The 72089-nt window shown below is 34.8% G+C and overlaps 1 protein-coding gene across 2 annotated transcripts; it reads right to left on the bottom strand.

Annotated features, from left to right (window-relative positions):
- Positions 1 to 37803: 37803 nt before the first annotated feature.
- On the bottom strand, positions 37804 to 66211 carry LOC125662668 (chorion peroxidase-like). 2 transcript variants are annotated; one of them, XM_056147178.1, is made up of 12 exons: positions 65893 to 66211; positions 50611 to 51072; positions 49940 to 50193; positions 48192 to 48368; positions 47924 to 48088; positions 47585 to 47686; positions 45627 to 45737; positions 42154 to 42640; positions 41633 to 41845; positions 41307 to 41432; positions 39629 to 39766; positions 37804 to 38160 (listed from the first exon to the last, which is right to left on the bottom strand). In XM_056147178.1, the coding sequence occupies exons 1-12, from the start codon at positions 65901 to 65903 to the stop codon at positions 38082 to 38084; spliced, it is 2325 nt and encodes a 774-aa protein (XP_056003153.1). In that variant the 5' UTR covers positions 65904 to 66211; the 3' UTR covers positions 37804 to 38081. The 2 variants fall into 2 exon arrangements, with proteins under 2 accessions (XP_056003153.1, XP_056003152.1); XM_056147177.1 differs by lacking the exon at positions 65893 to 66211 and adding an exon at positions 54095 to 54233.
- Positions 66212 to 72089: the final 5878 nt, after the last annotated feature.

Here is a 72089-nt window from a genome sequence, read left to right as displayed (position 1 = left end):
TATTGATAGGATTATGAAATGTGTTCATTATCTTCACCTTGCATGAATGTTCGTTATCTGCATGTTTTCTCATTGGTATCATGATTAACCGTGCCCTGATTGATTGTACATGTATATTGTTTCAATCATATGAAGATGTTAAATGTAATGGAAGTTATAATTAGCAGTATGTAAAAATAAGCATGTTTCTTTTATTATTTCTTATTACCGTATGCTTTTGTTGTCAATATTGCAGTGATTTCTAATATTTTCTATTGGTATTTCATTATTTCACCAGGTATTGCTGTCGCTCATTATCGGCTTCTCCGCTATTCTCAACACCTTCGCGGAGTTACGTTGTCGGGACACATGGAAAACGACATCTTCTTTCCTTTGTAGTTTAAGTGTCACAGATGGTTCTTTTAAAGAAGATGCAACTGCTGATAAAAATACCATAGATCCAGAGTTTGGGACAAGTGGTCCAATTGGCATGGTAGGTTATGCAAAAAATATATATAATTATATCGTTGCAGTTAATTTATATAACAATTAAAAAGACATGATTCCATATTTTTATCGAAGAGTTTAACTTTAACCTGCATTTTCTTATTTGATTGCCTGTTGTTGTACGTCTCTGTTCGATAATTGTCACTCACTAGCCATAGGTGAAGTACATGTATCACAAATTTTAATTAATGCATATAGCCGAAGGTCCTGGCACACAACTCCACTTTTATGTAACACACGGAAGACCCGTGACTTTCATCTCATCGGGATGTTGCCAAGAGAAGAATCACTACCTATAAGAAGAGGCATTTCACATCGTCATGATGGCTGTCTTCCTTTTGGAATAGGAATTAAAATACAAATATCAGCGATATTTGCCTATTCATTTAACTGAATATCTAAGAAAGTCAGCACGTCGACTTTTAAACTGCAGATCATGGGTGGGATTCGTGTCAGAGTTTCGAATATTTTTTTTTCGAATTGTTTAGCATTAAAACTGCATTTTGGACCAAAGAAAGTAAATTTGAAAGTTTTTTAAGTTGCTAAATATTGTTGTAGATATTCTCTACTTTTCATTCATAATTAATTTCTGTGGAGTTGCATTCCTCTTTAATGAGTTAGGTTTGATGCGACACGGGGATCGCAATACGACGTTTACCACTAGTGTACCTAACTATATATAGCACAAAAGTTTTTTTTAAATCTCATCAATGGCATTACTTGTGGACTGTTAGTCCCCGAGGGTCTCTACAGCCCAGTAGCTAAGTACTTCGTTACTAGCTTCAAAATACAGATGTATATTTAATTGCTGTTATAAAATTTAGAAATTCATTTCAAAATTAATGATTATCTCCCTCACGCATAGCTCTTATCCTTAAATGAATTTGACTCCACTTTTTTGGCACACTGTTTTTGGCTATAATAGCTCTAAAACTTCATTGTTATTTCGGATTTCAAACATTTCGGTTGAGCATCACTGAAGAGACATAATTTGTCGAAATGCGCATCTGGTGCATCAAAATTGGTACCGTATAAGTTTTACATTGTGCATATAAGTATTGTTATGACATTCTAAGATCAATAAGTTTCCGTCGTCTATCAGCATTTTTATGACTTCAAATGGAGGTGATTTAATTACTTTGTATATTAATTGTGGTTTTCACAAATGAGGGTGTTAATTACTTTGTACATCACTATGAAATACATCGAACCTCTATGAAAAGGAAATCTACAAAACCACGTTTCAGTTTTAAACACATATAATTCCCTAGTGAATGGGACAAATAAATTCACGATATCGTACAATTCCAAACCTACATACATTACATGGGGAATTTTTGATTTCATAGAGAGTTGTTTCCATAGTAACTAGTGGAACAAACAACTTATATGTCATCTAAGTGTTCACTAGTCCCAAGGGCTCCAAAATCTATGATAACTCATCTGCAGCATATCGCAGCGACATTTTTAAATTCTAAAATTGTGCTCCATTATTATCTAACCTGGTTTGCATATCTATGAGGCAGAATGAACAGAAAGGCATCTAATGACTTAATTTGCAAATACAAGCTATCACTGGGTTCAATTCAAAGCGTGTCGTAATTCATACGAATTAATATGACGTTCTATACATTCATTTTAACCACAGAATACCCTATTTATCTGATAATTATACATATAGAGTTTATTGCGGGTGTGATTGATCAAAAGGGGATGCTTACTCCTGCTAGGTACCAGATCCCCCGTGGGTCCGTGTTTGCACTTCCTTTAAGTTTGTATTGTGTAGGATTTATGAAATCAATGAATGCTCGTTGTCCTCGCTTGTTCATTCAGCAGCAGTATAAAACAAGATCTGCTTTAAATGTAATTTCTTCTAAAGTGTGCTTACTGATGAAATGCTTTCTATATGTTATACTAACATTCCATGATTACTTTGGACCCCCTTTCACTGTTAAAACCCTGAAGTTGCGAAATTCACAATTCCGTTATTTTCCTTTCTGCTTTTCTCTCAAATGATGCAGGCATTCAATCATTATGACCCATTTGGCCCACTCTGGTATGAAAGCCCATAATCACTATGACCCCCTTCTCCCAAAGATGCAAATTCTGTTACCAAATTCCCTACCCCTGGAATCATAACTTTTAAGAAGGACTATTTGCTCCTTTGAAATATCCATTTAATTTCACTTTAGTACCAATAACAATATTTTAAAAAAAAACATACTATACACCACAGTGTGTGAAGTTTGACCCAACCCTGGAGTCAGACCTTCTACTTTGGATATCATGAGATTTATCCTGTAAAAATGGTTATTTACGTGTGGGGGAAATTTACACTAATTACGCGGTCACGTAATAAGCTCGTAAATTTCCCCCACACGTATAGTTATAAACAGTTGAATTAATATAGTATATTCAGTTCCCGCGTTTTTTCCCCAGCGGAATGTCGGATGTGGAAAAACCCGTAAATAACCACTAGAAATTGATATTTTCCTGCTTCACGTGACTATGCATTTAGTATTTCCTATAGATGTGTGGTTGTAGAAGAGAAAATGTTCATTGTATTACATTCCCTATTGACTGATCACACTCACCGTGGTCCCAATATCCCTATCAGACAAACAGGTAAACAGAGTAATCCGTATCCAAATTCAGTATGTAAAGAACGGCTCATCAATTTTCATAAAAACACGTCAGACACCATTATATGCAGTGATAAGTTATCTTGGCAAATCAGAGCATCACAACGACCATATGATTTGTGAAATACTGACTTTAAACGAAATTATTCAATCCTCTGTAACATCGCCTTATTTGGCAGTAGTCTGCATCGATTTGAAAATGAATCATACACAGAACATGCTCTAGTGAATATAAGCACTGTTGTGGCTTTCAAATATCCAGAAGTGTTGTTTTAATTTGCATATCAACATTGATTAAAGATCAACGTCCTTCATACTTTGCATATATTGTTATAGCTTACAAAAATCAACATGTTAATTATTTTTAATATTGAATGTTATGATTTTTGATATTGTAAGGTAGAGCGTAGAAGAAGGAAGAATATTATTCAAGCTTCAGAACGGTATAAAATGTATCTCTAATTTACAGATGATATATCGAAGCGGAAAATAGGCAGAACACAGGAACACACTTCGGTGACGAGGCGAATTACTGCGAAGAATTGATAGAGAATTTTAAACATCATAATAAAACTTTATTCCTCATATTTAGTCACGTTGTAATTTGGTAACAACTTTGGGGTGGGTTTAATGCGTACATAGCAATATCAAATGTTATATAGTAATTGATAAGATCAGGGGAAACTTCATATAAAAATGTGAAAAAGTTCATTGACATTTCTTGTAAATCATACTCAAAATACATTCTTAAAAAATTGGAATGCGTAGATGATTCATTCCAGTGGCAGGAATCTACAGGATCTTGGAAGATGTGAAGGTAAGAAACGGTGATGAATCTCATAACTCCTATAAAGAACACAAAATTAAGAGTTGGGCAAACACAAAACCCTGGACATACCAGAGTTGGAATTATGTATCTAAGGGAAGTAAGCATCCCTTGTTGACAGGTCACATCTGCCCTGATCCCTTACCTTTCGATCGGGTAAACAGAGTAATCTGTACTCGAAGTCAGTATGTAAAGAACGGCCTAATATGAAACATGTCGAACAGCACTTGATCAAATGACAGGCTGTATTAGTAAATTAGATTGATATAACCATAAAATTCGATAAACGTTGGCTTTAAACAAGACTGTTGCCACACCTGTAACATTAACGTACCAGTAGTCAATTTATAATATTACTACTGGTAGCCATATGTCCTTTAGCGCAGCAAATAAAACCCCCAGAACAAACAAAAAACTGAAGCACAATGTAAAACATATACGGTACTAATTTTGATGCACCAGATGCGCAATTCGACAAATAATGTCTCTTCAGTAATGTTCAACCGAAATGTCTGAAGTCTGAAATAACAATGAAGTTTTAGAGCTATTTTAGGGAGAAACTATGTGCCGAAAAGTGGAGTCAAATTCGTCTAAGGATAAGAGCTATGCATGAGGGAGATAATCCTTAATTCTGAAATTAATTTCTAAACATTTTAACAGCAATTAAGCACAAAAGTTGCAAAACTCCTGTAAAAGTCGAATCAAAATGGTGGCGCAATATGATCAAGTGCACTTTATGACAAGCAATCCTACAAAATGTGAAAAAACTCCGTTGAGCGGTTTTCGAGGAGTTACGTCCACAAAGTGTTAATCCTATAATGTAGCATTTAAAAATTCAACAAAGTCCCATAACTATTGTAAAAATTTGTCATTTTAAAATGGCGGTGCTATATGATCAACTATATAATCATGGTGACTAACAATCCTACAAAAGTTAAACAAAATCCGTTGAGTGGTTTTGGAGGAGTTTCGTCCACAACATGTTTCATTAGTGTAACATGTATAAATTCAACAAAGTCCCATAACTCCTGTAAAACTTGTTGAATTCAAATGGCGGCGTAATATGATTAGCTACATATGGTGATTAAAAATCCTACAATATTAGAACAAAATCTGTTGAGCAGTTTCAGAGAAGATGCTTTCACAGTATGTACAAATTCAAAAAAGCCCAATAACCCCTGTCAAATTTGTCGAATCAAAATGGCGGTGCTATACTATCAACTACATATGGTGACTAACAATCCTACTAAAGTTGAGTAAAATTCGTTAAGCGGTTTTGAAGGAGTTGCGTCCACAAAGTCAAATGGAAGGGACGGACACCTGTACATCGGTGTTTCTATGTCCCCTCCCGTGCAAATTTACTTTTACAATTCGGTTAAAATGCACATTACAATTTTATAGCACGTTGCGGCTTGGGAAAAACTGACCATACGGCGAACAAGCTGTTGAATGTTTTGTTTATATATAACTATAAAATTAAAATTTCATATGTTCATTGTTTACAGTTTTGCATTTTCTGTACAGATACATTTATACATGAAAACTAGAAACATATATTTTATAATATTTTAATTCTTGACGTTTTCATAAATCATGAATATCGGTGCTTTATCTCGGTATGCTACATGTAATTATATATTTTGACTTTAAATGCATAGTATTATATTTCTTAATGCAAGAGTATAAATGATGTATGTGAATTAAAGATAGTCTAGTAATTAGCGTCAAGAATATACAGATGTACATGCATGACGTATATTAATTAAAGAGGTATAGCGCATTTGCTGACGATACGGCCGACTCAGAAATCTAAATGGAAAACACCGGTTTCCAATAATAGACTGGCGTGTTATATTTAAATATAAGGCCAATGTTTTTGATGTTTCGTTAACCAAAATAAATAACTGCCGCAGTTTAGCATTGCTGATATTTATATTAGTCGTTCTGTACTTAATAAACCATTTCCCTATTTGGAATGATGAACAGTACAATATTTTCATAGACCTGTGCATTCATATTATACAACAACCCTACATATGGCATTACTTAACTCAATGTTCTGACATGACTGCAGCGCCTTTAATAGATGTCATCAGTTCATTTGCCTTTGGTTGATAATTCGAGTGTTTATCTTTGCCTAAATATCATATGACAGTTGCTACATGAGTTGTTTTTGTTGTTGTTGAGAATTCAAACTGTATAACAGTTCTTTTCCTCCCATGACTTATTTTTACTTATTACATGCTGTGCATTTGTGTCCTTTTTCTTGTAGTATTTGTTTAGCTTTTCGTCAGCCACATTACGGTTTGAAATTCCTGTGCACACGGGAACATGTTAGTGTAAACAAGCGGAACTACAATGATCTCGGAATAAATTCCCTTTCTTTAAGTCGTAACTTGCAAATATTAGAAGTTATTATGAAAATGACTAATATTTGATATTTGTTATAATATATGTATATCACATTTAAGAAAACGACCCCAAAAAATGAAAAGCAAAAAAAAAAAAAAAAAAAAAAAAAAAAAAAAAAAAAAAAAGAATTGGAAAAATATTGGACTTGAACTCGGGGAATGTATGGTTTAAGTGTAAGTTTACCGAGCACCTAAACCACTAGGCCACCCAGGCTTGTAAGTTTAAAGGTTTAACTTTTAACAGGCTGCTAAATCTCAAGGTAAATTTTGAGAACGATTTTTTCATATTTTATCCATTTTCAACAAGAGGGCCACCTTAAACCAAATTTCCTCAAACAGACTTATATACAGTCATAAGCAGGTAAAACAACTTCAGTGTTTTATTTCTGGTTTAAGGTGGCCTTTTGCAACAGATTGCAATTTTTTTATGCCCATTACGTTACATCTACTATATACTCTATATAATCACGGTGATGTTTATGCTTGTCAAATAAATATACTATCAACATATCGATATCTTTATTAAGTAATTTGGGTAAACACAAGTATAAACTGACATTGTATAGCAGAATATTTGTAAAAAATGATATTCAAGAAAAAGGTATCTATGTAGGCGAAATTGCATACCAAGTGCGCTATACCTCTTTACGAGCGCTGTCGTTTGGATTAGACGGAACTAAAAAAAAAACCACATCCCAAAAGGCGTCGAGATAAATACATTGAACAACCAGCATGGGTAGAACAGGTACATCGTGTACCTCGTGTTGACACCTGAACGCTTCTAAATAGTATAAAAGGTTTATTCCCACGTACATTTTGCGTAATTCACTTTAATGTAAATTCAGATATAGTATATCGAACTGCGGAAATAATCTCCCAGAATGAATGTACGTACGTATATGTACAAAATAAATAATGTGACCATGAATTTACATTTAGATTGTGCAATATTTGTATATTTTTGATGCGGATTAAACTGTTTATTGCACTTAACTATATGTATATCATATGTGGGCCAGATATATACAAGAAATATTTCCTCTATTATTATTAGAGACAAACGGTTCAAAACTTTTAAATTTGGGGAAAGGAGTAAATATATTTATTGACAATGTCTCTCATAAAGATAGGCGTAAAATAATCAGAAATATTTGTCAAATCAATTTGACATTTGGGCACGAATGTGCATTGAAACGTACAGTGTAACATATATTTTTAAGCAGGAGAGGGGGGTATTAAGAAAAATGATAATCTTATATAGAATTCTTGTCAAGTGAGACAAAATAAAATATAATATATTGTGCTTTTGTCCATAATTGAAAATATTAAAATGATAATTGCGGCGAGGTATTTATAAACTGAAACTGCTTCATTCTCGTACACGCACCAGCGCTCGTTGCTCGTTCTTCGCTATATACACATGTATAATGGTTAAATTCATAACTGAAGGTTCTTGCATTTTTCTCTCATTCAGAACTTACCTAAACAATACTTGTGTTTTGTAATGATAATAACAATGATTTATTTTATTCTTTGATATTGATGAGTGATCCGCAGTTTTCCTTGAATTTTCGCAGTTGATAATCCTGATATTTGTACTTTATAAATTAAATTTCTGATATAATAAGAAGTTAATATACTTTCACTCTTATGAACAAGTTCCTTTTTCAATTTTGCCTTGCTATCAAAATCGATCCTTTGACTTTGGTGTTCCGAATGAAAGTAAACGGTGAACGCACGGTGAATGCTTTGTGAACGGTGAGCGCACAATTGTAAACGGATCTAGAGCGGACGGGGAACGCACAGGCAGCGAACGGTGAACGAACGAAGAGCGAACGGAGAGCAAACGAAGAGCGAACGGCGAACGAACGAAGAGCGAACGGTGAACGAACGAAGAGCGAACGGTGAACGAACGAAGAGGAACGGAAAATGTAAAATAGAACGTTTCAGGGACTGTAATTCTAAATTGATAATCCCTACCATCATAAACCACTGAAATATTTGTTAGATGCCCGATCAAAAATAGAAAAAAAATCAAGTTTTGGATTCTGTGTATTGCGGAATGAAATTGTCAGATTACCTACACTGATTTATTGTTAAAAACTCCTCTAACCACTGAGTCAATATAGATGAATCCAGAGAATGATAAACAAAATTATTCATATATTCAGAAAAATTAACTAGAGACCATCTTTATCAATTCAAATGCAATAAATCTCAAAATACTTTACTAGGTACGATCTTGACGAACGAGAAATTCCATTTAGAACTTAAAGGGACTGATTCACGATTTCCCCCAAAATTTTGTTTTTCACTTTTGATGATCAGAATCTTCGGTCTAATGTGTTTAAAAGATTTCACACGAAAATTAAGGTTTTACATTATCACAAAAGCTCATTTTAGAGAGTTCATTTTTTTGTTTTGTAAAGATTACCGTATGTTTTTGTTTACGAAATTTTCAAAAGAAATGGTTATCGATCTAAGTTTATTATATCTTTCACATTTCAAGCATTCTTCTGGTAAAATGTATCATCTAAAAGTCAACATTTGTGACTATGCAAAATTTAGATGCTTTATATTACAAAATTAACATTTCACTGGTGTTTTTGTATACATGAAAAGACTCGAGTCTTTGTCTACATAACACAGATTTAAGGCTAAAATATTGCTTTTATTTTTGCATTAATTCAGGTCAAAATGTTGGCTGTCAACATTAAATGAGTTATATTCTTAATGTTTCACATAAAAAATAAAAAAAAAAGTATTTTGTTCAAAAATCGTGAACCAGTCCCTTTAATCAGGTTAGGTGAATACACAGACGTGAACATTGGGGGTGAACACGCTAAAGACCCTGCATTTTTATTGAATTCGAATATTTTCACGGCTATTGTCTTTTCTACGTGAAAGACATTTCTGATGGGTTTCTTTTTTTAGAATCTACTGCTGATCTGTGGAACAGAATTTGAAGTTTTTTGTAGACCTCAGGAATATGTATGTACATTGTATTTATAGCTTTTGTGAAATGTAGATCAGTCACGGAAAGTTTCCGTGCATTTTACGCCATTGGAATTGTTTTAATACATTATGACTACGGATAAGCCGCATAATCCACCACATACAGAAAACGCTAAGCTACAAGCGATTAACAGCTTATCATCGATGATATTCTGTATTGTCGTTTGACTGCCGGTAATAATCCGATTATCAGACTCTACGTGCCAATGTATTACATCCCTCTGTGGCTAAACAATATCATGACGATAACGAACACCCCGACACTGATAAAACCGTTGACTCGATCAGACAAAAGTATTACTGACCGAATCCTTACAAAGAATAGCATGAATGTGCACCTTGTGCTTAAAGAAATTTTCTATATTTGCCAGGCCCTTATCCACTATCATTATTTGGGAATAAACACATTGTTGGAGTTGTACATCTTCATGTCGATTCGAAGGATTTGAATTGTTCCTGATGAAATCACTGCGATAATTGCGCTGCAGACTTGCAAAGACATTGCCTTTGTAAGGTTCATTAGTATAACTGTATTTTAAATGAACTTGATATTAATTCCACGTTTTGTAATCGTACTTATGTCACAACTACCCTTTGGAAATGTGATATACTTCAAAACCATACTTTAGTTTTAAATATTTTTAAGGGGGTATTCTACATCGTCATAAAGGCCGACTTCCTTTTAAAACATGGTGGAAAATATAAATATTAGCAATATTTGTCTATTCATTAAAACAGTTTTCGCCTAGCTGAGTAGCTCGGTAGGTTAGCACGTCGATTGCTGAACTGTAGCTCGCGTGTTCGAGTCCAGCAGGGGTTTTAAATTTTTCTCAGATTGCTTTCAGCTAAAACTGTAATTGTTGACTTAATAAAGTAAATTTGAAAGTTTTCAATTTCAAAATATTGTTGCACATATCCTCCTCTTTTCGTCCATATCAAATTTCTCTGGTGTATCATACCACCTTAATATCCTATTCAATGAAGCGAATGGATATGAGCTACCGTACCTATATTTGATTTCTAAACTTACAAAAACTTTACGCATAATGAGACTTCGCTGCAAGAAATCAAATCAAATCATAAACTTTTACAGATGAAAATATGAAAATGAAATTTGATATTGTGAACATGACCCAGTGTAGACCACCAGTAATGTAGTATATGAATACAATTGTCCACAACTTGCAAAAACAAAGACTTTGAACAGCATAAATGCAGGGTTAAAAGTCCGCGAGCTGTGGAAATTGTGGTTTATAAAAGATAGTCTGAGTAACGTAAAGCGCGGAATCATTGAGCCATACGTTATCCACAGTTTTGTCAATTAGACCAAGCGATTCATCCATGACAGTAACTCCCACGGATTCAACACTTTCATGAACATCAACTGCGGTTTCCTCACTCACGGATTCCCCCATCAGGAATATTTCTTCCTTGCCATATTTAATTGTTTTGGGAGCGATGTCTTCTGGATACTCTCATGCTCTACCTTACCAGGTCTCTCGGGGTTTTTCTTCCCTACTCGATTTTCCTTAAACCGTTAAATTTATGGATTCACAAATAAACATAAATCCACAAATAAATTCCGCTTTATTTTTTCACAAAAGCAATGAAATAAACGGATTAATTTTGTTGGCACGGAAATATCGATGTATGTCCGTAAACGAAAAAAAAAAATTGACAGCAGTTATTAAAAATTAGACAGGATAATTTTTGGACAATTTGAATGCTGCATAGTTGTCCAGTTCAACCGAAAATAACAAAATGTCCCATTTTCGGAATAAATGCTATTCTGTAGCTTGAAATGATTTTCTTTGATTTGCATTTTTATTGAATTCGAATATTTTCACGGCTATTGTCTATTCTACGTGAAAGACATTTCTGATGGTGTTTTTTTTCTTCCAAGAATCTACTGCTGATCTGTGGAACAGAATTTGAAGTTTTTTGTAGACCTCAGGAATATGTATGTACATTGTATTTATAGCTTTTGTGAAATGTAGAACAGGCACGGACAGTTTCCGTGGATTTTACGCCATTGGAATTGTTTTAATACATTATGACTACGGATAAATAATTTTACCTGATGAAGATATAGGACTCACGTCGGGATTGACTAGTCGATAGGGGATCCTTCCTCAACCTAGGCCCCTGATTCCATCTCTGGTGTATCCAGGGGTCCGTGTTTGTCCAGCTCTATATTTTGTATCACTTACTACAGTTATGGGATTGATCACTCTTCATTATCTTCAATTTTTATTTTATATGAATTTTTCAAGAAAACAATTTTTTAGAATTGTCGTAACGTTGGTATCCATGAATCTTTGACGAAAAAATCTGTCCGTGATCCTTCGGTGCTTTGTATGTATTTTCCACGATTCCTTGTTCCGTGACTGTGTTTTGTCAACCTCGAAAATCGAAATCATGCTTTCTTTTTGAATAAGGTCTCTTATTATAATATATACTTGAGTAAAAGAAAAACTGTGTATACTTAAAAGTTAAATAAAATAATGAGAAGTATTCTTCGAGCGCTCTTTTGTCTTAAAGGCATACCTTAAGGTTGATCGATCTTCATGTGATGTCGTGGGTGTTTGCAACAATCTTTCTTAGATTAAATTTTGCACATGATAGACGTATATTTTTCAGAGGAGTTTTATGCATTGTATGAAATAAAAAATCTGGAAAACTAATGATTGTTAAAAAGTCTACATTTTCCATAGATAATCAATTATTTATAATTAAAAAAAACTGTTGTTAAGGGCAATAACTCCTATCCTGGTATTTCCTGTATTGTATGTATATCATACAATGGTTACCCTAACATTAATTAATTTATAGATATATCTATAAACTGCTGACATAAAAACATTCTCATTTTGACAAGTTTTTATCTGTTTTTATCATTCTGTTTTACTAAAACGTCTGATTGTCTGATCTTAACCTATACTTCTGTTTTATTTATGCCTGACATCTGAAACAAAGGTGGCCATATACATATTTTCTTTGGTAATCAATTAAATTAAACTATATTGAGTGGAAATTAATACATTCTTTCCACTTGAACCATTAATGTTATTGATAGATCACATGAGGTCGGAACTACCTAAATATTTTAAAAGCGTGTTTGAGTACTCCATAAAAACCTCGTTAGATTTGCCTTGCTGGTAACAACACGCGTTTCTGGGTTCTAGCCTACGCGTCACGTGGTTAGCAATTTATTAGAATTTATTGCATTCATTGACAGTGTCCAATGTATGGAAAAAAACAAAGAAAAAAAAACAACATTGATTTTGGGAATAAAATTTTATTGAGATCTCTCGCATATTTGATAATGATCGTTTGCGTGCTATTGGTATGCTGGAAGCTGGGTTGTCTCAAAGGAATGTGGCAATGCAGTTTGGAGAGTTCGTATTAACAATATTTCACTTTAATATCAGAGGAAATAAATGATGAGTCTTAGGTCCGGGGCAATGTTTTAGTCCCACGCGTCGCAAAATTGATTTTAACGTGATTTACGATGGGGGGTTATCGCTGTTTATTAGGAATTTCTAAAGAAAAGATTGAAGACCTTCAATCCTCGTTTGGAAAAAAAATCGAAACGAAAATTAATAAAGAAGACAATGCACATACTACTACTCAAGTTGAAACCAGGACTCGAATGGTGTGCTTTCAATGCTTTGTGATTGTCCAGCAGATGTCAGGTGTCCGCAATTGTCAAGCGTGCTCGTGTAGGTATGGTTAGAGATTCTGCACCTCAAAATATTACATTCGATCATTTGACAAGAGAGTATATAATCGATCGCCACACAGCTGATACATTAAAACAACTGTTCTCCGACCCAGTCTCTGATACTGTCATTCTTGTATTGGATGACACGTGCATCTATAGTCAGAAAAGTTTCTCGTAACACCGACAAGTTATATTGTCGATGCATTTGGGCCCTTCTTTTCCAATGGTCGTTATAACGATGCATTTTTCCCGTGGGGATCCGGGTTAGAACCCCTTGCTTGTCATAAGAGGCGGTTAAATGAGGGCAGCCCTTCGGGTGACATCGCAAAAACCCAGTCCCCGTGTTACAGCAGGTTTGTCACGATAAAGACCCCCCCCCCTTGCTCAAAGACCGTAAGCGCCGAGGATAGGTCTAAATTTTGCAGTCCTTCACTGGCAGTGACGTCTCCATATGAGTGAAAATTCTCGAACGGGACGTTAAACAATATACAATCAATCAATATATTCTTTCGCAATTGTCAAAACAAATAAAGGCTATTTCACAAATAGTTTGAAAGAAAAAAGATATTCTGATTGCAAATAGGTGCTTTAGGGACTCTGGACTTTCTCAAGGATTGTGGATTTCAAATTAAAATAGTTGTATTACCACTGGTTACTACGGTACGGTGGGTAGTCGAGGCAGCTAATAGCAGGATAAAGGAATGGAACATATAAGTAATGTTCTCATTAGTCCGGTGCCATTTATTGTTTATGTAAAAATTGTGAGTAGTGGGTGTGGCCGGTAAACAAAGGGTTACTAACTCTGTCTGTGCAACCGATCGTACCTGTAGGGGTCTGTATTTTCCTTATTTTCTTTACAAACTTTTGATATTGATTGCTATTTGTTATCTTCATTTCATCATTTGCTTTATAATGAGAAAACACATCCCATTTAAAATTCTTTTGATTAGCAGCACAAGTTTTTAATTGAATGTACTGTTTCAATTTCATAATTCAATTCCAAATGAAAATGAACACAATCAATACAAACATTTGCAGAAATAAATATTTCAAAGATTAAAATTGAAAATTATGGGCTTTAAAGGATATAATTTAGGTTTTTGTCAAAACCATTTTTAGATGAAAAGGCAAAGATAGCGAACAGTGATTTATTTCATAAGTCCTATAAGGAATGCAAAATTAATTGCGCAAATATGGACTCCACAAACATCAAACTTGTTACCAATGTTTAGGTCACAGTTCACGGTCAAACAACATTAAATGTTGGCCGGTCGCCAGGGGATGCTTACTCCTCATAGGCACCTTATCTCATCTCTGGTATATCCAGGGGTCCGTGTTTGCCCAACTTTCTATTTTGTATTGCTTATAGGAGTTGTGAGATTAATCACTGTTCGCTATCTTCATCTTTTATTGAATATACATTCTCTCGAATATTTCAATCCATAGGATGAAGTCATACCTCGCAGTGAACAGAAAGGTGACTGAGTGATAACTTACTTATCATTGATAAAGTACTTGTCAGTTTCATTATCATCAGGGTCACTGAATGGTAGCAACATTTCAGTGACCATTTAGCAAAGTTTCAGTGACCATTCAGTCACCTTTCAGTAACCATTCAGTGAAAGTTCAAACTTTCATATACTTCAATTAAAAATTCATTTGATTTTAGTGACCATTGTGTGGATATTAAAAGTTTATTCTTGTTTCTTAATTTCATTCATTGTTCAGTTGTGTTTCTGTGATGCATGTTTTATTTCATTAACCCCTTCTCTACCGTACCGGTCAATTTGACCGGTGGTGCGTAAAAACAGGACTACGCAAAAGGAATGCCTCTAAATCTTTGAAACTACGGCCATAAGATATATGATCTATATATCATATATTTTGAAAATTTTCTCTATTTTTTAACTACGTAAAAACCAATTAAGTATGTAAAGCCATTAGATTTTCAAAAGCATTTAAATTGAAGGGTGGCTTCTTCTAAATATGACGCAACGCTTTGTCGCAAGGTCATTTTACCCCTCGATATGATATTTTAAAAATGTTCTTATGAATTAAAATTGTTTTGATATTTCTGAAAAGCATATATTCCCTGTTTTCAAAAAATATAAAAATTATTTTTAATGCCTGGCAAAGTTATAAGAAAATAACAAATTTTTGCACATGTACGTTTTCTTACGATTTTTTTTCTCAATGTTTAAACAGATCGGCGTTTTACCTATATTTATATATGGAAATAGGGAAAAGTAATTACAGCCTACAAATGTGGAGGAAATTTCCTTTTTGATAGGCCCTTATTCCTGTTATAATTCCCGGCAGTTTTTATATTACGATCAAATGAAATTGGGACATGCTGCGCGTTTTGCTTTAAAATTACATGTAGCGCGACAAAACGTCGTCGCTAAAAGCGATCGACGCGCGTCGCACAAAAAAGTGGTAAAAACTATGAGTATTGTCCTCTATTAGTAAATTCAGTACCTTTTAATACAGTAAAACAATATACATATATGTATGAAATAATCAACCTGGTATTCTCTGCTTTTAAAAAAAAGCATAATACCATTTGTTTTGAACATATTTTATTGATGAAATCAAAAGGATTGGGAACAAGTTCTGACAATTTACAAGTCCCTCTCCTAAAATATTAGAATATGTCATGCAAGGTAATAATTAACAGGTATAATGTACAATGATTAAACAAATCTACAAGTTTCTTCTATAAATTTATGAACAACTGAAAAAATAGTTATATTAGTTTGCAGAGGTAAATTGACATCACCGCATAATAACAATTTTGTATCAATATTAACCAAGTCAAGCATGAAAAGGCGATTAAAAAGATCATTTCTAGCCCTGGAGTAATTTTTACAAGCAAAAAAGAAATGATATATATCTTCATTAGTATGTCCACATGTACAAAACGGAGAATTTGTAATATTTAATTTATAAAGATCATAATTAAGTATACAGTTGTATCTTAGCTTTGTATGAATAATGTTGATATATCGTTTTCCAAAAGAGTAATATGATGGTGGTATTGTAATGTCTGTTATTATATTTTTGCGGAATGAATTGATTGAGATGGCTTCTCTGGTTTCTATATTTAATAAATTCCACTGTTTTACAGAGTCAGGTACAAATGATTTTTTGAATAACTCTAATCTGCATTTTGGAATGTAAAACTTATCATTGGTTCTAGTATTATAAAGGGATATATTTTCATGTTTATGTGGAATAATTTCATTTAAATAATCAGGGGCGCTACCATTGCAAATTTTAAACATGGTAGTCATTTTTGCAATATAACGTCTACTTTTTAAAGTTAGCCAGCCTGTTTCTGAATAAAGGGCTTCTCTAGATGCAAAAATAGGAAGACCAGTAACAATTCTAGCTGCACGTAATTGTACTTTTTTCAAGCTTATCAGTATCGTGAACAGAACAGCCATCCCAAACAATTGAAGCATATTCAAGAGTAGGTCTAATAAAAGCTATATACAATTTTGACAGATGTTTTCTGCCAATTTTGAACTTAAGCCTTTTTAAAAGCCCTAATTTTTTAAAAGATTTATCAACTATGGAATCAATGTATAAAGACCAACTGAGGTTATGTGACAATAATAAACCTAGATGACGATGGACTGGAACACACTCCAATCTATCACCTTGGAAAAATAATTTCGGTAAAATAGAGTTATCTTTTTTCGAAAAATAAACAGCTTTAGTCTTGGATGGATTGAATTTGAGTAGCCACTTATTTGACCATTTTTCTAGTATATGTAAATCATAATTAAGCTTGTATTCAATTTCTAGCATATTATATGAGGACTGCTGGAGTGAGTTGTCATCAGCAAATAATCTACACATTGATAGCATATTTACAGCAACATCATTAACATAAATCAAAAATAGTAAAGGTCCTAAAACAGAACCTTGGGGTACACCAGCAAATATATCAAGTTGAGACGATAAAGGGTCCTTATACATTACTTTTTGTGATCTGTGACATAAGTATCTTCTGAACCAATGTAAAAGACTACCAGATATACCATAAGTTTGTAATTTGAAAATAAGACCATTATGCCATACTCTATCAAATGCTTTTGACAGGTCACAAAATATCATACAACATGATTTCCCTTCATCAATACTTTGAACAATACTATGATAAGTTTCTAATAATTGATAAACTGTAGAACGACCTGGTAAAAATCCAGCTTGATATCGATAAAATAGATCATTACTATGAAAATAATTATATACATGTTTGAAAATAATTCTCTCCAAAATTTTACTAACGCATGATAATAGCGAGACAGGTCTATAATTAGGTACTATTGACGGGTCTTCCTTCTTAAAAAGAGGAATGACGTGAGCAATTTTCCAAAAAGATGGGAAAATATTTTCTGACAATGATCTGTTGAATAGCATAGTAAGTGGTTTGATAATGGTAGTTTTTGTTGATTTCAACATTTTATGGCTAATGCTATCTGGGCCAACAGCTTTATTAACTGGGAGTATTGTAATAATATCCGATACTTCTTGTTCTTCAATAATAATGCTATTTAAGGAACCATTACATAAGCAATACATGTTTGGTAGTATTTCATTGGTGTCATCAATATTGGTAATTGATGAAAAAATATGCATTCAATGCTTCTATTTTATCGGATGTAAAATGTTTGGTTGCCAAATCTAAAGTATCTGCTCCGTTGATAATATTTGCCCAGTTACAATTTTCAATTAAATAATTGAGTTTTATAAAGTCAGCATTTTTATAAATCCATACTTTACGCCTGTATGCACGATTGTACTTTATGTTCGAAAAGAGGGAGATGTATGTGGCACTATGATCACTATGATCGTCGGTTCGATTTTTAATACACCCGATTCACACGATTGAATCTCTGTAGAGGTCAATATTGGGTCAAACAGTGCCAGGTTCCGTGTAGCGACAGTTATATTATTTACTAGACCATGAGTTGAAATAATTTCACGAATATTGTGTGATAATGGAGCATTAAGAAAATCTACATTTAAATCGCCTACTATAATTATTTTGTCGGAATATTCGCTAACTGTGTCTAAACTCCACGAAAGTTTGGACCAAAAAGAGCTGTCGGAACTGGGAGGCCTATAAATACAGCAAAGATGATAAACACAGGTATTGTTATCTACTTCAATCCATATGCACTCAAGATCGGCGGGCTCAAAGTCTGGGCGTCTTGTAGCGCGTATTTGATTTGACAAATATATCATAACACCGCCTCCAAAACAATTTCTATCTTTACGAATTATTTTATTAAAGCCGTCAAGAAGTAATTTATCGTTGCTCACTGAACTATCTAGATGGGTTTCAGAAAAACATAAAATATCAAAGTCATGAACAAAAGAATTTAAGTGACCTAGTTTGTGTCTAATACTTCGGATATTCAGATGTAATATGTCAAGGACATTTTCAGCAGTAGGACCCGGGTTTAACTCTATATCGCCGCAAGCTAACAAAACAAATATGAAAAACTGAAGATAAAAATTGATAAACACAGATCTAAGGTTAATGAATGTCAAACAACTAGTGAGTAGTTTTAAAATGTGTTTGAGGAAATGCATAAAACATGAAAACGGTAACACAATAAAACGTTGTCTTTTGTAAGTACCTCTACCTGATAAATAGAAAACACCGATTGCAGCTCGGAATTGTTCAATGGAGTTACCCATTATCTAAGTTGTGGTATATGTAATTTGAAAATATGTAGCTGCAATCATAGAAAATGTTTCCTGTTGAGGGTTTAAATATTAGGACATGTATTTCTGAAGACCTAGAATATATAAATATGGTTGCATGACAAACTGCACATAAGGTTTGATTGTAAGTAAACAAAATGGTATGGAAGAAAATAGAGAAAAAACACAAATACATATATACAAGGCAACAATTCACATGAGTACAGTACTACTGTAGTACTACCTTGGAAGTAATAGAAGACATTTCAAAATAAATGAGTTCATGCAAATAACAGCAAATAAATGGCAAATAAAACATACAAAACATGTAGGGTAAGAAAATAGGAGGGGTGAATTGCAGACAAAAAGGACAAAATAATTGAAATTTGAGGCCATATGAATTTTAAGGTAAATTTTTAACTGGAAAACTTGTGAGTATGAAAGTATTTGTTTTCGGTATAGTAATATTATCAGTGTAGTAATATTATAAACATAAAATAGCTAAATAATAGGTATTGTATTTCAAAATACTGTACGTAGTCGTATTGACTTCTTGGACATAATATATACATCATATATAAGTACACTCAGAGTCAGCTCTCAGTTGGCGCCGGGGTATGACCAAACGGACATAGGTCACTCTCTTGTCTGATGATGTGAGTTTTCTGTCTGTGATCCCTAATACGAATTTTACCGTTGGAAGACCACGCCTGCAGAATCACTTGTTCACGACAGAGCTGACGGCACATTATTCGTATATAACAGTTACACAACCTACATGTAACTTCATAAAACACCTATTTAGAATGTTACATCGGCAGAGTAAATTTAATAAAAGATAAATAAAATACTTCAACTTCAGATATAAACGTTATATTTGTTCGGAATAGTATTTTTCCCCTGCTAAACAACGGAAACAAAAAAGAAGTTCGCATATAGCCTATAGATACTTTTATTTTTCCGTGATCCGAATCGCGGGTCCTGTGAGTTTTCTGAAAGTGTACAAGAAGAACACAGTTGTTTCCGTTTCAACGAAAACAACACAGCTTCACTATGTCACAGCGAACGCATGCATTTTACATATATTTAAAACGACCTGATGTCAGAAGAAGAAGATGCCCTGGATCTCCTGTTGCAGGATGACCCAAACGATCAGTATAAACATGTAAGTTGGTTTAACCACATAGGCCGACTAGAAAAAAAAACCGTTTGCAGTTTTGTCATGTTATGAAAAATCCACGATTAATTAACCACGATTTTTGAAGCCATAATTTGTCATTTCATGAAAGAAAATATTTATATTTTATGATATCTAAACCAGGTGAATAACACGTAATTGTTTATTAAGAGCTGACATGGTCGGGCATTAATCAGTCTGTTTTACACACACACACACACACACACACACACACACACACACACACACACCAGAATTTTCTCCTTACCTGACGCGAGAGTGTGAGAAGGGGTTGGATTTAGTGTAGAATGAGAAGGGGGATGGGGTGGTTTTACAGAATGCCCCATTTATGATCGCTGGTGAGAAGGCTATTTTCCAAGATTTTTCCATGTTTATATAAAAAAATATCTTTCTATGAAAAGAAAACACAATATGTTAGGAAAACAATATTACATTATTGTAATGATAAAATGTATTATCATAACTTGAATTATTTTCTTCTTATTGTAACAGAAATAAAAACCAAATATGTGTTTGGGCCAAACTGGAGGGGGGGGGGTTTAACATCAATCAAAGTCTGATTTTTTTTTAGATGAATGTTTAGAATTGCGCACCAAAAGTAGAGTGCTATAACTGCATTTAATTTATGTAATATGCAATACTAAATTGCATATATACAGTCTAATATCACAGGTCAAATATATACTTGTATTTACATATATGTAAATGAACTGTTAGTATTTAGTTATATTCAATATATATCTCATATTGTGGAAAATGATTGTATGCCAACATGCTTGGTGAATCAATAAATAAATTGATTATGATAGGCTAATGAAAAATCACATTGATTTCTCTTTTACCCAGATGCATGTATTTTATATACACTTAATTGCTTATGACCATACATTACATGCAATCCATACAGGCTGGTACTGGTCTGCTATGAGCTAATTGGCAAGTGTCCCCTTCTTGCCTAGATTTTCTCTAAATTCACACCGCGTCAAAGTACTATGCAAGGGGATTTGGACACTGTGTACCACGAAGAACCAATTCAATTCTACTTTTATATCTGGTGTCATTCACTGCCTCAGAGTTGCAGGTGTTTTCGCTGGACTCTGTGGGTTTTAACCTGAATTTCTTCAGTAGTTGCCCCCATGTACATGCTAGGCATAATGCTGACACCTACTTTATGCATATCTTTTTTTTCATTACGCACTCTGTTACACTCGCAATGTATAATAAAACATTCCATTCATTTCTAACACATGTATGCAATCCCTTTCAAAATGTCACTTCAAATACAGGACTTATCTATCTTTAAATAAATTTGAGCTATATTTAAGTGCGAAATTGTCCCTTGCTACCATGAAACTTATAGTTTGCTTTAAAACGTACACTAACAATTCTTAATTGTAATTTCTTTTCATCTTTAAAAAGGGTATTGACATCCCAATATTTAGTGAGAAGTTCCCAGATATTATCCGCTAGTGACAGTCTACTGGTAAATCCAGGCATGTATTGGAAGGATGCTGATGTAGAAGATACAGGGACAACTGATCCAAGAACTGTGGCATTTCATTCGGAGTGACAACCTGGCATTCATTTGGCATGACTCTTTGATGTTGAATATAGGGTTAAATTGTAAACGTAAAGTATTTTTCATTTTTATTAAACATATCTAACATTATTGAATTTCATTTTCATCGCAATCTACTTTCAGATTCGTCTGACAAAAGGTAGTCAGAAATTAATACCCCATCAATTTCTTTTTTCATATGCCCAGTAAGTCACCATAATCCACTGTTTGCAGAGTCGTCTTCAGTAAATCTTGAAGCTCTATTTATAAACGTGAAAATGTTAATATCTCTAGCTATATAAACTTCAAGAAATAGATGATTCATTCATAACTAATAGTGAAATTATGTTGTGTATTACAATACATACTTTAAGAGTTGAAATAAACATGTTCTAAAACCAAAGAAAATGTAATAAACAGAAAATTCAATGCTGCGTTGTTTATTTCACGATTAAGACAGGATATGTTTATTTTCACCATTATTTTATGTCTGGTTAAAGATATATCTAAAAAAAAAAAAAAAATCGCCAGTTTAACTGAAATAGAACATGTTGGTGGGATATGTTTATTACTGAGCACGACCCATTGCATATTGATCAGCTGGCTACTTATTGATCAGTTAGAATTTTTTTTTTTAGGTATACATAGATTTACTTCACACAGTTAACGAAAGACACCTAAGTCCATCACTGGAACACAGTACTGAATGTGGAATTAATAGATATTGGAATTGAATTTATTTCAGTAATAATGTGGTCATTTGTCTTGCTTTCTTTGATATCTATGATTCCTAGGACCTCGGCCATAGAAAATTGTGACAACATTACAAACTGTTTTATTTTCGAATGGCAAGCTTGGTCTGTGTGTACAGGCTCTTGTGGGACTCCCCAAACTCGAGTGCGGCACATGTGTTGTCCCACAGATTTAATGCCTTTTACGATAGAAAATTGCCTTTCATTTTGCAATATATCCATATCATTTCCAACGAAAGAACAGCGTGTATGTTGTGAACAAGGCCACTACAATTCAGGAAAATGTCTCTGTAACCATGGATACACGGGAAACTGTTGTCAAGGTTCTTAACTTAAACTGTTACGAAATTCTTTCAGGTTTTTATTTTAATTCTCCTTTTAGTTGATCGTGTTGTTTCGTCCATCCTTTCTAGCACCTATGGTTCCTATCTGTTATGTTGGTGTTTTCATAATGCAACCACGACTTTAATTGTTCCATTGTTTTATTTTGATATAGAGCTGTTTTTCATAGTTCTTTTTCATATACTATTGGTGATGCTATTTAATCTAGAGCTTAATAGGATTTTATTCTATTCTATAGTTTTAATTACCAATTCCCAGGTATATGCAAAATATCTCAGTATGTTTGCGTGTGGATGTTTTGTAGAAGCGACTTATCCCTCTTAAATATTGTAGACTTGGTGAAGTGCAGTGATAATCCATGTACACACGGAACCTGTACCGACACCAGTTCTACATTTGTATGTAACTGCAACAGAGGATACACCGGTGTTGATTGCGACACACGTGAGTATATGAAGTGTGGTTACGTTCTGTGTAAGTTTGTTGTTACTACATATCTTTGTTTTTCGGTTGTTTATTTTACGCTTCGTCGAGAATGTTTCACTCCTATTGAGACGTCACCAGTTGTGGGAGAAATACTACAAATACACTTATGCTTAGCGCTCAAGGCCGTAGCAACGAGAGTTCTTTAACGTGCAACGCCAGTCGCGACACGAGACATCCGTTTTGAAGGTCACATCTGAAAGACTTGTGATTCTCATTTTTAAATGCCGTGTGTTTGGCGAAAGAGCAATCACTACCTATGTTTATGTCTTAAGTTTGACGCAGCTATGGTATGGGCAGGGCTCGAACTCACAACTTCCCTGTTACGAACAAACGCTCTACCACTGAGCTACCGCGACCGATACAAGTGTTGTACAAAGGTATATGTATCTAGGGAAACATCATAAAACAGAAAAGCATTTTTTCTTTGACCTTTTCGCTCTTGTAATCGAAATACATACATTGAATTTAGGCAAACGTTGCAATCAAGGAGTGACTTGCGATAATGGCGGACATTGTTTGGATGACACGATTGGGTTCAAGTGCCACTGTACTGATAGATACACCGGGGAATTCTGTGAAAGAGGTAACATTTTACAAAGAGACACTTTTGATGTGTCGTAAAGTTGTATGCTATTTTTTAAAGAAATAATTTAAGATAGATAAAAACCTCTAATGGTTGTCTGTAATGTTTCTGTGATCATAGTCATTGTATAACAGTGGTATCTCTAACAGTAGCTGACACACAATCTACAGTCCCCTCTTTCTCTCTCTTAATCTCATTCATTGGCTCAATGAATAATTCCATTTTGTAACTAAATAGAATTTATTTCAATAAGTTATATGTTTCAGAAATCAGTGTGCAAATTATTGTTTGATCACAGGGACAGGACTTGTGTAGAGAAATCAACACACCTCTGTAGGAAAAATACACATGTATGTTCCCTAGAGGGGTGTCTCAATTTTTCTACACAAGCCCCTGTGGTTTAATACATGTAGGTGTAATTTAGAATACATGTATATAGACGAGAGAACATTGCATTGTTCTTGGGCTTTTAAAACAAAATTGAAATATGAGATAATAGCAGTTGTGGACAGGTCAATGATATCAAACTCCGGTATACTCGGTTCCATAAGATCTAAACAATACGGGTAAATATTGCCTGATATTGATATCAAAACACCTTTTGGGGTAGCTGCAGATCACAGTCTCTTCAAATGTCAATCCACCCACCTGAAATTTATTACTAGAAATTTGATTGACAGGTGGCTTACCATTGATCAGGATACCGGTAATATTTGGTGGCGTTACCTTCACATCCGTTCTTTAAGATTTGTTATACACCGATGATGTGCATTATCGCGCTTTTTCATGAAAGACGGTAAAGGATATAGCTGGTAAAACGAGAGAGCTACCGTGCCCATAGATACTTTCAAGTGCTTTTGAAATTGCACTAAGCCCTGTCATGAAATTCACTATGGAATCCAATAAAGACATGTTGTTCTTTCTCGATATCATGGTAATTAAAAAGACAACCGGAGAGCAACAGCCGTGTTTTACGAATTACATGTAACAGATACCAAAAAATATCTTATATTTCATTCATGTTACCCTAATCCTACTGAAACAATGATTCATACAATTTAAGTCGTCTCGGCACAATTATTTCCAACTCTGAAATCCGAAACAGTCGCTTGGTGAGATTGTAATTAATTAAAAACGGAATTAATAAAGCCAAATCCCAAGAAAGAAAGGATCTCCTTAAAGTAGAATTTAACACCTTTCACAGTGTCGTGCCATACGTTTCAACGCGCAATCTAAACGATCTGGATGTTTTTCAGGTTATTAATGATAATCTCCCTATTGTGGAAGACGACCATACGTGAAAAGAATGTTAGAATCATTATAAAATCAACAAAAGTAAACGACAAAACCATTATCCTCTAACCAAATGTTTCCCGGTAGCAACAATAAAACCACAACATTGCATTCGAAATATTTTATTATAAACCACGGAAATAACAATGGACTCTTAAATGAACATAACTGCCCTAAGTGAAGATTTGAGTTTTAAAAAAACAACAGTGTCGTGGCCTTTTCAGTGCTTTTATAAATTTCTTTACTGGTCTTGTATCTTCAGATCCGACACTTTTAGAAAGTAGGGTGTTGTTGGGTTTTTGTGCTTATATATATATATATATATATATATATATATATATATATATATATATATCGTTGTGGCCGAGTGGACTTACCCACTGGTTTGACAGTCTTGCTAGGCGGTGGGTGCCGCAGGTCGCTGGTTCAACCCCGGGCTGGGTCGAAAATTTTCAGTACCTAGTTGTGATTATTTAGTGCTTTATATATATATATATATATATATATATATGTTAGAATGTGTCCCGAACTAACTTGTCAAACACTTTTACATGAATGGGACACAATCCAGTGCGGTGATGTATATGTGTGGCATTTTCATTTAACCAATTACTGTAATTATATCAGACTAGAATATATATATATATATATATATATATATATATTATATTATATTTGACAAGCCCACCTGCCAGTTACATGCACATTCAAAAATCGCTTTGTATATAAGGTTGGAACTCTAATGAACTATTCTAGTCTTATATAATTACAGTAATTGGTTAAATGAAAATGCCACACATATACATCACCGCACTGGATTGTGTCCCATTCATGTAACAGTGTTCGACAAGTTAGTTCGGGACACATTCTAACAGCATGATAAAACTCAAATCATGTTGTTTTTCTGATTTATTATCATTTGATCATCATTGTTCTTGATATGGGTCTTCAGTTTTATTGCGTCATCTTATAATCAAAACATAGATGTCAACTGAATAAGGATTCTTAAATCACTTACCTGAGAATGCAAACGAAAAATCCTCGAAGACCCTTTTTAAAAAGTCAACGAAACCAGAATAAACATGAGATAGACATATAATTCATCATTTTTAGAATAGTAAGCCAAGAAAGTGTCTTCACCATGTAGCTAAAGAAATAGGCTTATAAGAGATACAGTATCAGTGTTTTTTAAGAAGATGCCTAATGAAAAGGTGAAGATAACAATCTCACAACTCCTATAAGCAATACAAAATAAACAGTTTGGAAAACACGGACGCGTGCATATACTAGAGGTGGGAGCAGGTGGCTAGGAGGAGTAAGTATCCCTCTCAATCGATCACACTCACCGTGAGCCATATATTTTGATCATGTAAAAGGAGTATTCTGTAGTTCGAATCAGTGTACCAAGAACGGCCTAACAATTGGTATGAAACACGTCAGACAGTATTTGACCCAATGACAAGTATTATGAAATCACGTCATCTGGGATTCTAATCATGTTCATGGTTGTCTTGATAGTGTTGGCAACAGACGAGGAATCGGAACATCTTCCGGACTGGTTTCCATATTTAGAATATGTGTTGATATCATCAGCTTCGCTCATTGCTTTGGTGGTTTTGGGTTGCGTATGTGTGAAGTGTTGTCACGTGTTTGGTGTCAAAAAAGATGAAGATGATGATGATAACGATGATGACAACGTGCGAAGGTGTAGAAGAAATTCTATTTTCCCACTGACTCGTCAGGATTCCATTTCTCCACAGGACCATCCAAAACCGAACTCATTCACAACACACATCTGAACGGAAGTTTGACGTCAATATTAGAAGCACGAGTCAAAAACGTTCTCTTAGTCATCCAATCCGTTCGTCATTATGAATATTATTTTTCCATTCATTTCAATGAAAACATTTTTTTTCTATATGATCAAATTTTTATTTTTACAAATTGTATCTGAAAAGCATATTTTAAGGATTTCATCTGATCCCTATCGAATGTTTGCGGTTATTTGATCCTTATGGAATGAAACATTCAAGTACTATGAATTCGTATGTTTGCTTATTTTCATGAAATCTAATTAATGTTTAAACATTTCCATGTGTTGTAAGTGATTCTTTGAACATCCTTCACGTGATTTACTTTGTATATTCCCTTCTTAATATGTTGTATGTTTAGTTTCCTAACAGACTTTTTCTTCATTAAAGATGTCCATATATCAATGTTTTACACTTTATATCTATCGGCAATTTACAGAATCTGTTAAACGTAATTACAGTGCTATATACTATAGTGGGAAAGGTGAAGATAACGAACAGTGATCAATCTCATAACTCCTACAAGCAATAAAAATAAATAGTTGGGCAACACGGACCCCTAGACACACCAGAGGTGGGATCAGGTGCCTAGGAGGAGTAAGCACCCCCTGTCAACCGGTCACATCCGCCGTGATCCCTATATCTTGATCAGCGTAGTTATTTCTGTCCATCCGTCTGCCACTCTCTCTTATCATTCCTATTGTATTATAGATATTACATTACATTACTACTATATGTGCATACACAACAATCATATTAGTTGATAAACGTCCACGAAATACAGACTGGTTTCTAAAGGTTCGAGGTATATCATCTCATTTAGTTTCAAAAGCTGAAAGACGTTCTAATGTTTACATTTCAGTCATTCCATAAACGATGGTTAGTCTAAATGTAGATTCGGTTAAGTGTATCAATGTGCAATGATTAGCTTAACTCTAAAGTTAAAAGTGCATGCGGTATTTCATTTTTAGTGAGTAAGATTGTTCAGGAGAAATCGGAGTGAGTTGGAATATCTGTATACGACTGTATATGATTGGATACATACTGTTCACGTGTATCGAAGTGCTCCAATTTTGATTCCTCCATCATGTTTTTGGTAAACCAGACGATATAATTTTGGTCGAGATTACATATGTATGAAGATTGGTACCCCGAAGCAGGATGCATTTTGCATCAGAAATAGCGTACAGTACTTCAAAAAAGAAACCCCCAGGCAGACCATTAAATTATGATTTCATTAGACGATGTCCAAGAACTAGTAAACAACTCTACCGGCAAATTTCGTTCTTATTCTCATCTATGATATTTAAGATAGCAAATCTGCTATCAAACATATCTTTTTGGTTGTATGTGTACGATGTAGAAGCCTCGAAAATCACAATTGGTATTTATTGTGATGTCAATTGCTATCATTGCGTCACGCTTGTAAACAACACTGAGCTGAATATAGTACAAAGTAAGTAAGTACAAAGTAGGTCAGTAAGCGTTCGAGTTTAATCCAATCTATTCAGCTTACAACGAAATATTTACATCGCTATTATAATTTTCTTCAGTTAAGAGTTTGAAAAATTCATAAAAGATAGTGACGTTACAGAATAAGTGCACTCTGTGTGCAGTGAAACTATCCGCCATGAGTGGATGGTAGTCGTCTTATTTGGTTGTAGCCCGTCTGTAAATATGCAATAATACAGTTTCGGTTTCTGTGATTGGTCAATGTTTTCCAAGTTTTAGGATAATGACAATTACAAGGACCATACCTGGGTCAATGTAAGGCTGCTTTACGTCAAACCTGCTAATGTTTCGAGAAGATTCAGATCCTTTGAAATGAGGATTAGTTGATGAAATTACGATTCCATCACTAATAATAACAATACCGTAAATCTAGCCCACCACCAACCACAATATCTAAATCTACTCCACTACCAATCACAATATCTAAATCTACTCCATCACCAATCACAATACCGTAAATCTACTCCACTACCAATCACAATATCTAAATCTACTCCACCACCAATCATAATACCGTAAATCTACTACATCACCAATCACAATATCTAAATCTACTCCACCACCAATCACAATATCTAAATCTACTCCACCACCAATCACAATATCTAAATCTACTCCACCACCAATCACAATATCTAAATCTACTCCACCACCAATCACAAAATCTAAATCTACTCCACCACCAATCACAATATCTAAATCTACTCCACCACCAATCACAATATCTAAATCTACTCCATCACTAATCACAATATCTAAATCTACTCCATCACTAATCACAATATCTAAATCTACTCCACCACCAATCACAATATCTAAATCTACTCCACTACCAATCACAATATCTAAATATACTCCATCACTAATCGCAATATCTAAATCTACTCCACAACCAATCACAATATCTAAATCTACTCCACCACCAATCACAATATCTAAATCTACACCACCAATCACAATATCTAAATCTACTCCACCACCAATCACAATATCTAAATCTATTCCACCACCAATCACAAAATCTAAATCTACATCACCAATCACAATATCTAAATCTACTCCATCACTAATCATAATGCTGTAAATCTACTCCACCAACAATGACAATCTCTAAATTTACTCCACCACCAATGATAATACTGTAAATCTACTCCATCACTAATCACAATATTGTAAATCTATTGAATCATTCCATCACCAATCGCAATGAATAATTTTCATATTCTTCTGAGGTACTATTTGTGACGGAACACACAAGCATTCACAAAAAGAAAAACTTGTAAGAGATCAAGCATTACAAAATGTACTGTTTGTGTCAAATCCGGTTACTGACCATGAACTATTTTCGTAGACGAACTTGAAAATAGTGTAATATTATCATAGTCACAGCTTTTATTCTAAACTTCATCGCTCTGAGAATTGAGGACAAAATATTAGCGATGATGGACTGGGAATGAAAAGCTTTCTCCTCAGTATGCCATTCATATTATTACCTCGAGGTCAAACTGAGTAAGAAGAAACGCGTTGATCGTCCACCTTGACAATGTGTGTACATGTACCTGTACTACCTCCGCAATTTTCTATTTTACTCCAAACAAGACGTTGTTTTTAAAAATTACGAGTACAGGGTAATTTACTTGTCAGCTTTTTATACCGAGAGATAAAAGAGTATCATTACCTACTAAAAGTCTGCCATTAAATATTAAGATGAATACGGTCAAAACTACTAGTATACCCACATAAAAACTACGTCAAGGCATTTAGAAATTCCAGGCCTTAAAACGATACGTATGCCTTTGACTTTGCTCGGACGAACCACATGCCATGGACTGGCTCCAAGACAGAGAGTTTGAGAAATACGGAGAACACGTTATTGTCGGCTTTCCGCCAAACTTGGAATTCCTTTTTCAATACAACCTAGCATTCTTTGTTCACAAATTTACCTGAACCCGAATTAGAAGTCAATCGGAGGCTCTTTTCACTTTCTTTAGAAAATAATAAGTGTGGATCAAATAACAAACTATGTGCCAGATGCATTTTGCAACAAATCGCCGATGTGCTAAAATTCATGTGTGCAAATATCTTGGCGCTAGAATACATATGCGCCAATTTATCTCGCTTTACAGTATTGAAACATATGTTTATCAAAGAACACAACGCATGTTTTCAAACTTTTTCATTTTTTCAGCAAAATTAATTCTTTTCATGCCTAAAACTACTTTAAAGGTGTTTTAATGAAATATTTTGCGTAGTTATCGAGTTTGAAAGCGATAAAATTGAAATCTTGCGATATGCATATTTACTTTCGCTATTTTACACGCCATTATGTGTGACGTTATATGCGCCCTTGTGATTGAAAACATCTATTAGCCATTTCATAAACAGATTAGAATTAATTGACAAAAAAAAAATCATTTTCACGTTAACGGCTTGTAAATAACATTGCACTAAGGTGTTTTGTAGCCATGTAAAGGTGTACTAGTTGTCTGTAGATAGGATCTAGACTGAGAATTATCAATTTTTCGAAGGAAGGTATGAGGAAAAAAAAACGTGGATAATTTTTTGTTGGAGCAATGACTTTACATTTAAAACACCTAGTTACCTTTTCAAAAACCGCTTGGACAAAGACCCAGATAAACTGCGAGAAAATGGATATATCGAAGCTAAGCACTGCTAGGCCTACAGCATATACATAATTCTGTTCTGGTCTTCAAATTCAATACACACTCGGATCAACTGACCTTCACCTTATAACAACATATAACTTGTGCTCCCAATTTCTATCAACTGGTAGATTTACAAAAGATTTAAAGATACAAAATAATTGAACTTTCAATCATAGATAATAAAATATTGTATTTCCTTACTTTAAATTGAATTATGAATATTTCTCATTGAACTCTTAACATCGATTGCCTCAGTATAACGCCGTTCTCCCACTTCCTGACGACGTGCAGATCACAATTTTAAAAAAATGATAAGATTGCTTTAATGAAATAAACTTTAAATTATATTATTTTTATTGATGTGTGTGTGTGTGGGGGGGGGGGGGGGTCTTTCCGAAATGAACCCGTGACAGTAGCTAGGCCTAGTTGTCAACAATGTCACGTATCAAAATTTGACTAATCCAAAAATAGATAACAATTGCAACTGTTGCTTCTAGAAAAACAGCGCCAATTACAGATGTAAGAAGGAAAAACATTATCAAATAGTGTGTAGACAGCGACCCTTATAAACATTATTTACTCGCAATATTTGGGCGATTTGATACTCGCTTTCATCGCTATATTTGGGTATTTACATCGCCAGGTGGCGAAACCATGCACAATTCGGGAAATTTGTCAACATTGATTTAAAATTAATGTTGTCCATGGTGAATAGATTAGGCCCCTAAAAGCTGAGTTTTTGATGATATCTCACACTACTTTCACAATCAGTTGATCGAAGAAGGGTGCATGTGACGTCAGTGTACCACGTGACTACATGTGACTAACTAATTAACTAGTGAGACTTTTTTAAATCGGGGGTTAGATTTAAGTATGTATTGTTAATCATCGCAATATTTCGACATACGAACTATCAGAATTAATCACTATAAGCAAATTGAAGACAAAATGCATGTAATATTGTATACTTTGAAAACATAAGATGTGTCCTTTAATATGGGTAGTTAAAGATGAAGACATTGACTGGATGAAGTCATCAATTGTCATACAGTTTAATCGCTCTTATATCGTTAACATGGATTTATGTTTAATAAAACACGCGATTCAAAATTTCTAACAATTAATTATTTATATAATATACTGAATTTTAGTTGGTGCTCATTTCCCTTAGCCTGTGTGAATGTAAGATTTAATTCAGATAGTATATATGACGAATCTAATGTAATACTGATCAGTTTTTGACAATTTCTAGTTTATGTTTAGGAGATGCACACCTCCTTGACTCCCTTCTATGACATAAGTTATTAGTAGTGAGTGTCTTCTACTTTATAACTCAACCAAGTATGAAGAAAATTCATTCCCAAGTTTTCTGTTACTCTCCTGCTTATGATTGAAAAAGATATCAAATTTCTATTGGAAAAATTATTTGCAGTCCTATGAAAAACTGGAATATTCATAGCAAAATGGGATTTCCCTTTTCGTCCAAAGTTACACACAATGAGACGTCATCAGCAGCAGGTGAAGTGTCAAATTACAGTAATGACAGTAAGATGCTGAACAAAAATGTATGAACTTTTCACCGTGAGGTGAGGTGACAGGGAGATAATTAGCATGTATGTTTATAGCTTGCTTACAAGATCATGAAGGTGAAATCGATTTTGTTAGAGGAAACGTGTAATCAATTGGAGTGTAAGAAATGACAGAGGTCAAGTATTTGTATATATTATTTACAAGAAAAAAGAAATTAAAAATTATGCAAAAACTTAGAAGGGAAGTTGAATATGTAACGCTAAATTACAGACTTTTCATGAACTTTGTACATGTATCTGCCCTTTCGTTTGTATAGGTAAGATATTGAGTATACATTGTTTACGTGCGCATTTCTGAAATAACTTTTCAGATGGATTATCTAATTTTTGTGTTAACGTTTATAACAACGTTTGTAATAAGTATTGTATATTGTGTAATATTGATTGTAACCAATAATGATCATGATAGAATGTTTCTTTAATAACATGAGGCCCATGGGCCTAGAATCGCTCTTCTGATACATTGTAGAACAGGCAAAAATTCTCACTAACCAAGATTCATCAATTAACAAAGTTTGATGATGTTAAGTCAAATAGTACCTGAAATTTTAAATGTAACTGTCCAAAAGTAGGTCACGGTGACCTACTTTTGGTCGACACACTGAAGACTCAAGATGCATTAACTGACAAGTCAAATAGTATTCAAATATAGCCGTCAAATTCCAGAAAGGCCACAATGACCTACTTTTTTGGTCGACACACTCCAAAGACTCAAAATACATCAACTGACAAAGTTTGATAATTGAAGTCAAATAGTATCTGAAATAATCAGATATCAACGTCAAATTCCAAAATAGGTCATAGTGAACTACTTTTTGGTTGACACACTCTGAAGACTCAAGACCCATCAACTGAAAAAGTTTGATGATTGTAAGTCAAATAGTATATGAAATATTCAAATATAGCCGTCAAAATCCAAAAATAGGTCATGGTGACCTACTTTTTAGTCAACACACACTGAAGATTCAATATGCATCAACTGACAAAGTTTGATAAATGTAAGTCAACTAGAGTCTGAAATATTAAAATATAACTGTCAAATTCCAAAAGTAGGCCACAGTGACCTACTTCTTGGTCAACAAATTATGAAGACTCAAGACGCATCAACTGACAAAGTTTGATGATCCTAGCTTTCATAGTGTCCAAAATATGCATCTAAAATTGAAAATGTGAAATTTGAATGTCTGCAAAATTCAAAAAGTAGGTCACTGTGACATACTTTCTTATGAATATATTTTGAGGCCTCTAGACGCATCAACTTACAAGGTTTGATGATTCTAAACCTCTCGGTATCTGAAATACCAACCTAAAATGTATTCATAAATGATTAGCCATAAAATTCAAGAAGTAGATCGTGGTGACATACTTTTTACATGACTCACTTTAAGGTCCCATGATCCATCAACTGACAACTTTTGATGATCATAGGCTTAAAGGTGTCTAAGATATGCATTAAAATCCATTTAATAATAATTACCTGCAAATTCAAAAAGTAGGTCACCATGACCTACTTTTGAAACAACATGATATTAGGTCCTAAGATGCATCACATGACAAAATTTGATGATCCTAGTCCTTATACTAAGCAAAATATCAAAGTTTTAACAAAACAAAATTTAAGGTCAAATTTGAAGTGACTTTGACACACCCTAGGATGATGCCTTGAACATGTTTTTATCCATAACCTATCCTTATCCTTATGTATAAGTTTGGTGATAATTTGCCCAGTGGTTCTTGAGAAGAAGATTTTTTAGCAACCACAGCTTTTGTTTGCATTTTCTTAATTATATCCCCTTGTTAAAGGGTCAGAACCCTAGTTTTAGCACAAATGAAAGACCTTGGGCCAAGGATAATCTGTGACAAATTTGACAAAAAATGGCCAAGGGTTTCTTGAGATAGAGCCCTTTTCCCAAAAAGTTGATGCACACCGCACGCCATACATAGGGCCATATGATTAGCTCTTTGAGCCTTCGGTTCAGAAGAGCTAAAAATCGAGTATCCGATACAAAACTTTGTCTCAGGCCTTTCATTTATACAGGTTGAACGAGATAGGGCTACTCCGTTCAACCTGAGAACACAAAGATCCCGAGGTTTACTTGTATTGATCAAGTACATGAATATCACGATTTATGCCATATTCGACTTAAGAATACTTCTTTCCCAATGTGTCATTTGAGCAATTCGGAAATCTAAGTCAGTTATGGGGCGAAATTGGATATGATAAGTGCTGGAAAATCCGAACTTTAGATCATTTTGTTTATGATCTTATAAAATTACCATCATTCCAAGTTTTTCCAAACAATCGTTTTCAACACCCAACAAAGGATGTTGCTGACGTTGCAGTTCATGCCCTCATGTATTGTCAAAAAATGAACTTTATTTTCATTTTAATTTCTGTCGGAATTCCCAGCCGTTAAAAGAGTCGTACAATATTTATCAAGATTCATACTCAAATTGTTCACATTCATTCGGGTAAACATATCGAAGGCAAATACATTGGCCATGCTAATAAATTACTATAAGGATTGTGGATGGTATAACTTCCAAACACAGAAAACTTTATTTTCAACAGTCATAAAATTTAACAGTACATACTGTTAAGCTAGAGTGAGAAACATTATCGACGTATCCATGAAAGGTGAAGATAACGAACAGTGATCAATTTCATAACTCCTACAAACAATACAAAATACAGAAATGAGCAAACATTGACCACTGGATACACCAGAAGTGGAAACAGGTGCCTAGGAGGGGTAAGCATCACCTATCGACCGGTCACACCCGCTGTGAGCCCTATACCTTGATAAGGTAAACGGAGTTATCCGTAGTCAAAATCAGTGTGCCAAAAACGGCCTAACAATTGGTATGAAACGTGACAGAGAGCATTTGACCCAATGATAGGTTGCATTGGCAAAATAGTTCATTATAACGACCATAAAATGTGAGAAGTACTGATTTTAAACCAGACTGTTGAAACCCTTGCACCATCAACTTGTTTGTCGGTAGACTGTTTCGATTTATAAACTGGTCATAAGAAGAACAAGCACCTGCATATCGAATCAGTTGAGATATATACACACCATATACAGATGATAATGGAATATTGATACACAAGTTGATGGAGAAGCTGAAATCATTCTGGTTTTTATAAAGTTGAGTTATTAGTTTGCCGTTACAGGGGTCAACATTAAGATTTGTCCGCTTATCCGGTACCAGTGGAACAACATTTCGGACAAGTGAGTATTGATGGGCACTTGTCCGATTGGACAAGTGCTTTTTTATGTAAAGAAGTCTCCAAACAATTTGGTGAAAAGTTTATCGGTAGTTCAGAGTCGGAAGTAATGCATGAAAAATGAACTTCGATTCCGATATCAATCGCTATGTAAACTAGCTGAGTCACACTCGATAGGGATCGGTGTTCACTTATTGCGTACTAATTTCAATCATTCATGGATCTTACGAAGTCATTGATTCAAGATAGGAAGTCTAGATAAAATTTTGTTTTATGTGTTTGTTGTTTTTGTCAAGAAAATAAGATCAAAAATCAATCAAGCAGGTATAACAATGGACTATATCTTAAGTAAATTAAATATAGTTTTCAAGTTGACAATATTAGATTAAATATAGTTTTCAAGTTGACAATATTAGATCATTTTTTTTTTTTTTCGGACAAGAGAAGTTCAAGTTCGGACAAGTAAATATCTTTGTCCCTTGTCCGAATGGACAAGTAGGGAAAAAGTTAATGTTGAGCCCTGGCCGTTAGTATCAATAAAATATCTAAGCATGAAGCAGTGTCTTTCATTTCGCGTTCACAGGGATAATATATCGAATCGACATATGAATGAAAATTAGTATTGTCAATAGATAAACCGTCTTCGATATATCTAAATATCTAATTGAAGGCCAAAAGCAAGAGATTTCGTCTCACGTAGAAGTTTTTGAATAAATTCTGGTTCATAAGAATATAATCCCGTGGGGATTCGGGTTAGAATACATGTAGGTCCCAAATGGGGCGGTCTTTCGGATGAGATCGCAAAAACCGAAGTCCCATATCACAGCAGGAGTGGCACGATAAAGATCCCTCCCTGCTCGAAGGCCGTAAGCGCCGAGCATAGGACTAAATTTTGCAGCCCTTCACCGGCAGTTGTGGTGTCTCCATATGAGTGAAAGATTCTCGAGAGGGACGTTAAACACTATCCAATCAATCAATCATAAGAATACAAAAACAGCTCAGCTAACAAAGGCACACAAAGATCCATGTGTCGATTCGATATATCCCTGTGAACTCGTAATACAAGATACCACAGAGATTTCAGCAATTTATTTATTTGCAGACACAGGAGGACTTACATACCAAATTATTTTAACAGACATGGATTTCCTAGTAATTGGTCTGGTGTTTGTGTATCGTCAGCTGGTTTGTGAACGTTCTAGTCTTTGAAAAAGTTGTAATATTTCATATTTCAAACATGTGATTCCTGGCCATGCATATTACATTGATGTATAACATGCATAAAGAAAGGATAGAAAAAATTGATGTGTAATTACTTGTTTTCATTTTCTTTTCAAGAACCATATTCCGTAATTTTTAAAGTACAAAATTATGATTAAAGGGACATTTGCTGACAATCTCATATTTGCAGATGGTTACTAAATAAATTTAAACATCTTTACAATACGTCGAAATCACCATTCACATATTAAAATTCATACTCCTTGTAATCTTTTGTTATAATTCCCACATTACGAGTACGAGAGAGAGAGAGAGAGAGAGAGAGAGAGAGAGAATCACTGAAACATTATCATATGGAAGTAAATAATTGATAGCGGAAAAATTGTACATAATGTTCTTAAAATTAGATTGAAAGACGTTTTTATTCATCTCCGATTGGTATGTATTCATGTTCTTTATCTCATTCAAACATTTCAACCACGATTCAGAATTAAAAGGCTTTTACGTCCTAGTTGACAACTAATATCACTAGTGTTATATGCGCCTACTCTTATCAGATGCGAGGTGATCTGATTGTAGAATGATGAGAGAGATATTGTAAGAAACGAATGTTAATAAATGTTATCAACCACACGATTTTAAGCTATTTACAAATATACAGACTTTCAGAACTAAACAATGACTATCGTAAATGTCTAAAATCATAAATAAAGTAACGTCTTAAAAACGGAAAAATTCATCTTTCCAGCAGTATTTTTATTAATATGTAAAGTTTGAGTAAATACATTGACACTTGTTTAAACCGGATAAAATAAAACAAACCCGGATCAGGCAAGCTCCGACTTTTGTTGTTGTTGTTGATAAATTCAAAGTTTGTTAATGAAATATATGTACGGAATACACCACATTTCTGTCTGCAAGATATCCGAATTACAGCGGTTTTGCTGTACACTGTCATCCTTAGCATGTAACGCGTTTGGGGGTGTATCTCTTGGATTTTTCCTGTACTTGAATTAACCTGGTAAAGCAGTGTCATCCCATAGGGAAAAGTCGATGTCGTCCATAATGTAGTTACAGTTCACTTCCGGCAAACTGAAAAAGAAAGAAATGTGATATTAGCACCAATCTTAAAACTCTCAATAAACCCTATTTAAACTCTATAAATCGAAAACTTTCATGCATGAAATATTTTTTTTTTATTTTACTAAAACTTCGTTTGGTTTTTTCTTTCTTAATTATACTATATTCTTTGACGTAATGAGTTTAAGAATTTACCTCTCGTAGGGCAATGAAAAACACTCAACGTATCAAAAGTATCAGAAATTTGACAACAATATATCAAATGCATATCTTGCACAATCAAAAGCAATAAATGTATTTAAATAGATATATTCACACCACTTGAAAATCTCATTTTCATTGATATTTAGGATGAAAAATATCGTGTTCATTTCGGTCAGTTTCACGATATATTCAAATATCAGACAATTGAAAATGTTTGATTCACTAATTATGGTTATCCATATCTTCCAAAAGCGTCAGCGCATTGGAATTATTTCACAATGCAGCAAAGTCAGTACCCGGATTTTCGCACATGTACTTAGGATAATATAAATGGAAGCGACACATTATTTGTGTAATCGTGATGGTGTGCTTTGTCTGGGAATTATAATCGATAAATAACTTTTAGTGTAACCATACACCAGCGTTCTTCTCCGATCACCAAATACGTTAAAATATTTTTTTGTTTGATCCTCTATAAATGTTTTACGTCTCTATGAGAAATGTTCACTCATATTGACAGGTTACCTCCCGTAGGCAAACATGAAACTGCCACAAGATAGTCGTATTTGTCATTACCAACACGTGTGACAAAAGATAGAGACATATCGACTTCCTTCAGATACACGTAGTCCAGAACATAAAAATGTGAAGACAACAAACAGTGATCAATCTCATAACTCCTATAAGGAATACAAGATTAAGAGTTGGGCAAACACCAACCCCTGGACACAGAAGAGGAGGGATCAGGAGGAGTAAGCATCCCCTGTTGACCGGTCAAACCCGCTGTGAGCCCTATATCTTCATCGGGTAAACAGAGTAACCCGTAGTCAAAATTAGTGTTCAGAGAACGGTATGATACACGTCAGATAGCATTGACCCAATGACAGACTGTGTTGGCTATCTATATCGCTATAACGACCATAGAATTTGTGAAATACCGATATCAAACGAGACTGATGAAACCCCTGTAACTTTAACTTAATTGTCATATATTTGCCCTGGTTTAAAAAATTACCATACACTGAGCATGCTTTAGCGTATCAAATCAGTTCGTAGATGTATTACGTCATTTCAAAAGTACAGTTTATCCTGCAATTTTGTTTGAGCTGTAAGTTACATTAACTAACATTAGTGATACAGAATATCTGAGATTCTCTTGTTGACATCCCCACCTGGTTTTTGGTATAGAAAAAATCAGATGGTGATGTTGTAGTACGTAGCTAAACTTGTAAATTAATTATATTTCGCCGTGATGCTTGACCTTCACATTACCTACCCATGCATGAAGACGTCGCTCTGTACCTTCCCTATATTCGTATTTCTGCAGATGACCTGAGCTAGAGTGGTTTTCTTGATTTCATCCAGTTGAGCCAAAGAGAATCCCGTGATAGGCTGTTCATTCTCGTAATACATCCTGTTTCGCAACAAAATAGTCAATTTCATAATTGTGATAAAGATGGGTCATTGTCAATATTTCCCTTTAAAGCAATGCAAGCTGTAACAGAAGGTAAATAAATTAAAAAAAATAAAAGAAAAACTATTTGACATATATGTGATTGAATATATATAACTTAATAGAATCAGAGTGAATCTGAAGCAATAAACCCGTCAAATCAACAGAAAATATAGATTCATGAATCATTGTCATCCTGTCAGTAATTCCTGCTTGTAATATCCGATGTGCATTGTCCTCGGAGGTCACCAGTTCGGAAAAAAGCGAAAGAGAGGCACTGAGCACGTGTCAGATTGTAAACAATTTAACATGCCAATTTTATAGAAAATTCACTATCAAACCTTCATTTGATTTGCACATTTGCGTAATTATTACTTTCTTACACTTATAGTACTTCTTGTCATTCATGAAACGATTTAATATTTTTAAAAAAAGAAACGTGTAGTTACTCACGTCGGTTTTCATCTTTGGACATGACCTCGGTCTCGGCAACCCGTTTATGTTCGGCAATCATCGTTCCCATTTCCGTGTATACAACGCAATGGCGGTTAATACGAAACGCTCATTGTAGATATGCTCTCAAACAATATTCCCTTCTTTATTTTGCTGAATTTTTCTTCAGATCTTGGGGATTATATAAGTTAAACTGATGGGGGTTAATTGATGCATAATTGGAGAGTTGAAAAAAAATGCCGTCAGTTACAGCTTGTATTGCTTTAAACATCCGAATAAAATGAATGAAACTTCCACATTTCATTGAACAAAAATGAATATTTGTCAATCGAATATATATATATATATATATATATATATATATATATATATACATATATATATATATATATATATACGAATTGTTTTTAAAGCGAACACGGTGTAAAATTTCAAAATTGTGTTGTGTTGTGGGAATTTATGGATATTTGTTATTCTAGTCGCACTCATGAAGGTTAATGAACAATGATCAATCTTATAACTCCTATAAGCAATGCAAAATAGATATTGGGCAAACACGGACCCCTGGATATACCAGAGGTGGGATCTGGTGCCTCGTCGGAGTAAGCATCCCCTGTCGACCTGTCACATTCGCCTTGAACACGATATCTTGATCAGGTAAACTGAGTCTTTCGTACTTAAAATTAGTGTGCCACGAATGACCATACAATCGGTATGAAACAAGTCAGACAGCATTTGACCCAGTGATAGACTGTATTGGCAAGCTCGAATGGTATAACGACCTGCACCATCAACGTGTTTGTCAGTAGCCTGCCTCGATTTAAAATGTTTCCTATTCATGGAGTACATCAATATATTCAATGTTCTTATCGTATTGGCATATAGTGTTGGATCACGTATGTACTCTACGTTTCAAAAACGTAACTAAAAATCTAACCCTATCTTTGCTTACAAATAATGCTTCCTGGGGGCAGATCGAAAATAGTCAGTCACGCAAACGTTGAGGTGTATTAAATTATGACGTCATGATATGGTAGGCTTTACTTACCTGTCTCCAAACTTGAGAGCTTTGAACTGCAGCGCAATTATACAGGCAAATGTGGGACCCACCAACGCCCCATCCAGCGGTTCTTCTATAACTCCGGCACTGAACAGATCCATGTCATAAACATGGCTAGAATTTAAAAAAAAAACCTGTCTCATGTTATTGCATGTTTTCTTTTTTTGTGTGTGTGTGGTAAAGATATGTAACTGTTTTCAAATCAGACTACTTGTTGAATGGAACAGAAGTGCTGCATATGCGGCTGAAGCTGTACAATTTAACAAGAAATATGATGACAAATATGCTTTCTCTACCATATTGTAGCTACTTACGCATAAACTTGACTGAGAAGTATCCTATTTTTGGGGCTATGATCTACCAGTCTAGAAAACTTGTTGGTCGTGTATAGCTTGCACATTTTTCTAAACTCCATGTAAGGTGGGAGAGCATGGTCTCGCCCGCGGTTGATGTTGGTGGAAACGAGGTCGCTTCCGGTTCCCTGACCGATCTCAAAGAGGTGATTGCTAACTTCAACTGATTTGAACCTTCAAAGGACAAAATGATAATGTATTTACTAACCTAATGAAAAAATTCCGTCCTTAAAGGATCCCTTTTCTTAAGGAATAAATGTTTAAGTGTTTGTTTGGAAAATGAAGGTATACGTGTAGAAAAACAGAAAGCCTGATATGAGTACAGAAATCAAGCCATGATTCCATTGTTTATACACATCTAAAATTCAGTTGTATTTTGTAATATACATGTTATCATATCAAGTTAAACAATATGATAAGTTGAAAAAGCCTAAGTTTGAATTATTGACAAAGTAAAAGCCGATAAACAGCGGTGTATTCACCTATCTACGCTCTGACAACGCTCAATGTAAAGACCTCTCATCACTTTCTCCACCCCTTCCTTCTGGTACATAGGATCGGGTATGTTGAATAATTCCCTAAATCTTGGACGCTTATATTGCCCGCTTGCCGACTTCAATCCGACTCGGTCGTTAATCATACTGTGTCCAAATCGAAAAGCGGCGGCCATGAAGCCGTGGCGGATGTTAGGATTCACACAAGGGTCATAACCTTTAAAAAAATATCCCTTGTCTTTAGGTTTTATATCAAAACGCTCCATGATTTTCTTGCCGAGGATCAATGGTAAGTATTCGGTATAGGTTATATGCTGAAACATGGCGCCGACTATTCGCCTAGCTTCTTGAAAAATTTTCTCGTCGTCCCAGCTCGCAAATGATGCCTCCAGAATTTTAGCTATTCTGTTGTGTTCCCTGAGCCAGATGGTGTGTTGACCTGTCAGCGTGGCCTGTTGGTTGACTCTACCATCACCTGAAATATATTGAAAGAGTAGAAATACGTAAACTCAAATTTTAAGTCAAAATGACAAAAGGCTTTATTTTTAAAGTTATTGATTCTGTCGATTTCTCGAACTAGCACATTGAAAAAAATGACATGTAGAATGCTTTCTAAGGAGTAGTGTTATACGTGATGTTCCCACCATATCACATTCGATTGGACCGTGTGTACAGTGTGTACAGTGGCGGATCCTGAAAATGTTCAAGATAGGGGTGATGACCCCTAATGCTAACTTTTTGTCTGACCATAGCAAATTGCAAACACTAAAATGGCACACAAGGACCGTAGTTCGTCGTTTGTTGTTTGTTAAGATTATACAATACTGTACTCTGCATGAAGCATACACGTATTAGACAGCAGACATAGCCGATATGCAAGTCCTTTCCACAGGTACAAGGTCACAATACATCTGTAGTAAAGAAATCTAACCGAAGAATTACCAATGAATAAAATGTTTGCATTGCCATCCAAGGTATAGAAAGGACAATCAATACACAATTCATATCCAATAAAGTGTTATATTTTTACAGTCTTCTTTTCTTTTCTTTTTTTTCTTTCTTTTTTTTTTTTTTTTTTTTTTTACAACTTTTACAAATGCACTCACAGCATTAAATACTTGTCTGTTTATTACATAATTGTAGTGATTACTGCCGTTTAATGGTATTTCAAAAGATATGATTATATTGAGACTTTGTAATTTACCAAACATTATTTCTCTCTGGCTTACTTTACATAATACGGTAAACAAATATGGAGGATCTTCATAGAGATAACCACAGTCTACATGCAGGACCCGCAATTAAAAGGAATTCCTATAAATGTACACTTGAATCGCTTGCATTATTTCGTAATTGACAATCTACTTTATTTTCTTTTTTATTACCATAACCACATAGCTTTTAAATACATTTCTAATTCACTTACTGTTACGCGAATGTACCGGGTTTTGCGCATGTGCGAGAGGTATGGCGGTTTTTCTTTTCTGTGGGGATTTTTGGAGGAATTTACATTTTCTCTCATTTAAAAAAAAACCTGGATACCTGTGTTAGTGCTTGGTGTGATAATGGTAGCGAGGCAAGTGAAAAATGACTCCAAGAGGGCAAAGAGGAGAACGAAGAAACAAAAACCAAAATCTCAGTGGTAATGGTAGAGTCCGCTCCCAGGCTGATAAGATGTATTCTACTCAGCACATGCATTATTTATTTGTACATCTGTAAACATATTTATAGTTCTCTATACTCTGTAAAGTGTAAATGCAAAGTTTATCAGAATAGATTGACTGGTTGGTTGATTAATTGATTGATTGATCGATTGGTTGAATGGTGTAATAATATTTCACTTTCATACATGATTACTTTCCTGCTTTGCATTAGAAACAGTACGCTTAAATGGTACGGGACCTTGAAGTCTCCAACCGACTATTGTGATGCTTTGAGCATTGAAAACAGTCCCAAGTTGAGTTTTATTTATTTAGTTAACTGTAGAAAGAGTCGGAGAGCTGCACATAATTTCTCACAAAGCATGCAGTTGATATGCAAATTTGTCACAAAGCCTGTGTGGCTTCTATAATCCTAAGTAGTTCAAATTCAATGCAGACTGCCAAGACCGAACATCTCCTGGACAATTTACTAACTCAAAACGCATCTTTTTAAATTGTGATATTTTTTTTTACATACTTAGTGCTCTTATATTACAGCTCTTACAGTGCTGTTACACTTTTTTTTGCAATGAAAAAAAAAACAAAGAAAAAAAGAAAAAATACCCCCCCCCCCAAAAAAAAACCCAACTAAAAACCTTCATTTGCTATTTGTACTGTAGTTTGTTATTATACTTATGTCCTTTCTATGAATTTAATTCTTCCTAAGGGTTGTTTTAAATTGTTTTATATGTTATAAAGGTAACGATAGCATTACATTAGGCGCTATATATCAATAATAATAATTATGTATTTTAATTCTGACACTATGAATATTTTATTCACACGTATGTGCTCATCGATTTTATATTATCTGTTCTCTCACATTTGTAGAGCACTTTAAAGAACTAATGTTGATAGGGCGCTATATACTATTACAACAGAAAACGTCAACGGCAATAAATATATATTCTATCATCCTCATTAACTAGATGGCGTAGTAAAATTTAATAAGTTTCAGTGGTCATTTTTCGATTTAGCAAGGTTTGGGGCCATTGAACATCAGTGCGTCTTTGTGTTTTAGGATATATGAATCATTGAAAGGCATAGGGTCTAAGATATTGGTGAAATTTTGTATGTTCCAAAAAGGTGACGAAATTTAAGATCATAACTAGAAAATCACAAAACCTTCTTCAGAATGTTCAAAAATACATTGGATATGATAGTAATTACAAAATAATTTCCTGTTCTCATTTGCCTAAACTGGTACCCTGTTGACTTCGCATCTCTTATGTTTGTGTGTAGCCACCAATCAGCAGGTTACCAGTTTAATGTATTGTCCTCCAGACAAAAATTTTATAAAGGGTTAAAACGTTAAATGACTTCAATTTCAAAGCGCTGCAGCTTTAGATAACTCATAATTAATACTGCAAATTTGTTTGGTTTTTTTTAGTTCTTCTTGTAAAATATTGTGATGTCATTTTTTATATAAAAGATAGACCCCATGCCTTTAACATCAGATCATTTCTGTAACAAATGCCAGTTCGGTGACGGATCTAGCGCAGGTGCGTCCCCTTTTAGAATAAAGTCTTGCAATCGATATCAAATATTATCATCACAAATATCATCCAGATTTGTTGTAGAGAAATATGGGGGGGGGGGGGGGGAGGGGCAAAAATGACAAAAAGACCCTTTTAACTATGAAAAATAATTAAACAAAAGGATCGTGAAACCCCTGCTACACCCATTAGATCCCCCACCGAGTAATTGACTCGCTTCCGGTCCCCTTTACTTGGGTTATGTAGGCTATAATATATAGTGTACCTGACAAGAAGCACTTGAAGCCATTGGGTTCACGACATCCATCTTCCGGTTCGTCTGCTGTCGGCATTAGCTTTCCTTCTCCATTAGGGTGATCCTGCGTGCGCAGGCGTCCTGTAAAATGGAAAATTCCGATTTATGGTAAGCTCTTCAAAAGGACTAAATTGTACTTATTCACACCGACTTCAGTTCGAATTTGTGACAACTTTGGAATAATCGGCCTAAGTTTTATTGCCATTAAAAATCATTTAAAGGTATTTATCAAAAATAAAACTGAATGAGAACGACATTACGGCAAAGTTGAATTTTGTAGGAATTAAGAAAAAGGTTAACATTGATGCGGTGTTGAAGTTTGCACCACGTCCAGGTGCGCATGTAGTACCGTACCTAAAATGATTACGTTGACAACCGAAATTATTTGAAGCTGTGAGTTTTCGTGTCGTGTGAATACTTGAAGGTATGTTTGGAAATAGAATAGGAAAATATGTTAGAAAGTTTTTGACATTAAATATATGGGACGGCAATGCAAGAATACAATATAAGGCCTCAGCAGTTTGCATATTTTTTTCTGCATCGTAGATCCCAAGGCTTTTACCTGGGGTGGATCTACAGCTCTCTGATCTGTCCCAATATTTTCTCAGAGAACCACCTTCTTGCAGCTAAACTCGATAAGATGAAAGTACACACACATCTAGTTTTGTCTGGTCTATATCATATAAAGTTTTACAAAACTATTTGACATTTCTGACATTCATATCGAAGAAAAAAACCTCCCCGGTAAAATTACCACCACTATTCAGTAATAAATGGAGAACTGTATCTGATTTTATGCTAATTCTACAAACCATTTACCTCTATATTATTTTCCTTTGATTCAACTATCTGATTTCTAACCTTGATCTAATCACCCACCTACACTTAAAACATGTTGTTTTCTTTTTATTGAACTGCCCGATTTCCTATGGTAATTCCATAACCTATTTACCTGTATAATATTTTTCCTTTGATTGAACTATTTGTTTTTCGCTTTTGATTTTATAACTTATTTGTGATGCGTTTACTTTGATTGAGTTCTCGGGAAAAAATGTCTATTTCAAAGTTCACTTACTTTAATGAGGTTTTATCTTTTTCTCTGAAAACATATGTTTATTTCACAGTTGACATACACCAATGCATGTTTTTTTCTTTGGTGATCATTCTAAGTACATTTATCATGTTATAGCTTACTTATTTATGTCTATTTTATAGCTTACTGGCGCACGTCTATTTTGTTTCTTATTTACTTGTGTCTATTTTGTAGCTTAGTTACACTTTCCATTTGAACATGTGTATATTGTGTAGCTTAGTTACACGTGTCTATTGTGTAGGCTACTTACAGTAGTCTATTTTGGAGCTTAAGTATGTGTGTCTATTTTGTAGGCTACTTACAGTAGTCTATTTTGGAGCTTAAGTATGTGTGTCTATTTTGTTCCATATTTACTTGCGACTCTATTTTGTAGCTTAGTTACATGTGTCTATTTGAACACGTGTATATTTTGTAGCTTAGTTACATGTGTCTATTTGAACATGTGTATATTTTGTAGCTTAGTTACATGTGTCTATTTGAACACGTGTATATTTTGTAGCTTAGTTACATGTGTCTATTTGAACATGTGTATATTTTGTAGCTTAGTTACATGTGTCTATTTGAACATGTGTATATTTTGTAGCTTAGTTACATGTGTCTATTTGAACACGTGTATATTTTGTAGCTTAGTTACATGTGTCTATTTGAACATGTGTATATTTTGTAGCTTAGTTACACGTGTCAAATTTAACATACACGTCTATTTTGTAGCTTAGTTACACGTGTCCATTTTAACATTTGTCTATTTTGTAGTTTACTTTTGTGTGTCTATTTCGTAGTTATGTATATGTGTTTTTTTGTGTAGCTTACCTACTTCTATTTTAAGCATAGTTACCTCCTTCGAACTCGCGTAAATCTGGGTACGATTCCTCGTCAGATCCGTAGAATGATGATCCATCGATATACTGCGTGTATTCCGTGATGGTCTGGCGAACCTCTGAATTAAACATTCTAGTTTTACAAAATATCTGTGTGATGCAGTTCCTTTATTATCCATTATTAGTACAGATAAAACCAAAAGTTTGATGACATCGGAACTCTCCGGGACCAACATCAAAATTAAAATAACTCAGAATAGAGAATTAGAATTAAACAACATGGAAAAGGGTGAAAAATTAAACGAAATCAAAATTTCTCTCCTCAGTTATAAAGCTATATACATAGTAATACTCACTGAAATTACAATTTAAATCTGGCGAGGGCTCTGATCGGGCAAAGTTCAGGCAGGTTCTGCCGAAGCGACTGAAGAAGGGATCGTTTTCTCTGAGTTTTAGGGGCATGATACAATTTGGGTCTGATCTATGGACACCACAGCAGTCAAGGTCATCTCCGTCAGGGGCTAACGAAACAAAGATTGTTTTATTTCCCGAATACCAAAGAAGCATTCCATTTTCGATTGATTTGGACTTTTAAAGTAATATTTCAGTTTTTACAAAACTTACTTTCTGATACGATATTTTCTAAGATATCGTGGCTTAACATTTGCCCAAATGCCATCAGGAAATGGGTGAATTTTTTCAGTTCATGGCGCGGAAGGCTCTTTTCGTGAATTTTTAGTCTTATATCCCGTGGCTCCGGTAGGGGACCAACTACACCTCTTTTCCTTGGCGCATTAACACCTTTAGTAAATCAACAAAAATGTTCTGGTCATAGTTTACAAACACATGCCACTGAAATGTAGGTGAATACATCTTTCTGTGTGAGTAGATGAATAAGTGTATTTTTGTATTATAGCATAAGTTTCAGATCCCTCCAAAATGTACCTTACATGGAGACGTCCAATTTGAAGTACTACAGTTTGTTTTCTACACATTTATAACTAACAGAAAGGGTTGTTCATCATGTGACGTACACCGTGAAATAGGCTATATGTTCTTGTCAAAGTACCATCCGAAAGACCCGGTGTTGTAGTATAGACTTACCCTCCCCCCCCCCCCCCCCGCCCAAATAGAGTTTTCCCCCGGAAAAACAGACCCGGGATAGATTTTACCCCACAGGGGAAAACGCGCCCCAGCATATAATTCCCCCTATGTACAAATTCAGTATACAGTTTCCCCCTGGGCGGAAAAACCGCCAAGGTATAGAATTTTCCCCCTTCTGTTTTCGGATTTCATCGACCTTAATCTTCGACGATATTCATAAAATAAACGAATATTTTTTTTGAGATGTTGAAGTTGGGTTTACACGCTGAAAACTTTGAATTGCATATAGTAAATACAATATGCTTCTCAAATGACGTTAACGATGGTCAATATCATTAGCATTTTTCGTAAAAAGTCGACTAAAAGATATACAATTAAAATATCTGGAAAGTAAACTAGATGCACTGAATAAATCAAAGTAATCTAATTTTCCCGTTATTTAAATTCGAAATAAAAAAAAAAACCATTATCTTCTTCGCAACTTCACTATTTCAAATGTTAAATACTAGTAAAAAAAACGGCAAAGACTTGAGATGTCTGAATGGATTTTGATATACCATTACACAATTTGAATAATTTCCTTAAAAACAACAACATACAATGTAAGATGATGATTGTGATACACAAGACCCTGCTCAAAATTTGAAAAAAACCAATAAGAATTCCTGGGTTTAGATAAGCAAGATAATTCTAGTAATAGGACTGGAAACGGATACATAGCTAAAATGTAAGAAGGGGGGGAAAGCGTACTGTCATTTGGGGGGAAATTCTATTCTGGGACGGTTTTTCCTAGGGGGAAAAATTGGGCCCGGGTTAATTCTTCCTAGGGGAAATGCTATGCTAGGGCTAGGCCCATTTTTCCGGGGGGAATGCCTATCCCGGGCCTGTTTTTCCGGGGGGAAAGTCTATGCGGGGGGAAATTCTAACTTTTAAAGCTGGGAAAATCGTGGAGGAACCGATCTATCTCATTTTTTCAAACTTAGTTCTATCGAAACTGAGATTCGACGCCACGCCCACCAGATAACACTGTCAGTTCTATAACAGTGGGTTTATCATGATGCTTATCTTTAGGCTAACGATGCTTGTAATGGAATATATTGACAATAAAGTTAATTTTGTTTCTCCTTTTCATGTAAGCAATTTGTATACACGATCCATTAATCCTTTATAGATTTACATAGTCACTTAAAGACCAAATTTTAAGTTAACACCCCCAAATTGTAAGCTGCCTGTCAACCAAACATTAAACAACATATCAAGGTTCTTACCATCGTCGTAAGCAGAGCAAACAAATCGAATGAGGGGAGTCTCTGCCATCCCCCAATACGGGTTTTTCAGATTGTTGCAGCTGCCGTCGATGGTTCTGTATTTACGGGTTTCGTCACACTTGATCTTATCCTTGAATTCGCATTTTTTTGCTGATTTGGGTCTACGCATCTTAAACTTGTTTCTATTCATTTTACCCCTGCGGGGAGCTAAAGGTTTTCTGTGTACAGGATGGGCACTGCGAATGGTCCTGTTGCTGTTTAAATAGAAGAGAAACGAATATACCTTGATAGTGTTGTAAAAAAAATAACATCTACTGTTATCTGAATCAATGATGCATTCACTGCTGATACCCCATTATTGTATTATGACATGTCTTTTCTCATAACAAATCACCGACTTTATAATTTCTACATATCATTGGTTATTTGAGATATAAATATAATGTTTTCCTCGCACCTTTGTCTTTTGGACCGTAGCTAAAGTCATTAAAAATCAAATTAATCAACAGGCAGTAGATCTCTTTTACAGCAGCTCTCTTGTACAGTAGCTCTCTTGTACAGTAGCTCTCTGGTTCAGTAAGCTTGGGATTCCGTAGCACTCTTGCACAAAACCTCTCTTGTAAAGTAGCCCTTTTGTATAGTAAGTCTTACATACAACAAAAAGAACTTACTTGTATGATTCATAGTCCTCCAAAAACGTGTCGACAGCGCGCCGGCGGCGGTAAGTACTTTTAGTGTAGATCGATCTATCGTAAGGACAGTTACAGCTATGTGTTGATGGTCTGGTCAGTAATTCATACTGGTTGGGATCTGGCAGCTTTCGTCTTGGTAATCTGTATTTCGACCGATAGAATGGGTTTTTCTTACCAGGGCGTTTCGAACGTCGTCTATTTATCGGCCGCTTTGGTTTTTTCATTGGACCTTTACCAAATTTTCCACGATTAAGCTTTCCAAATATTCGTTTTAGAGCTTTTTTGTCCCTAGAATTGGGGATTGACTGATACCGTGCTGGTTTATTTCTAGGACTTTCGTATTCTCTCTTCATTAATGATTCCATTTTGCTTGGACTATACACTGCATCATTTACTGGTCTTTCTTCGGCCGCAGCTTCCCAATACAGAAGAATCAACAGTCTGAAAGAAGCACGTGCATTCTTTACTTGCCAGCCTGGGCGTAGAACTATGTGCCCGGAAAATTCGTACTTAATACTTAACAGTTTTCCTCTTTCTTAGATACGTAAACTCATAAATTATTTAAAGGGGCATTAGCTATGAAAGTGATGGTGACCTTTTTTTCTCAAAATCTCTCAATGGCATAGGAACATATATATTAATGACATAATGAAATATTATTTTTCAAATAATATGTTTTATGTGATCATTTTTAACACTCGTGACTATATGCTGTGCATACATGTATCATGTTATGCAGTCTGTGTTATGTAATCATCTTGTTTAGTTTCTCGATCACAAGTGAAGGACATGTATCTATTTTACATGTTATGTCATCGGTAATCACAACCAATCATTTTAGCTGATTCAGAGATATGTTATTATACACCCTCATCAGTAGCAGCCAATGAAATAATGATTAAGTGTCACGTGATCATGTATTTGTTTGTAGCTGTCCAAGTGAAAGGAAGCATTAATTTGTATGTGATTATAGAGAAAAATTTTCCCTCCACCACCGCAATCTTACCACCTTCATCAAAATGTAATGTGTGCCATTTAATCTTACTGTTTATAAGTTTTTATGGATTATTTTGTACCTGATACTTTATCTGTGTTGTGTGGCAAAAATGTTAAGGTGCCACCTTAATTTTCTATTTTATTATGTTTGTATTTGGCAAAAATGTTAAGGTGCCACCTTATTTTTCTAATTTATTATGTTTGTATTTATCAAGATTTATAAAAATTAGGGAGGTCCCAATGTCATTCTTGTTTAGGCTGTCTGAGTTGTAGTTCTGATACTCGGGGATCTCCCTATTATAGGGGTTGTACATAAGTTGTCAACTTCTTCAATTGTCATTAATAAATGACAATTTTCAACCAACAGTATGTATTATATTGTTAATTGCAAAGAAAAATAACAAAGCTGCGGGACATGAGAAAACCGGTTTCTTCGAATAGTATTTTATATTCTTATAAAAATGGAGAGCATAAACATATTTATTTTTACAAAAACAAGAGAAACCTAATAAAACTACGTTAGAGTTGGAGAAAACTGCTTTTAGTGTAAAGATATATATAAGGAAGAATTATTGCCTTGCAAGACAATAATTATTCAATCACCAAAATTATATATTTATGTACCTGCTTTCAGGTCATAAAATGCTTGGAAAAATTAAATATTGGTGGGGTTTTTCTTCTGAAATATATAATGCAGAGCAATTTTCATTAAATTCAAATTTTGATGAAAAAATATTAGCTAATACCCCTTTCACAATAGTAAACCTCGTCACCCTTTGATTTGATTGTAATAGGTATGAAATCATTGGGGTCGTAAATTGCGGGTAAACGGTACACACGAAATCCACAAAAGTTAGATCATCGCGAATAACACCGATTACACAGTTCGTTAAAAAAAACCCACTTGTAATGAATGTAAAACTTTACAATTGCAAATCAGATTGATGTGGGATGATATTATTCAACATATACATGTAAAGAATACTCAGTTGATTTCATCATGGTTGGTGTTCTCTTCTACATGTATTTCTCATCTCAATCGGTTTACTTTCTGTTTCTGTTTACTTTCGGTTTCCTTACAAATTATGCGTCGTAACACGTTGTTGATATTTTCTAATAGAAACTAATCAGATGTCTTACTTATTATACACAAAGTAAAACACAATCAGTAGACAGAGGTGAGAGGCCGTATGATTTTCAGCGCAATGCTCTAACCACTCGGCCACGGAGGCCCTTAATGAAGAAGTGGTATCACGATTTAACTACATATAAAAAAGGATTTGATACGATTTTTGGAATTTATCATATTTTTCCTGTATCATATCACGATTAGTTGACGAATGGACAGCAGTAAAACCACACTAAACCTAAATTAAGGTGGGTTGTTAAACGTCTGACAGGTGCCCGTTTTGCTATACATGTATTTGTGTACTACATGTAATATAATTTAAGTATGTTAAAATCAAAAGAAATACACTAAAATTGGTTAAGCAAATTAAAAACATCCCACACACAATTGTAATCTAAAGTCAAGAATAAAATACACAGACAGAAAATATCATGAGGGAAAAAAACCGGGAATTACTTGTATATAAAAACGGCATAATAAAAAAGGCAAATTACTTTAATAGTAGAAATACAAGCTGTAAAGATGCGTTGTATATGAAAAAAGACACAATGGATAACGTTAGTCGCAATAAATACCGAGAATTTTTATTCTATCAGGAAATATATTGCCGTTGTTCGTAGTTATTCATTTTGTTGTAGCCCATAGTATATTGGCTTAGTCCGTAAATTTCTATAATTTATGTGTAGTTCGTAGCTAGTTATGTAGTCGATATATATATACATGTATGTGTATAGTTCGTAACTGTTGGTGTTGTCATAACTTAAAATCGGATCGCTTTGGCCTGATAATTGAACGATTTGAACGGAAAGGTTTAATGTGGGAACGAATCCATTCTAGAAAGGGGTTCATTCTTTTAAAAAATGTATTTCACGTTTATTTTCTGCCACAGTAAGAATAATGGGGAACTGGGAGAAGTTTTCGAAGTTGCTAGAACTTGCAACTAATCTCTCTGTATATTTATGCAATGAAATATGTTCAAATCAATGGGGAACATGAATAAGTAATGTGCTATATATATAACCACTTCCGACAAATCAGCTATTCAGTATGTTTAATCAAAATCGTTGATTTAATCTGTTTCAGCCATTATAAATTTTGCTGATCGTGTCATCTCTATCGGGGTCGGATTCGTGATTACATTTATTAATATTGAAATCATTATTTTTTCTCCGATTCTGTCTCGGTTTTATCATTTAGTATGTACTGGGTACCAGATAATCATTATCTCTATATAAGTTGAAAAAAAGTTACTTGTCGTAAAATAAAGTTTGTCGTAAAATAGCTTTTAAACTAACACAGTATTAACGTATGAAATTAATAAATAAAGTAAACACTTACACGAGGGCACACTTCATCGCTGGTATTGACATTGTGGCAGGCGATTCTGTTCCTAAATTCTACACTTTCTTGATTTTATACCCTTTTTCATGCTGATCTAAGATGTAATGAGAGACATTTATTGGTTGTTAAGGATATTTGCATATTTAAAACGCCTTCACATTGATTATGAATATTGATTTTTATAATTTTCATTTTTTTTTTCAGAGAAATTTTCATACTTGGATGTTTTTGCTATGATTCTTAAAACAAGTTCATAAAATGTTTATTTCCACGCTCTTTCCGTTTTATGGTGTTTTTTTTGTTTTTTTTTCTTTTTTTCTAATCACACCTTGTAGTTCAGGACGAATAACGATTATTGATATGTGAAGTTACTTTTGTGTTAACGTGACTTTCCTTCGACAAATACAGGTTGTTGTTTGGTTTGGTTTTTTTCGGGGGGGGGGGGGGGGTTACTACTTTGTGAATTAAAATGTGATAGTGCTTCCGCGGCTGATATTTGGATCAGACAGGTGCGTTCACATTCTTCCACTGAATATTGTAAGTAAAAGGATGTTATTGAAAATTCATTCACTGACTCTTAAACTTGATTAATAAAGGTTTTCTGTAAAATTAGGCGTTAATCATATTTGGTATATTTTGCCCCAATATAAAATCTTAAAGTGTAACCTGTTATTGAATATGAAATTATTGAATATGAAATTACATAAAACCCATACGGAGGAATTACCATGGAATTCATTAGACATCTCCCGCAGATACACTGTGCTTTTTAAGGAACCTCCCGAGACTCTTGGATAGTGCGAAGAATGCAATATTATTCGGATTCATGAACCGAGTCACAATTGGAAGGAAAGGGTACCGACAGTGTCTTAATTTACTAATAAATACTGAAAATCACTCCTGTTAAGTTCTGATAATTACTGAATTTTGTTAGTTTAAACTTTACTTCATTTGAATAAGTCAACATACATGTATTTATACACAATAAATAATATGCACACAGGATTCGGAAACAAGTTGTATAGCAACTTATATTAATCCGTTTCCTTGAATTATCTTTGAATGATAAATATACATTAGCCCTTCTTGCATGACAAAGATGAAAATGAATGTTCGTTACAGTTGGGACAGGTACTTATTTTTTATGCTTAGAAACGTTGATATTTACTATCGTTTGTACTAGGGGTTCTGATATTTACTGCAGAGGAAAATACTATCGGTAAATTGAGAAGTTCGGGTATGCTCAATGGCTAACCTTTTATGATATGCATTTTGTTTTTCAGCTTATTGAGACAATAGCAACTCAGTGGAGTAGCTACACAGTAGCACTGTATGCACGTGCTTACAAATATTTTCGTTAAATTTTTATTACATATTACGAAAAATGTCCTCAACTTACAAATATTTCATACCTAACTACGTCACTGCAACTTTTCCAAATACTAAAATTATAATGAGAGAACTTGCTTTTAAACATTTCCATTTTAGTCCACTTTCATAATTCTATTTCAAAATGTTCTGTACTTCACATTTAAAAAGGGGGATTGAGTAAGGAATGCTATTCATTTTTAAGTAAATGAAAACATACTTATCAATGTTGTAGGCCTAGTAGGAAAATTCAATCATTAGAATAACTAAGTTTTTTTTTTTCCCGTGCGGTTTTATTAGGTAGAATATAAAAGCATGCATTTTTTCAAAAAATAAAATTATTTTTATTTCTTTGTATTTATAAACACATGAAATACAAAACTACTTTTAATAATTAATGAATTTATTTGAAGTTAGTTTGTCCGAATGGGATCGATTACAAACTTTTAAAAAATCTGACTCAGGTGAACTTTTGCAATTGATCAGGGTCGATCGTCGCGCGTTAACAATACTTATCATTTCCATTAGTGGAACTCTTCAAATTAAAGACGCGTAAAGTCGTGCTACTGGGACATCATACGTAAACATTACTTTAGGCATACGTAATATAAATTATGGTATCGAATACATATTATAACCGACTGCAAACCACGACACTGATTAAAATTCTAAAGGCAAAAGGAATTGATTATTCTTGCAAGAAAACAGACGAACTTATTAAACTATGTAAAGGAGTGCAGGTACTAAATCTGCCAAATGTAACCGATATAAAGCATCAATCGCAAGAAGAACTGTGAAGGGAAAAACCAATATGCACATCCGACACAATAACTTTTCTTGTAATTATTGGGATTCATATGTTATTAAAATTATTCTGTCAGATTATGAAGACATTCTATTTTATCATACAATTTGGACAGGTTCATATAGCATGGACTTTGTAATCGTTAATACACCCCCCCCCCCCCTCTCTCTCTCTCTCTCTCTCTCTCTCTCATTTTCAAATATTTTAGAATAAGTTATATATTTGCCAAACTGCAAATTTTTTGTTAGACGTTTATAACACTAATTAACACAACAAATGCGTTTCTAAACTGCATGTAAGCTATTTTGAAAATTACAAAATATTGATTGACTTAGGACAGAGAACATCGTTGTTTGGAATTTTTATAAAAGGTGTAGTAGAGTTTAAAAAAACATGTAACATCCTTGATAAACTAGTGTTAGAATATTTTTAAAATGCAGTTTGACCAATGGCTATTTTATTTAAAAGTACACCATATACTTTAACTTAAAAAAAGGGGGGGGGGGGGGGTGCTATAAACGTTTCGTTTATGTCCCAGTAATCTCGCACTTGCTCGCGAGACTTGTGCATTTTCTTACCAATGACGCACAAGAGTCATCAAAGCGCGATAACTCTAATGTGCTGGTAATGAGAAGTATTTAACATGCATATGTTTCATTTCTTGATAACAACCATTCCAATTCTTTTCAATTTCGGTCATAAATTGTAAATTTCAGGACTTCAGCACCTTAAGGGCGGGTCGAAATTAGAGCCAGTGGGAGATTCAAATTCAGCATTTGGAAATCGTTCTGTACTTTTACAGAGACATTAAAAAAAGAAAGAGAGACGGGGAATAAAGTGATTTGTTTGAAAACTATATTTATAAGTAGAAAATGGGGGTGAAAATAAATCAAATCATGTGCAGTTACTTATACATGGCTTAAGTTTACAAAGTATATATATATGGATTTATATCATTTTTCATGGAAATTGAATGAAATCCGTGATCTTTTTTCTCTACCCAAGTCTCATCACCTGTTAATGAAATTCACATACGTAATTTACAAGTGAAGTGTACGTTTCTTAGATACTACGGTTTACAAAAGGGAAAAAAAAACAACAGACATTCGAAGAAATATATTTCAAAAAGAAACTGAAATGAAATGGTTAAAATTCAGAAATATTACGAAATTTTTAATTTGAACCAAGCTCTATCGGAAGGATAAAGAAAAGTAGCCAAAGAGAACATTATAATAAGAAAACTACATTCCCTTGATGTATAATGGTTTACAAATTAAATGACTGAATAAAAGAAACTAATTTCTTGATCAACAGTGCATACAATTAGCAACAATATATGATCATTTTACTAATTTCTCTCAATTTTGATCGGGATCGGTATTTTTTTCTCCAGTTTTAATATGGTGATTATATCTACATTTTGGTGATTTCGTTTCAATTTCTTTTTATGATATATTTCTTTTTTAACTGACATGTTTTTTGAAGATTTTTTATCCGTAGATTTTAAAAATATTATCAAATAACCTTTTCAATCTTCATAAATATTTTTTTCCCTAAAAATTAGAACGTTTATGTCTGAATCTTGAAGGCATGTTTCATTAGATATCCATATCATGCACCAAATCACGGCGAAATTTGGACTCAGGAATTTATTATTTGTAAACAAAACACCCTTTTTATCATTCCGGGAAAAATCACAAAAAATTCATATAGAATTATTGAAAGCTTGTATTACTCTTTCAATGGTGAAATTATACTTCATAAGAAGTGTTTTAACGAGCCATTAAATAAAATGTCAGTGTAATGAACCACCTTAAATCAGATACCGTGGATTCAATATAACTACGCTATAAACTAGGAAACTTTAAAAAGATTTACTACTTTAAAGTAGAAAAACATACGGATATTGTGTGTTTAATATACTAGTGCATTATTATTACTTTTTACGATGAAACCAATGCAAAAGCACTGAGCCATTCAACACCCGTGTACGATTGTTTAAAAATCGAACCGACTTTTACTCCTGTCCAGGTCTTTGATGATAATAATTCAACAAGCGTTTTCCCGACACGAATCAAACCGGTCTGAATTTGATTTGAGAGTTGTGGGGATAAGTGCATTGTCGCGAATAAGAAGAGGAACCCAAAATATTCAAATGGGAAATTTCAAGTTCTACTTGATGAGGTAGAAAGAAAACGACATCTTATTAGATACAGTAGAGAAGAAGGATATAAATTTATAACTGTCGGATGAGGCATTAAAGCCGAAAGCGCTAACAGTGAAATGTTATTTAAGTTTTGTGTTTCTTGATATATATTTAGAAGAAGGCATTCCGGCCCAGTGACGCCGGGAGGTTGTTATGGAAACCACGAAAGTCTGTACTTACTTACAAAAAAAGTAATCTTGCGGGTTGTCAATGATATTAAATATCTGTGCACGGTTTCGGTGAGCTGTTCGCTTTAATATCATGGCGGTAGCCGTGTTTATACAAACTTAGGATGATCTTAGGAGAAGGGTTATGCTTTCCTAAAGTTAGGATGAACGTGTCCCGAATTTAGGAAAGCTTCGAGAACCTGACGTCAGGTTAAGACGTGTCCTAAGATAGCTTCGAGAACATGCCTGCTGGATTTTGACTTAAGACCACCAATACGTTCCACATTTGGCTGGTAGGAGTGTTCATAATCCTTCAGTTTTTAAAGAATTTATTAAAGGTTAAATCATTATCATTTTGAAATTACTGCACTTAATAGAATTTTGTTTGAATTTAAATAATTGAATTTCGGAAAAGATTGATCGGATAGTTTTTGACGTTGAAACTAATGTAGCGGTCAGTATAAGGGGGAACTTATACTGCCTCGTTTCTAGTGATGTGGTAGAGTCTCTCTTTTGGTTACGCAACTTAAGCAACGGCGAACATAATCTGCACTTGCCTGGGTGACCACTACACGTTACTAATGAGCAGCAGCGTGGTGACTCTGGTGTTTGGCGGGAGGCCTGCTTCGGAGCTCTGGGACTTTGTGTCCATTTCGTCCGGGGACGACGGGTGGTTGCCGTCGGTAACGGCGGATGCCGTTGGTGAAGAAGTGCCAACCATTCAGAGGGAACTCATGCTAAGCTTCGGGACAAAGCTTCCACGAGTGGGGGGAAGTGTAGCGAACAGTATACATGTAAGAGGGAACTTATACTGCTTCGCTAGAGAACTACCATATCTTTTCTAGTGATGTGGTAGAGTCTCTCTCTTGATCACGCAAGTTAATTAACGGCGAGCATAATTTGCACATGGCCGAGTGGCCGTTACACGTTACATTAATGTCGGAAAAACTAAAGAATTAAAAAGATAACACGTAGAGGAATAAGAATAAAAACGACTTGTGGGGATTTCTAAAATGGGGGCAATAGGATTTGCAACCCCACACAATGAGGATGCATGCATACATGTACGTGCAAAATCGTGTGTTTTCGGCGATGACAACTTATCGATTTAAATATTATGTATAATGTCACGCTTTCTTTGTGTGTGTTAGTTCGTTTGATCTTAACGGTGTGCTACGCTGATCATTCTGAACTTTACAAAATTATAAAAATAAAATAAAAATGTAAATTGGACTGGTTCATCTGATTTAAGAACACTTCATCGACAGCCCCTACGTATACAATGTTCGATGTTAAGATGATAAATGTTTTGAAGAAGGGATTGTGAGAAATTTTTATCATTAAAACTGCGAAAGAAAATGTATTTTCATCACTCTCCTAATCTACATGAATGTATTAACCAACATAGAACATCCTGTGTTTAGAGCACCATGTCCGCTAATATCACGTTCCCTCTTCAAGGGCATATAATCGGAAACAAAGTCATACTCCAGTTCAATTGTTAAATGGTTGTATTTTATTTTACATCGATATTACGACATTTTAAAGTAATCAGTTATCTCCCACCCCATCTTTAAAAAAAACAAATAAAGATGATATCCCCACCCACCCCATCTCTACAAAAGAATAAATGTGATATCCCCATCCATCCCATCTCTAAAAAAGAATAAAGGTGATAAAACTATTGAAATACATGTAGTCAGCATATTATGCTCATCTTTCAAATACCATTGGACAATTAGAAATCTGCTGATTTCAAACAGAGAGGGTAACTATTTAATCATGAATGAACCTCCTGTGATGGTCTATATTTACAATTTTTCTCCTGCATACAACAATACAATACTATATGTCGTGTTGATCATTTAAAGTGATTCCACCCTCTTGTGATTTCATCATATTTTTATATCTATAGTTATGCATTATTGAGTATTTTCCATTATTTGCTCTAAAAAAGACTTGTTAAACAGAAAATATCTTAAACGTTCAAAGTTACGTATGAATAATCAATGATATGTTTCAAAATATTAAATCCAAAGGCAATAACTATGTTTTAATCATTTCTGTTAAATCCTTCATCTGATAAATTTCTTTTATTTCCTTTATTTATACAGAGAAAAAAAACAAGCAAAACCAGTTTAAACTTTATTTGGCGAGTATTGGCCGTGGCATAAAGCAAGAATTTTTGGGATGCCATTCAATAAAAACTCATATGGGCAAACCCACACAAAAAGCAACATCAACACAAACTGCAACATAATCAACAAGTTCAGAAATGACCACCCCGGGTCAACCGCGGATGGTTACTTAATTAGAGTATGTTAAATTAACCCAATATTTAGCTCAATTATGCAATGCATTATGATAAAAGCACTCATTTTTTCAACAGCAAGTTTCACCAAATCACAGAACAGTTTCAAATTCACTGGCAACACAATTGTGAATAGATATGGATCATGGGAGTTGTGATAATAGCAATCATTTGACAACAGTCACAGTTTCACAAATTCAGTCACAGTTCAATTGCACAGAACAGTTTCAAATTCACTGGCAACACAATTGTGAATAGATTTGGATCATGGGAGGTGTGGTATTAGCAATCATTTGACAACAGTCACAGTTTCACAAATTCAGTCACAGTTCAATTGCACAGAACAGTTTCAAATTCACTGGCAATACACCAATACATATAGAATCAGTTGACTTGGTGTGCGCAAACGCCACATGGCTGCAAACAGGTTAGCCTTGTTTGCAGTCATCCCACCAAAGGGGAGGGGGGGGGGGGGCATCAATCAACTGACCCACGACAAATCTCGCCTAATTTCCTTAAATTTAAGGAAACACTGAACTTCCCAAGTTTCAACACATAAAAACTCAGTTCTCAGTAAATTGCTGAGGGACACACCATAAAAAACGCCATCCATCAAACTCCTTACCTGCAGCATGGGCTTACCTACTACACTGTTGACTTGGGAACAGTATCGCTCTCCAGTGCCTTGTCATATTGGAATACATCCACTTAGAAAGTGGAAGTATTAGGAATCAAAAATAGTTGTGGGGAATTCACCGTTTAATCAAGTGATGACATTTCGAATAATTAACAAAAATGTATGCAGAGGAATGCTTCACTCCAAGATCATACCCACATTGAGAATTAAACTTCCTATTCCTCAAGATATGAACATTTTCTTCTTGAAGTTGAAGCATTGCAAACCAGGGTATCTCAGCCACCAGATCCACATGTAAAACTCCCTTAACTCGACCAAGAAGCTGTGAAAGCTAGCTCAAAGATGGTTGAATCAATACACCATCCTTTAACAATACTTGTTTCTGCAATATTTAGGGCATGATTGAAACAAGTAACTAAACAATAGAGACATTGATGCTGTAGCGAGTAATAAACAATACCCCAAAAAATTTGGTCCAAATTAAACACAAAGCAAAACCACACAAAATACAATCCTTCCCTAGTTGTCCCTATATATTTGGACAGTTAATGGACCTTCAATATACTCGATACAACGCATGATTTTAGACTTTCATCACCCCGTTTCATCATGGGGTTTCATAGGCATTGAAGCACACTCTGTTAGGACACGAAGCATTCAATAGTTGTGGACACGAAGCATTCAATAGTTGTGGACACACGCTGTGTATCCGTAAAATATGGGTTTCATCAACCTTTAAGGATCTTGTCAAGATAAAGCAAGCACATCGTCGCATTTTGCATTTACTAGAAACCAATAGTCATGAACTCTCTGGCTGCCCAGTAAGAGCAACTTTAACTTGACAAGTAAGCTACCAACTGTACAACATGGTTTAGTACGTCGCCCAGATCAGCAGATGCGAGATAACCAGACTATGTACTATTTTTTTTAATTGAACTGAGACTTGTTTTATTCAATTTCTAGCAACTGAGATACACTTTATTTCATTGAGTCTGTGAATGAAGTTGACTGACTCCTACAAATTGAGAATGGTACTCTCTATTTGGTGTCGAACACCGGAGATGACAATATTTAATAGAAATTTCAACACAAAATGTGTCCCCAATTCTACTACCTTCTTAGAATTGTAGCTCTAATGCTTAACACTAACCAATGAAAGATATTGACAAGATAGGACCAACTTGTTGCCATAACTGCGTCACCACTATGGAGAATATCTTGAAAACGGTAATGTTCAACTTCTACATAACATCATGATTATCCAATATTTAGGCAATGGAAGAAACACACATCCCAGACAAAGGCCCCACATCCTAGATCAGACATTTGATCCAGCAATGCCCTTGACAAATTCAAGACTGTAAAAACACTAACCACATGGTATGATCCTTTGATACTAGACTTCTACTATGACAATGTGGTTCATGGACCCCGCACATAGGGTCATACCCTCTCCTAATGAATATATGCTTGATCTGACCGCCATGGTGGTCTAAAGGTAGAGCGCTTGTCCCGCATGCGGGAGGTCAGAGGCCCGAATCTCGGCCGCGACAGACCCAAGTCACCAAAACCAGGAAGTAACAGATACATGACCAAACGTTCGGCATCAGGCGCGAACGCCATAGGTCCCCGGATACAATAAAAAAAAACACAAAAAAACCTGATGTCTCGCGTCACAGCAGGCGTGGCACGCTAAAGAACTCCCACTGCTCAATAGCCTCAAGCGTCCCGTGGGGATCCGGGTTAGAATAGGTACTCAGTACCCCTTGCTTGTCGTAAGAGGCGACTACATGGGGCGGTCCTTCGGATGAGACCGCAAAAACTGAGGCCCCGTGTCACAGCAGGTGTGGCACGATAAAGATCCCTCCCCGCTCAATGGCCACAAGCGCCGAGCATAGGCCTAAATTTTGCAGCCCTTCACCGGCAATGGTTACGTCTCCATATGAGCGAAATATTCTCGAGAGGGACGTTAAACAATAAACAATCAATGGCCTCAAGCACCAAGCACAGGCCCAAATTCAAAGCCCCCCCCCCCCCCCCCCCCCCCCCCCCATGATTGAAAAACTCTTGAGAGGAACGCCAAGCAAGACACATCTGTTTGATCTATTAAATGGTTTGCAAGGGAGATCGGTTCCAACTAGGGACTTCTTAAATAGGACTTTTCCCCTAGCCATTGAAATTAAACTTCACTTGCGTTATATGAACGCAAATGGTAATTTCAATTGCATCAATTAAAAACTCGCGATCTTACGCTTAATTCACTCAAACTTGCAATTCAATCCAACTCATCAGAGTGGCACTACCTGAATTCCACCTATCGACAAAAATTAAATCATCCAGGTAATGATCAAAAGTGTCCAAGCTAGCCTTATACTTAGTTCAATATTGATGTAAAAAGTTGCCAGATTTAGGACTACTTATGCAACCCATTGGAATGCATTTATAAAATAGCAAAAATATTTGGAAAAAAAATAACCAGACTCCTAAATGAAATCAATTGAAAAGCACTTCGACAGCCACCTTGCCTAAGAGTTCCCTGTCCTAATTGGGAATATATCAACCATTCCAACTTGTAAAATGTAGATAACGGTATATAAACTAGCATGGGACCAGTAAACATAAATTCAAGAGAAAGCCCATTACAAATCTTGAAGAAAATGAGCTGAATTAATGTTTGGGTATTCAAAATAGCAAGACAGCTATGATGGGCCCCTATACAATTGTCAATTTGGGGGTGGGGGGGGGGGGCAAGATATATGGAAGCTCCCCACTGCACTTGTGTTTATATAATGCTAAATCAGATAGATCACATGGTAACTGTAATTGAAAGCCTAAATGAAAGTCATGACCAACATTGTATCCATGGGTTGTTGAGGACTATATAAACAATAACAAATTGTTGATTCATTGACAATGTGGCAATATAGACATCCGTGACTGAACTGCTCATGATGCATCTTCCAACCCATAGCACCATGTTACCCCAGCAGCACCCACTCGAATATCATGCATGTATATAAACAGGGCTTTCAACAAATTTAAAAGTAGGAGGCTGAAATGAAAAAGTAGAAGGCGATCCAATGCGAACGGTACAGCCGTATCGCACACCGAGCTATGCTCGGCGCCCTTACGGCCGGGGGCACTTAAATGCAGCTTTGAAATTGTCATTTTTTTGCCTGAAATTTTTACTTTTGTCATGAATTTATTGTTTCATATGTGAAATTTTCTGTTCATGCAAAGACTTAAAAAATTCAACAGTGCAAAGTACTAATTTTGATGCAAAATGAAAAATAAAGTGCATCAAGATAACTACATGTAATTATTTTTTGCAATGCTGTATCAATTAAATTTTTGCTCACCCCAATATTTTTTTAAAATAAAACCCAAACAATCTTTATTACAAATTAATAAGTAACATTTAAATGACCTATAATTTTATTTTTCCACAAATACAAGTTAACAGCTACAGATTTGTAGGTAACATAGCGAATTTGTGCTGAAAAATTCTACTTTCGTTTTTATTTAATACCACGTGGGCATTTGCAAATTAAAAAGAATAGCAAGTCTGAAATCTTTCCTGATTAAATTCTGTTTTCGCTTTAAAATTGTTGATTGATATTATACTTGTGTCACTTTCACTTCTGGCCTTTTTAAAGCCGAAACTGAACAGGGTATTTGTTCTCTTCATTCCGTCAACATCATTGATTTTTACGTTCAAGACTTGTTGTTATCTTTCGGAACTTCTCGTCTGTGTTGTCAAGAATTGGGTAAATCCGAGGCTTTCCGACTATTGCAATTGACATATTATTTTCTACACCAACAGACGACCAATCAGGTGCCGGTATTTACCTGAACTAAATTTAGCGCAAGTAAACACGTTTTTACATCCTGGTTGATACGGCCGCGATTTCTGAGTCTACTAAAGTGTGGAAGATGTTTAAAGTTTTATAAAAGTTTTTTTTCATTGGACATACATTTTAACTGCTCATGATGCATCTTCCAACCCATAGCACCATGTTACCCCAGCAGCACCCACTCGAATATCATGCATGTATATAAACAACCACCAAACTAACTTCGGATGATATGTCAAGGAAAGCTATGTACAGTAAAATAAAACAATTTTCAACTCCCCTTTCTCTCTTCAACTATATCACTATCTGCAAAGAATCTCAATGACAGGAGCAATGTACAATGTACTTGAATTTGAGACACATAACATTGCTAGACAATGATAAAGTTAAGAATACACTAGTTTCATCAGGAATGGAAATTCTTATATATGTATATGCAACTTGTACCTGTTGGCCATCCAGAGACAACATACTGCACGTGATTACACCCTTGGTATGGAAAACTGTTGCTTGTCCCAAGAGTCCCAAATGTCACAACCAGGCATGTCATATTTTGATCGTATTCCTGTAATTGGTCCAGCCACAACTCTGATGCAACGATCATTTTATCCTCTATGCTTAAACCCAGTTGTATTTAGAGATGGTCCTCTTCCTGAAGGGATCTCAATCACTCGAAAATAAAAACAGCATTCAGTTAATCTGCCATTATTTCATTTTTTTTAAAATAGATACAATACATCAGACACGTATAATAGATTGGGAAAGGGAGGGGATATTGGCAATTAATTAAAACTGTTATATTGGATGACGCCCCCCCCCCCCCCTTAAAAATAATTTATACAGAGTGGTGAACAACTAAGAAGTATGTAACTCTTGGAATTAAGACTTGAACCCATGTTGTGGAGGACGACCCCCCCCCCCCCCCCTTCTTTATAGCAATGGAAACTTTAGAGGGTGTGTGTGTGTGTGAAAATTTAGTAATAAAGACTCATTAAACTTTCTTTTCTGTCCCCAATATGAAAGGCGACCTAGGCGCCTGTTATGGTGAAAAGCCGAGACTCTGCATGTCTTGCCTGTGAGAGTCCGTTTTTATTATCAAAGTATGACTCAACGGGCGGATGTCGGGTAACATGATGATGATCCATGCGAGTTATCTACTATATCAAAGCAGGAGACACATGAAATAATTTTAATAAAAATCACTCACCTCCAAATATTTCAAAAGAAATAAGCAGGCGAAATTATAACAATTTAGAAGGTAGAAAGATGATGGTCTTAATAATGCATGGCTGAGGATCTATGAATTATCAGTTCCAGCTCAACCAGCCTGAGGTAGTTTTTGAAGATGCACTATATATGACCTTAACAGATGAATATACCTGAACAATCAAATGTCACATATATTCATGAAACCACGTTACTGTGCATGCGGTACAATACCGACATGTAATTAGACAATCTACAACCATCCGTACATATTGATCGCCTAATATTCTAAAAATCTTAATGCGATTAATAGATAATTAGTTATATAATATCGATCGAACTAATTTTTTTGAACAGATGCCATAACACAATGGCTATCACAAAAAGATACTTCTCAAATTATTTCTTCGACTGCTCTGGTTGAAGTCAGCATCAGAAAGGAGGCCGATCCCGATGTGATGCACATTTGTACTTATTTATTGGGGCCCCAATATCCCGCACCCGAATTGAATGCGAGTATTTCTCGTAAAATAAAGGCATTTATTTTATATGAAAAATAGATGCTCTCATTTTTCAGACATTTTGTTCTGTAGAGAAACAATTTCAATTGCCACTTTCTGATAAAAAATGTGATCAACATATTTTTTATTTGATAATGCATTAGTTTGTACTCTAACAAATAGAAATAGAGATATTTCCTATACTTCTATCGGAAAAATTCAATTCTGTAGTAACCTTTTAAGTAAGTACTGGAAACTGGCTTCGTGGAGTATCCAGCATCTTTAACTTCAGACCGCTATATGAAACCATAGCAGACCATTACTCATTGAATCTTATCATATTATTGAAAGTTAATATAAAAAAAAAACAAATCATTGACATAAGAATGGACCATTTTTGGTGGTTCGTAGCTCAAGTCCTTTAGTTTTCCAATAATATGCGAGGTGCATATCACCCTTCAATGATAGCTTGATGTTGTTGTTTTTGTTATTTTCGTTTCTTTGGGTTTTATTTATTTTGTAAAAAATTATTACGAAATTCAACTGAACATACAATTCTGCAGAGCCCTCGTTTTCAAAAAATAAAATAAAATGTCTACCATAATATTTTAATAAATGTTTCCCTTCCGATAACTCATCCAGTGCAGCTATCTCATTTATATTACTTCCGATCGACATCAAACAAGATGACATTTTTCATTGGAAATCAGATTACAATGAAACCAATCCGGATCTTGAATCTTGGGTGTTAAAACCGTATTCAGGGGCTGTTTCACATAGGTCCAAGATGGCGGATATGTTTTTGTTTACATATGGAGAGCGACATAAAGAAGGTATTTCCATTAAATTTTGTCATTTCAAAATAATCTCATCAAACGATTAAAATTCTTTCAGAGAACGAATAAATTGAAATTCTTTCAAAGAAATTAATGAGGTCGTTACTCGGTGTCTCGAACCATCACAAAGTCAGTCAACAGAAGCACTTTGTTAAGGTACACAAACTGGTACATCTATGACGTAGTTATGTAATTATTAAAACATCATACAGCCACTCAATTAAGACGATGTATATCAAAAAACAACAAGAGGTCCATGGGCATAGAATCGCTCTTCTGATACGTTGTAGAACAGGCAAAAATTCTCACTAAGATTCATCAATTAACAAAGTTTGATGATGTTAAGTCAAATACTACCTGAGAATTTAAATGTAACTGTCCAAAGTAGGACACGGTGACCTACTTTTGGTCGACACACTGAAGACTCAAGACGCATCAACTGACAAGTCAAAAAGTATTCAAATATAGCCGTCAAATTCCAAAAGAAGGCCACAGTGACCTACATTTTGGTCGACACACTCCAAAGACTCAAGATGCATCAACTAACAAAGTTTGATAATTGAAGTCAAATAGTATCTGAAATATGCAGATATCAACGTCAAATTCCAAAAGTAGGTCACAGTGACCTACTTGTTGGTCGATACACCCTGAAGACTCAAGACCCATCAACTGACAAAGTTTGATGATTGTAAGTCAAATAGTATCTGAAATATTCAAATATAGCCGTCAAAATCCAACAATAGGTCACAGTGACCTACTATTTAGTCAACACACTCTGAAGACTCAACATGCATCAACTGACAAAGTTTGATAATTTTAAGTCAAATAGTATCTGAAATATGAAAAATATAGCCGACAAATTACAAAAGTCGGCCACGGTGACATACTTATTGGTCAACAAACTATGAAGACTCAAAATGCATCAACTGACAAAGTTTGTGCAAAAATGCATCTAAACTTGAAAATTTGAAATTTGGATGTCTGCAAAATTCAAAAAGTAGGTCACTGTGACCTACTTTTTATAAATAAGTGTTGAGGCCTCTAGACGCATCAATTTAAACAGTTTGATGATTCTAAACCTCTTGTTATCTGAAATAACAACCAAATATGTGCATCAAAATTGGTACCGTATAAGTTTAACATTATGACCCTGGGTCGAGGCCTCTGCTGGTGGACTGTTAGTACCCGAGGGTCTCTACAGCCCAGTAGCTAAGTACTTCGTTACTAGCTTGAAAATACGGATGTATATTTAATTGCTGTTACAAAATTTAGAAATTCATTTCAAAATTAAGGATTATCTCCCTCATGCATAGCTCTTATCCTTGGACGAATTTGGCTCCACTTTTTTGGCACGCTGTTTTTGGCTACATTTAGCTCTAAAACTTCATAGTTATTTCGGATTTCAAAGATTTCGGTTGAGCATCACTGAAGAGACATTATTTGTCGAAATGCGCATCTGGTGCATCAAAATTGGTACCGTATAAGTTTAACATTCATAAATGATTAGCCATAAAATTTAGAAAGTAGGTCATGGTGACATACTTTTCACATAACGCTCTTTAAGGTTCCATGATCCATCAACTGACAACTTTTGATGACCATAGGGTCAAAAGTGTCCAAGATATGCATCAAAATCCATTTAATAATAATTACCTGCGAAATTAAAAAAGTAGGCCACCATGACCTATTTTTGAGACAACATGATATTAGGTCCTAAGATACATCAACTGACAAAATTTGATGATCCTAGCCCTTATACTAAGCAAAATATCAAAGTTTTAACAAAACAAAATTTAAGGTCAACTTTCAAGTGACCTTGACACCATACCCTTTGCCCCAGGATGATGACTTGAACATTTTTTTTTATCAACGACCTATCTTCATCCTTATGCATACGTTTGGTGATAATTTGCCCAGTGGGTCTTGAGAACAAGATTTTTTAGCAACCACTACTTTTGTTTGCATTTTCCCAATTATCTCCGGTTTGTTAAAGGGTTACAACCCTAGTTTTGGTATAAATGAAAGCCCTTGGGCCAAGAATATTCTGTGATAAATTTGACAAAAAATGGCCTAGGGTTTCTTGAGATATAGCCCTTTTCCCAAAACGTTGACGCACACCACACGCCAGACATATGGCCATATGATTAGCTCTTTGAGCCTTCGGCTCAGAAGAGTTAAAAAGCTGATTAGAATTGTAACACAAATATTCCACCAAGAAACACAGGCATGTATAATCGAAGAAAGGGGGGGGGTGATTCTAGTCGGTTAAGATCTATTTGGTGATCCCCACTTCTTTTTCCAATTACTTTTGATTGTTGTAGTGAAGGAGAAGAATGTAAGCTTAAAAGTTTAACCCCCCCCCCCCCATGTTATGAAACTGAAGGCTGGGAAAATTTGCCAGACAGTTTAAGGTAATGAAGACCCTAAATACCTCTTTCTATTCCCCAACCTTCCCCGGTGATTTTAAGATTTTGAAGATCGGACAAAGGTTTTCTTTTATTTGCTTTTCCACATTTTACACAAGTCAGTTTCTAACTTCTCTGCTAGATCTCCGTTTTGAAAATCTATTCATGTTGTGCCAGGTTGAGCATCAATAAGAAAATGATGATATTGTAACACAAATCACGCCACTAGTCGATAAACCCGTGTTGTCAGGTTACACAACACAAACATCATGCAATCAGTCAATTAACTCGCTGTGTCAGGTTGCCCAACAATAATCAAAGTACAGGGTGTACTCGTGGGAGTTTAACTTTTTCAAACTTTTAAAGATAAAATAAGTACTACACGATGAAACCCCGCGCAAGCGCAGGAAATCAGAATTAAATCATATTGTATAGAGGAAGGACATTTTATACGATATTTTTAATTCAAATGAATTTAAAAATACTGTCTAATTAGTTGCGTGTATTAGTTATGTTATATTTATTGATATCATAAACAGTAAATAAAACTTGATTATTAGGAAGTCACTCGGGGCTCCAAATTAAATGTTCTTTATTTCTTTATGATCTCTCTCCGAATTGAAAATTAGATAATGATTCTAAAAATAGGAATGGAATCGTCATAATATTTTAATAAATGTTTCCCTTCCGATAACTCATCCAGTGCAGCTATCTCATTTATATTACTTCCGATCGACATCAAACAAGATGACATTTTTCATTGGAAATCAGATTACAATGAAACCAATCCGGATCTTGAATCTTGGGTGTTAAAACCGTATTCAGGGGCTGTTTCACATAGGTCCAAGATGGCGGATATGTTTTTGTTTACATATGGAGAGCGACATAAAGAAGGTATTTCCATTAAATTTTGTCATTTCAAAATAATCTCATCAAACGATTAAAATTCTTTCAGAGAACGAATAAATTGAAATTCTTTCAAAGAAATTAATGAGGTCGTTACTCGGTGTCTCGAACCATCACAAAGTCAGTCAACAGAAGCACTTTGTTAAGGTACACAAACTGGTACATCTATGACGTAGTTATGTAATTATTAAAACATCATACAGCCACTCAATTAAGACGATGTATATCAAAAAACAACAAGAGGTCCATGGGCATAGAATCGCTCTTCTGATACGTTGTAGAACAGGCAAAAATTCTCACTAAGATTCATCAATTAACAAAGTTTGATGATGTTAAGTCAAATACTACCTGAGAATTTAAATGTAACTGTCCAAAGTAGGACACGGTGACCTACTTTTGGTCGACACACTGAAGACTCAAGACGCATCAACTGACAAGTCAAAAAGTATTCAAATATAGCCGTCAAATTCCAAAAGAAGGCCACAGTGACCTACATTTTGGTCGACACACTCCAAAGACTCAAGATGCATCAACTAACAAAGTTTGATAATCGAAGTCAAATAGTATCTGAAATATGCAGATATCAACGTCAAATTCCAAAAGTAGGTCACAGTGACCTACTTGTTGGTCGATACATCCTGAAGACTCAAGACCCATCAACTGACAAAGTTTGATGATTGTAAGTCAAATAGTATCTGAAATATTCAAATATAGCCGTCAAAATCCAACAATAGGTCACAGTGACCTACTATTTAGTCAACACACTCTGAAGACTCAACATGCATCAACTG

The sequence above is a fragment of the Ostrea edulis genome, chromosome 8, assembly GCF_947568905.1.
Source record: "Ostrea edulis chromosome 8, xbOstEdul1.1, whole genome shotgun sequence".
NCBI classification, from domain to species: Eukaryota; Metazoa; Mollusca; class Bivalvia; order Ostreida; family Ostreidae; genus Ostrea; species Ostrea edulis.
This window is presented reverse-complemented; position numbering and strand designations above follow the sequence as displayed.

Excerpts from the sequence above, each read along its gene's own strand:
- LOC125662668 (XM_056147177.1), bottom strand. The coding sequence starts at position 54,126 with ATGTCAATACCAGCGATGAAGTGTGCCCTCGT. Across the intron at positions 50,194-50,610 it reads GAGGACTATGAATCATACAA|CAACAGGACCATTCGCAGTG; the intron begins GTAAGTTCTTTT and ends CTATTTAAACAG. Across the intron at positions 41,846-42,153 it reads CGTTGTCAGAGCGTAGATAG|GTTCAAATCAGTTGAAGTTA; the intron begins GTGAATACACCG and ends TGTCCTTTGAAG.